Source organism: Thermobia domestica, chromosome 18 (genome assembly GCF_964235325.1).
Source record: "Thermobia domestica chromosome 18, izTheDome1.hap1.1, whole genome shotgun sequence".
Taxonomy (NCBI): domain Eukaryota; kingdom Metazoa; phylum Arthropoda; class Insecta; order Zygentoma; family Lepismatidae; genus Thermobia; species Thermobia domestica.
The window spans coordinates 166,237,826-166,309,914 of record NC_137471.1 but is presented as its reverse complement, the minus strand read 5'-3'; the positions used below and the strand labels follow the sequence as shown (position 1 = coordinate 166,309,914).

At 36.5% G+C, this 72,089-nt stretch overlaps 2 protein-coding genes across 3 annotated transcripts; one reads left to right on the top strand and one right to left on the bottom strand.

The window, feature by feature from the left end:
• Positions 1–13,815: 13,815 nt before the first annotated feature.
• Positions 13,816–23,890, bottom strand: LOC145675854 (uncharacterized). Of its 2 annotated transcripts, none has more exons than XM_081746619.1 (7): positions 23,742–23,890; positions 19,490–19,683; positions 18,939–19,059; positions 17,789–17,883; positions 16,841–16,977; positions 14,703–14,889; positions 13,816–13,936 (listed from the first exon to the last, which is right to left on the bottom strand). In XM_081746619.1, the coding sequence occupies exons 1-6, from the start codon at positions 23,860–23,862 to the stop codon at positions 14,841–14,843; spliced, it is 717 nt and encodes a 238-aa protein (XP_081602745.1). In that variant the 5' UTR covers positions 23,863–23,890; the 3' UTR covers positions 13,816–13,936; positions 14,703–14,840. The 2 variants fall into 2 exon arrangements, with proteins under 2 accessions (XP_081602745.1, XP_081602746.1); XM_081746620.1 differs by lacking the exon at positions 23,742–23,890 and adding an exon at positions 23,388–23,599.
• An 18,362-nt stretch (positions 23,891–42,252) lies between these two features.
• On the top strand, positions 42,253–55,958 carry LOC145676091 (uncharacterized). The gene is made up of 2 exons (XM_081746970.1): positions 42,253–43,034; positions 51,792–55,958. The coding sequence occupies exons 1-2, from the start codon at positions 42,670–42,672 to the stop codon at positions 53,815–53,817; spliced, it is 2,391 nt and encodes a 796-aa protein (XP_081603096.1). The 5' UTR covers positions 42,253–42,669; the 3' UTR covers positions 53,818–55,958.
• Positions 55,959–72,089: the final 16,131 nt, after the last annotated feature.

The window sequence follows — 72,089 nt, the reverse complement described above, 5'->3', positions numbered from 1 at the left end:
ATTTCTGTTCTTTTTCTTTTTTTCTTTTTTTTAAACCATTTTCATACTTGTAGCTTGGGTACCTTAGGTATATAAACGCACAAATTATATTGTATGTTAGCCTGATTTATACTTAGTAAGCCCTCTAAGTTTCATAAGAATAGCATTATTCTATCTAGAGAAATAAACATATTTATATAAAAAATATGCTATGTGTACTGTTCATTTTACAATATTCATTAGTGCAGATAAAATCACATATAACTTCCACGAAAATTACAATATAAGCACGGTTTATATCTTATTGGATTTGAAATAAAACATATTTTCAATGATGTATACACCGTGTCACCATTTTATATCTACTTAATAAATAATACAAAAGAAGTGAGTGGTATCTTCTTAATAAATGTGCACTTACTTACCTCAACTAATATGTTTTAGTTGTCGACTTTCTTCTGTGTTTGGTTTCTGGAACATCTCTTTTAAGTGTCCAACAATAATCAGCTAGCATTTTTGAACTACACTGTCACTGGTACCTCTTCTCCATGGAGGAAATGTCCTGATAAAAATGTTCCCCATACTCATCACTAACAGCACCAAGCTTTTCAGGAAAGAAATGCAGGTGGGAGTTTAGAAAGTGAACTTTAAGGGACATGTTGCAACCCATTTCATTAAATGATTGCCGGAAATCACTCACAATTTCACGGTAATTTGGGGCTTTCTTGTTTCCTAAAAACTTCTCTGTTAAACATTTAAATGGACACCAAGCTGCTTTCTCAACCAGAGTTAAGAGATCCTCAAATTTTTGGTCACGAATCAAACATCTTATTTGGGGGTCTACAAAAATCCCTAGCGTCACTAACCCGAGGAATTTTTTCCTTGAGGTAACAAGATCCTGCATTACTTTTGTCCATTGTCCTAACAAAGTTTTTGAAGAGCCCCAACTTTATGTGAAGAGGAGGTAGAATTATCTAATCAGGGCTCACCAGTGAGGAATAAACAGCATTCTTCTGTCCAGGAGTTAATACATGCGTTGGCCATTCCTTCTTGATGTAATGTTCCGCTTTGTTCCTGCTGTCCCATTCGCAGAGGAAACAACAATATTTCGTATAACCAAGCTGCAAACCCATTAACAAAGAAATGACTTGTAAATCACAGCAAACGGTCCACTTGTATTTCTCATACTGAATTTTTTCTAACACTATTTCGATGTTTTCATAGGTTTCCTTCATATTAGTTGCATAAGCCAAAGGCACTGAAGGAAATTTGTTGCTATTGTGTAAAAGGACAGCCTTAAAACTAGTTTTCAAAAAGTCAATAAGCAATCTCCACTCTGTACTTATATGTGCATGTCCAAGTCTATCCATCACAGCACAGACATTATTACAATACACTAAATCATTTTCTTGAGAATAGTAGTTTTGAAACTCTGTATGAAGGTTTCAAAAATTACACACTTTAGTGTCACGATGGAGCAGATTCCAGCCTTAAGTTTAGAATCAAGAAGTTCTGTCTGTGTATTGGAGAGTTTTAAATCCCGTATGAGGTCATTTAGTTCACCCGGAGTTATCAGATGGGAATCCAATGTAGATGTGCTTCCTACATAAGTAGGATCATCATCTTCATTTGGAACTTCAATAGTTGCCTCAAGTACGTAATCCTCATTTACCGTAAGATGAGAAGGAGGTACCGGTACAGGTAATTCTGCACTGTGTGGAACTGGCCTAATTACTGATGCAAATTAGGGTACTGTACTGTGTGGTTAGATTTACTGCTTATTTCTTTTATCTGTGTCATACAAAAGTAGCAGTCTGAAGAATGATCTTTTGGTTCCCTCCAGATCATCGGTACTGCGAAGTTCATGTTTCGTCCACCATTTGCCCACCCAGTCAGACGTTTCACGCAAGTACAACAAATGTAGTGAGGAACCCAGTTCTTATCCTGGTCTCCTACACAGCAACCAAAATATAACTGATAACACTTCCTCACAAGTGGAGTAAAACATCGACGTTGTGATTTAAATATCAGCTCCCCACATACATAACAGAAATTGTCCGGTTTATTTACACACTTCCTCGACATCTTGTATCCTGTAAGGTATCACACACATACATACATACATACATACACACACACACACACACACACACACACACACACACACACACACACACACACACACACACAGGAATCTACACTCCATCAAATTCCCACAAAATCATTCTAGACATTCCCTCATACAAAAATGGTGACATGGTGTACACATCATTGAAAACGTTTTATTGGAAGTCCATTGAGGTATAAACCGTGGTATATTGTAATTTTCGTGGAAATTATATGTGTTGAAGACCGACCCGACCCCACCCGTGACCCAAATGACTGACCCGACCCGACATCCCGACCCGAGCTGACCCGATTGGCCCGACCCAAAGTGACCCGAGTGAACCAACCCGAGGTGACTTAACCCGACAACCGACTCGAGTGACTTGACCTTACAATCTAACCAGTTTGAGAGAGCTAGAACTTTACAAAACTGCCACCAGAAAAAAAAATGCTGACCAATTCTTATGCATAAACCATTGTTTCGGCTTTTTTTTTACTTGTAGTATAATTATCCTCCTCCTCCTCCTCAGTGTTCTCCCATTAATAAACAGACCAGTTTCCGTGAACTAGGTAAGAAGCTTCCATTTTTGCGATTTCCCGCTAATATCTGCCTCGCAACCCAACATAAAGTACCACCCTCCTTATTACAATCTATCAATTCCAACCTTCTTACACACTCTCGCTCTCCTGATATCACCCCCTTTACTACATCCCTCAGTATGCAATCCCTTAGCAAGATCAAAACTTGTGATCCGTCCATTTTTCGCTTCCTTATATCGTCTAATATTGCTCTCGTCTCTTGCATTTTTTCAGCATTTCCTAATTCGTTTTCCTCTCTACCCTGCTAACCTTCTTTATTTTACTCCACATCCAAATTTCCAAGGTTAAAATTTAGGCAATCAAGTTCGAAAGTCAAAATAAAATTTGACTGAGTTCTGAAGACAATTTTGAAGGCTAAAAGAATAAAAGTTCTGAAGACAACATTATTTTCTAGTAAGGAATGTATATAGAACTTCTTTTAATATTTTTTGCTGTGTAACAAACAACAATTTCATCACGTTAACATTCCGATTTTTCTATTTAAAAACAGCGTTGCTGTCTAATAGAATCATAAGGAACTAATTGCACTGAAATATCATTCTGTAGGGAATTACCTTTTATTTTTTCTTGAATAAATTATCTAGAAGATATTTGCAACGTTATATAAAATTAGCAAGTATTTTATTGCGGAGAAAGTCAAATCACTACCCCAGCAATAATAATAATAATAATAATCTGAAGGTGACCAAGAAAGTTCTGTCTCTTTGTGGAGGTCTGTGTTCAATTGGCCCTCACACCGTGAGTTGAATGCGAATGGATATAAGGTGAAGGTCAGTTGTTGGACGAGACGAGACGAGACAGAATTTTCATGAAAGGGTACGAGATGAGACAGAGCTCTTTCAATAGAAACATATGCACTTTTCCAGACGAGACTACCTTCACGACACATTTTCGAAACGACAATGCCCCAAACCAGGTCTCGTGAGCAACACTAGTAAGTATATCCAACATACTACTTGCTTGTGGCTGTTCAGATACACCGTGAACGTGCGTAAGGACTGAGTGAACATGGGGCCTTCACAGAGCGTCATAAGGGCTTGTTTGCTGTACGAGTTCAAATTGCTGCACCGCGGGGCGGAAGATATGACAGGCCTTTGGTGAGGGTGTCGTGACTACGCGGAGAGTGCAGTGGTATGACGGTTTAAGGACGGTGACGAAACACTCGAAGACGCACCACGTGCCGGAAGACAAACAGATGTTCAAAATAAAGATCTTCAGGCAGCAATTTAGGCGAAGACAGACATGTGAGGAACTGGTACTACCTTTCAGTGTAAGTGGAGAAACCATTCGGCACCACCACCATCAACTTGGGAAGCACTGCAAGTTGGGTTGATAGGTCCTACATGATTTGACTTGGAGCCAGAAAGCAACGCGAGCAGACACCTGTGTTTCTTTGGTGTCTCGTCTGATGAAGGAGCAATTTCTGGACAGGGTGTTGACATGTGATGGGAAGTGGGTCCTGTACGAAGCTCCACGGCGCTGTCATTGTTGGTTAGCATCCCATGAACCGGTTCGAAAACGGTCCAAGCGAGCACTACGCCAGAATAAGGTTCTCCTGTGCATTTTGTGGACTGCTCGAGGCATCGTCCATCGGGAACTGCTACCAGCTGGTCAGATCATCAATGCAACTGTGTACTGTCACTGTGTACTGTCTGGATCCAGCAGTTCTGAATCGCAAAGGGGTCCTCTTGTTACAAGGCAACGCTAAGCCCCACGTGGCTAAAATGACCCAGTACATCATTCTACGCCTTGGATGGAAAACACTATTGGATCCGCCATACTCCACGGACATTGTACCGTCCGATTATCACCTGTTCCATTCCTTGGACAATCACCTTAGAGAACGCCAATTCAAACAGCTAGAAGAGGTTCAATATGCACTTGATACCTTCTTCACTTCACGTCCCACCAAGTTCGACTGCGATGGAATCCATGGCCTTGCAGAACGTTTTCAGAAGGTCGTCGAGGCTGATGGAGACGATTTTTGATATTCCAGGTACGTCTTAGGTTACATACCAATGTTCGAAGGTGTTGGTGAAAAGGCGGCGGAACTTTCTTGGGCACTCTTAAAGTTATAATAATAATAATAATAATAATAATAATAATAATAATAATAATAATAATAATAATAATAATAATATTAATAATGTGTCCTGCCCAAAGGCAGATGTTTGACCCGAAGGTCCATGGGTATTGATTCCAGCTCGTACCAAGTAAGTTTTCTGGTGGACAAACCCCATGTGCATGGGTTTTCTCGGTGTTCTCCCATTTCCTCCCACTTTCTTCATTCAACCACTTCAATTATTTCTCATCATCACTGTCTCTCTTAGCGTTGGTGCATAACGTGGGACGTTAACTAGATATTTCCTTTCAATTTCACTTAATGTGACATTTAACTTGACATAGAAACGCAGAAAGGAAAAAAGTCAGTAGTAATATTAATTGCAATTACAATACCAATTAGTTAATATAGGGTAAAATTAAAATTTTATTACTATTTCACCTTCAATTAGTCACATTTATCATTCATTCACCAACTTCGAATTGAATTCCACAACAAAGCTCTTTATAGTATTCCGTATAGAAAATAAGTGAAGAATGTGACGACCCGATCCGAGTGACCCAACACGAGCTAACCCGACTGACCCGACCCGACAACCCGACCCGTAACCCGACCCGTTTGAGAGCACTATCAGAGGGGTACTATTTACAGTACAATTTATTTTGTATGGTTTAGCATACTTTAAGGCTACCATACTTTTTGAAAACAGAAAAAACGGGACATCTTACAAATTAGTAGTAAATATTGCATTTTGTATTAATTTTATCTTTCGAATTTTACTACAGTATCGCACTAGTTATACAACTTAAAATAATGTATTAATATAGTCCATACTCAGTGGCGTATTTAGGGGGAGGGCTTCCGGGCTCAAGCCCCCCACCGAAACCTTACTTACTATAGTAAAGTATATGAAATATCTTGCAGAATTTTCATATTTTCAGGCAAAGCACCCCCGGAAGTTAGCAAAGCCCCTCCCGAAACAAAATCGTCAATACGCCACTGTCCATACTTAATCAACAGTGCTAAAAATTATTATAGAAGCTAGAAGCTGTTATACAATATAAACGCAATCAGTGAACATACAATATTTAGGCAAAAATTATATTTTCAATATTATTACGCATACCACCTTTACATGCTCTACATGTCTATAAAGAAAAATATCCAGATTTATGAAGTTGTTTCAAAATTTCAATAGGCTGATTTATTTTTGTTAACCTAAAATGCGAACTAAAAGAAAGCAATTTGCATAATTGTTTTTCTGAAGCAGAAAAAAATGTGTTTTCGGGACTGGTCTGCAACGTCACAAGAATTTGTTGCCACCTCGGGGTATACATTCTTACTTTTAGTGATAAGAGTTATACTTAGGAGGATTTAAACATTGCATGTTATATCCGGGAAAGCAGCGATTGCAATAATAATAAAGATTAGAATGAAATTGTTCCTATAGTATTGTCGGAATTGAAAGCAAAAGGAATAAGTCGATTTTATTATCTTTTCAGAAATTTTGATATGTAATTAATAATAATAATAAAGAAAAAACAGGACAAGAAGGAAAATTTCTGCACACCGGGACAAATTTTAAGAAACCGGGGCGTATGGTAGCCTTACATACTTATTTGCATGCGGAGTGTCAGTACGGAGCCACTACGTAGCAGAGTTGAAACAAAACCTCGTAAATAGGTTGCCAACTCAGGAAAACAAAATTACCGGCACACCCTCAAAATTCTCTGTACAAATGAGAAACTGAAGACTGTATTGATCGTTATTGTATTTACCAGCAAGTGTCACTTGTTTAAAATTATCGAAACAGATGAATAATACTGGATATTAATCTTTATGTAACAATAGTTGATTCATAAAATGAAATTTATTCTATAAACTTCACTTCAAACAAAGGAAATTGCTTTAAAAAGTCATTTTCTACTCTCAATAAATGAATAAAATTCTTTTACAATAAAATATGTGTTATCAAATTTGTTATGTTAAATAAATAAAAAAAACTGCCATACGTTAAAAAATATCGATAATGTATAATACAACGGAAATTTGTGTTTGTAAAGGCACTGTTGAAAAATTTCGATGTTCAATGTTATATTCTGGATTGCAGATTCCAAAATACCGGTCAGAAGGGGTCTAATAAGAAGTTTCTAATAAGAAGGGGTCTAATAAGTCACCGGCCTTAATCAAAATTACAGCAAATACCGGCCAGTTAGCAACTCTACTCGTAAATCAGAATGCTGAATGCACCAAAATACTTCGCCATGCATTCTATAGTTTCTGCAAAATGAGTTTAATGAAGATGATCAAATAAAACAAAATACTGTGTTATAATTTTCCCTTTAACAGTCTACTTTGTGAATTTGTTATATCTTCCACTTATCAATTTCCTGTACGAGATGAGAATAACGGTTTCTGCGCAAGATAGAAAGAAAAAAATACATTTTTCTCATAAGGATTCAGTTCACGTAAGAAATAATGAATAAGTTTAATAATAAGAGCCGAGGAGTGAAAAACTAACTCAGCAATAATGATTGTAAGTATAAATATAAATATAAAAAAACAAAAAAAACCATTTAATTCGATCATCGTTAGGATAAGATCAATATAGTGAATCACACGATAGTGTGAACAAACCAAACCACACAATAGTGTGAACAAAGTCCTGTTAGAAAAATACTCCATAAATGTGACACATTTTTTTAATGCTTCTACCATTTATACAATCCCTCAAATTGTTTTCGTTCTAGCGGCGCCCCTAATTGTGTACGAACATACATTTTGCCTGCACATTTCTGTACAAATGAAGTACAAACGATTGTGACAATTTTGTGATTCAATTGGACATGATGGGGGGGGTCTACCACTTAGACAGCCCCCCACTTTGTTTTCGTCCTGGCGGCGCCCCTAAGGTTGTTCAAACAAACATTTCGCCTGCACATTTCTCTACAAACGATGCACAAACGAATGCGACAACTTGTGATTGAATTGGACATGGTGGGGGGCTACCACTTAGACAGCCCCGATTTTTTTCTGTTCTGGCGGCGCCCTTAATTATGTACAAACGAAAATTTCGCGTGCACATTTCTGTAGAAACGAAGTACAAACGATTGCGACAAATTGTGATTGAATAGGACATGGTCGGGGGCTACCACTTAGACAGCCCCCATTTTTTTTCGTTCTGGCGGCGCCCCTAATTGCGTGCGAACATACATTTCGCCTGCACATTTCTGTACAAATGAAGTACAAACAATTGCGACAATTTGTGATTCAATTGGACATGGTGGGGGGGCTACCACTTAGACAGCCACAATTTTTTTCTGTTCTGGCGGCGCCCCTAATTGTGTACAAACAAAAATTTCGCCTGCACCTTTCTGTACAAACGAAGTACAAACGATTGCTATAATTTGTGATTGAATAGGACATGTTGGTGGGGGGCTACCAGCTAGACAGCCCCCAATTTGTTTTCGTTCTGGCGTCGCCCCTAATAGTGTACAAACGAAAATTTGGCCTGCACATTTCTGTACAAACGAAGTACAAACGATTGCTATAATTTGTGATTGAATAGGACATGTTGGTGGGGGGCTACCAGCTAGACAGCCCCCAATTTGTTTTCGTTCTGGCGTCGCCCCTAATAGTGTACAAACGAAAATTTGGCCTGCACATTTCTGTACAAACAATGTACAAACGATTGCGATACTTTGTGATTCAATTGGACATCGTGGGGGGAGCTACCACTCAGACAGCTCCCCACTTTGTTTTCGTTCTGGCGGCGCCCCTAAGTTTGTTCAAACAAACATTTCGCCTGCACATTTCTGTACAAACGATGCACAAACGAATGCGACAACTTGTGATTGAATTGGACATGGTGGTGGGGGGGGGGCTACAACTTAGACAGCCCCCATTTTTTTCTGTTCTGGCGGCGCCCTTAATTATGTTCAAACGAAAATTTCGGGTGCACATTTCTGTACAAAAGAAGTACAAACGATTGCGACAAATTGTGATTGAATAGGACATGGTCGGGGGCTACCACTTAGACAGCCCCCATTTTTTTTCGTTCTGGCGGCGCCCCTAATTGCGTGCGAACATACATTTCGCCTGCACATTTCTGTACAAACGAAGTACAAACAATTGCGGCAATTTGTGATTCAATTGGACATGGTGGGGGGCTACCACTTAGACAGCCCCCATTTTTTTCTGTTCTGGCGGCGCCCCTAATTGTGTACAAACGAAAATTTCGCCTGCACATTTCTGTACAAACGAAGTACAAACGATTGCGATAATTAGTGATTGAATAGAACATGTTGGTGGGGGGGGGGGCTACCAGTTAAACAGCCCCTTTTTTTCGTTCTGGCGGCGCCCCTAATAGTGTACAAACGAAAATTTGGCCTGTACATTTCCGTACAAACAATGTACAAACGATTGCGGCAATTTGTGATTTAATTGGACATGGTAGGGGCTACCATTTAGGGGAACTCCCTCGAGAGGAATTACTCTACTTATTTATTGCAAAAAGCAGAATTTAAAAATTCGCATTCGTCCAAAGTTATCGTGTGAAGTAACAGCCGTTTGTATGTACGTACTAATATTGATAAGTTCCACTACGCGATCCCAATTAATAGTTCATAAACCCGCGCCACACACACACACACTAGCATTTGTACACACGAAAGTATACCTAGTAGTATCCACACGCTTACGCCGGAAACTAGAAACAAACAACACACACACACACACACACACACACACACACACACACACACACACACACACACACACACACACACACACACTCACACACACACACACACACACACACACAGAGAGAGAGAGAGAGAAAGAGAATATCTTCTTGTACCTTTATACTGAAAGCACCATTACTCACAAAATCAGTTAAAAAAGAAAAAAGAAAAAAGTTGTAAATGAAACTTTCAAAGATTGGTAGCACTGCTGCGTGTCACACATGAGATTGTTCCATAATGATTGATTCGTAATGTGATGTATATGGGTTTCTTAATGGTAGTATAACAAAATGCCTTCAAATTGACCACTAAATAAAAAGTGAAATTTATTTCTCAAATTTTGTAAAATCGAAGTCGGTGGGCATTATGTGAACAGTCTACAATAACAATATATGCAAATAAATATTAATATACTTCACGTTTTCCAGTGGGTGCAAGAAAGCTTCGAATAGTATTTGTTGCCAGAAGCATTAGCTGATGTAATATATATATATATATATATATATATATATATATATATATATATATATATATATATATATATATATATATATATATATATACCGGCATAGACGTTTAAAAGAAAGACAATTTCTTAATCAAGAATTTATATACTTCAATAATATACTATATACAAGCTATACAATGTAGCATTGTGTGACCAAGTATATCAAATAACATTATTGTATAATATACAAATAGGAGTTACATACACTGTAAAATATTTTACCACTCATTCATTATTCATTACCGGAACATATTAGTCTTTATTTGTAAATAATGCTTGACTCCTAAGAATATCATTGTACAGACCCTTAAAAAAATTCAGAAATGCTTAATTTTGAAGAGATGTTGAAAGGTTGGTCGAGGTCCGCCATGTCGGTCTTGTATCTCCCAAAATATTTGCAGAGTAATGGTACTCACACTGGAATTTGTTTCAGCATTGTGAAGATGCTAAGGAATGCAATTTGTTGTCATAAAACACAATAAACGAAATATTTAGTGCGGTTTAAACGTGAAGATAGCTCTAAGCAAATGTTTTCTCTTAAGCGACTCCCGAAGATTTCTTACCAAGCTTTCGACTCTCCTCTAGGGTTTTGCTCACGAAGGTTAAAAACATTAGTAAGAAAAATAAAAAATAAAAAAAATCCAGGAAATAAAAGGAATTGAATTAATAGAGCGGAGAGCCCTGCTGTAGACACGTTGTCAAGATCGTACGCTGACATTTCTTAATTAAGGGTCTTCAACATCTGCTACGTTACTGCCAATTTTACAGTTTTTCTGTAAGATCTTCACAACAAATAAAATTAATCGACAGTCAAAAACACAGTGCACTACACAATATTATTTTGCACGTAGTACCGTTAGCACGACTCGTCTATCTGCTTTCACTTTGTAGCTGTTTATAGATTTTGCATTTATTTGCGGGTTTATAAATACCCGCAGAGCGAAAGCAGATAGATGAGTCGTGATAACGTTATCACGTACAAAATAATATTCTCTAGTGCTTTGTGTCTTTGCCTTTCAGTTACTTTTATTCCTGTTGAAAATATTCCAGAATAACTAAAATTGGCTGTAGTTAATTTTGCTAGTGTTGAAGACCCTTAATTGCATTCTTTCCATGTCTATGATCGTAACATATGACGAACGCTTATCATGTGAATGTAATATGCAAATAGTTATAAGAGATTTCATAATTACCAGATCTTAAATCATTTGAAACAAATACCTTTAGCAGCCTATGAAAGATTTTTCTAAGCTTTTATGGGTGTATAACGCAGGAGTTAGGTTATATGATTTAAAGCTCTTCATTACTTGCGGTGAGATATTAAGAAATAACGTCTTTTTTTCGGTAATTATCTGTGTTTTGTGGAATGTAGATAACAGGTGCAGATAAGAAATAAAATATAAATTATTACGTTAATGTTGAATCTCAGGATCAGATAAATAATTAACGATGTCGAATATACAACCTGAGTCAAAAAGGCTCTTAACACCCCAATATATTACCACTCTATGTCAAATGTGGAAATGGTGTCAATGGCAACGGGGCGGTTGATCACGTGCATAGTACCAGCCTGTTTCCGCCTTGATGTGATGATCAATTACATTCTCCATTTCCACGTCGGACACTACAATAGAGATATACTTTAGATGCTAAAATACTTTTTTGCGTCACTTTGTATAGTATATATAATTCAGAATGTGTTATAGAATTGTAGTTAACTGCATCTTAATATACTGTAACTTAGGAAACCAGACAGGATGAAGAGAAAACGTAATTGGTTTAATCTGTGAATATACGAAACGAGCACTCCAATAATTTACATTTAGTTAGCATGACGCTTCAATTCATATTCAATATGATCTGGTTAATATAATTTTATTTTCATCAACGTGTTTTTTCAACTATGGATGAAAAAAAATAAGTTACCTGCATTTATATTTTCAAATTCCAAAGCTTGCACTAGTTCCACTGCTTCTGGAGGGAGCTGTGTATGTGGTACTCTTAAAAATTCTTTCTAATTTTGGACTTTCTTCTGCCCATCTCGAATAGAATAGTATCTCTTTGTCAGGGTATGACAGAAATCAGCATCCAACTAAAAAAAAAGTACATTATTGACCTTCATCCTAGAACGGATAAATGCGTATAAAGAGTAAATGCTATTACCATTGATTATTACAGGATCATATTTGTCTTTAACTGAATCGAAGGATCTTGTATAATACGAATGATCAAAATCATGGGTTTCATTATCCGACAAATGGTATGGTGTTTTTATAGACACCACACACCTAATTTATAGACACCAGGCAGGTACTACATAATTTCTTTCCAGGTCTACTAAACGAGGCAAATGTCGACATGATGGTAATATATTGTTCATTCATATTTCGTTTTGCAGGTTTTTGTGACCACAGGCTTATTGGCCACAGTTGCCACAAATCTCCAAGACTGCTTGCAACAATAGCAAGAGAGTGAGTTGGTCCTTTTGTTACTTGGGAGAACAAAACCAGAATTTTGTTTACTATGATTCCATACTGAGTATAATCACTTGTTTTTAACGAAGCAGGAAAACAATAGTTTGCTCAGAAACAAAATCAACTTTTTCCTGGAATGGGCCGCGATGGATCAGTGGTAGAGCGTTCACTTCTACTGCGTTGGATTCCCAGTTCGATCCTAGCTGACACCAAGTGGGCTCTGTGTAGGACAAACATCATGCGCTGTACCCCTTGTTTCCTTTTATAGTTTTTATTACACTATTTCATTCATTTCCCCTCACCACAGTCTCCCTCAACCCACCGTCCACCTTAGCACATACTTGGTGACATTCAAAGGAGGGAGCAGGTCAATCTTATAATTCTTACTAAGAATGGCAAGTGCCCACCCTTTTGTAATGGTGGCAACATTTCATTCGTTAATAGTTCGCAAATGATTCTAACGTCCTCGCCCTTCTGACAGTTTGTAACTGTACTTCTACTATACATTGACCTAGCAATACTCATGAGATAACCACTTAATATCTGGTCGGCCCCCTCTGGACCTGCGGAGCGCCGCTATACAGTGTGGAACTTGGTCTGCAAGTCCCTGATGTACTTCCAGAGACAGTTGACACCATGTACAGATTTGCCTATTCGTGGGTCACGGATCCAATGCACAGAGCCTGAGTTCAACGGCATGACAGATATGCTTGATGAGGTTCATATCAGGGTTCCGGGTGGCCAGTTGAGTCATTGAACTTGCATGTTCTTCGAATCATTCGAGAACGATATTGGTAGCGATGTGGGAGCACATTGTCCTGCTGAAACATTGTAACGTCACCCGGTATGTGGCCCGTTGTAGCCAGTGACGCCTTCATCCATTAATTCTTGGTGCACTCTAGACACGGCTGCACGTGGGAAATCAAATTCCTGTACCACTTCCGAAATCCGATGCTTCATACGTCGGGCACTCAGCACTGGACTCCGTCCAAAATGTCATCAACTCACGACGACGTCGCATTTCAGATGAATCACTCTCACAGTCACTTCCAACGTCTCACACAAAACTGCAGCCATCGCGGAGCACTGCAGTGGGCGTGGAACACAGTAGTGTCCGCCCGCGAATCAGTTACCTGCTATCCTACGAATTTTATTTACTGAGTATACAATTCATTGCATTCCCTCACAAAACGAACATTATATATAAAAGACACGAAATATAAGTAATGTGAAATACAAATTACATAGGAATGGAAATGTAAATTACAACTTACAAGCATGTATCCAAGTGGTTGCTTTAGAATCGGATACTGATTGAAGTATTCAGCAATGGATGTATCACTGTTCACGAATTCTCTCTGGCGCTGCGGAGATGTTCTTTTCCAATATTCCAAAACTTTCTCCCAGGGTTCTAAGTTGTTTCGAAGCCACAATAAGTATTCATTGTTGTTTTCTTCAGTTAAACCTATAAAATGCATATTGCAAAAGTAGCACCAAATGTTGAAATGCACTCTTTGGAATACGATAATTAGTATTGGTAATAATGTGATATCACACACACACACACTAAACTATACATACACTATTAACACCATATTACATATATATATATATATATATATATATATATATATATATATAGACAGATAGATAGATATAGGGTGTTAATGAACTAGACTGACATACTGAAACAGGTAATTCCTCACATCAAAATAAGAAAAAAGTCCATATGGGTCTGTGGTCAAAAATCCATAATTTCGGAGTCATGGGCTGCCGAATAGAGGAAGAATGAAATATCAAGGTCCTTAGCTCCACTGTTATAGGAACTATTGTAGTCGGGTCAAGACATCACTTACAAAGTAGGATATGCGCTATGCAAATATCCACGTTTCACAATCGTCTAGTACATTTTAAACACGTTTTAGAGAGGCAATCGATGAGTACTCAGAAAATATGAAGCACACCCAAACTGCTTCTCAAGAATTGTCGGGCAAGCACCAGAAGATTGTGAGAGATGGATGTTATGAACAAAAAAGTACTATTCGATAAAAAGAATTAAAGTCGGTTAAGTGCAACATCCGGGACGGCTAAAATAAAGTTATATAAAAATTACAATTTAAAAAATGCTCCTTTATATATGATATAAACAAGAAATGTATTCGACAAGCAACAATTAAAATCCTGAGAAACAGTGAGAATAATAGAAACATTTAAAGTGAATACTAACTTACCTTGAACTATTGGAATATCGTCTGAACTTAATTGATTGCTACAATTTCCTTGACTGCTTCGCCTTTTTCGACTCAGAATACCGCTTTCACGGAGTGATCTTTTCCTGTTGTTATATTTATTACATAGTTTCCCCTTTGCTAAAATTTTCCTCCCTTGGGCCAAAGAGTAGGGAATGTAATATGTATGCTGTAAAACACAAATGAAAATAGGAACTTCATTTCAGTCATTTTTTTTTAAATACTGAATGATACATGTAGTTAACATATAAGCATTTACCAGAAACATGCAGAAATACATCTTTCTGTGATGACAGAAACCACATATACATATTATTATTAAATATATGATAACTATTCCTACCATCATTCAACGAAATAAAAGAAATTAGTTTTATCTGAAATTCGAACAGCTGATACTCTAAAGAAAAAGAATTCAGTTAAAAACACAAGCAAATAAAGTAAGAAAAGTGAAGGAAGGACATGTGAAATGAAACAAATTTGACACACGCTTTTCTCTTACTTTTCTGGCATTTTCTGTGAGCTATTTCCTGAGTGCGTCACAGCTGAGACAAATGACCGCGGAAAGAAGTCACATCATGGCCATATATGTTACGATAAAAATCTCTTACTTGCCTTCTATGACTATGACTTACTTCCCCCCTCCCCCCAAAAAAACTATTTAAAAGCATAACGCATTAAACATTCCCACTGAAAATGAAAGCCAGTACCGCCTGCAACGAAGGTTACATCATTAATTCTTATACTGCGCGGAGCCCGTCAAGGAATACACAAACATAAAAGATAATGCCTGGCATTGCCCTGCTTGATGAATATATGCCTCTTTCACATTTAATCTTTCAGTATTACTGTACCACTATTGTAATATGAGAAATTACAGTAGAAAGCGTGAATTTGTTTATCGATTTGTACTATATTGGAAGAAGAATTGTTTTATCTCTGAGATCAGGCAGTTTTCAATGCTGCAATATATACAGAAGAATTGGCGGAGAGAGAGGAAGGAGCTTACTGATTGAAAATACGCATTTGTAACAGTACAAACAACTGACTTATGCCTTGCATGTATGATTGCTTTTTTTTTTTTTTTTTTTTTTTTTTTTTTTTTTACAAACCTTATTTTCTGTTGGAAAAAGGTCAACAATAGCTTCACTTATTCTGGTGAAAGTTTCACTCGTAATCCCGTGAAGTAAGAAATTATAAATGAATATTAATAAAATTACACTTCATGCCCCCAAACAAAGAAGAATTGAAAAATACAAGAGCAGTAACCAAATATTCGATTAAATGAGACTCCTTTTATAACAATTATAACGAAATAACATTATCATCACACAGTGGCTGCACAGTGTAAACTTTTACTTGTGTTTTATGGTGTGCCCTTTGATAAGGGACAATAATGATACCGAATACAATATCAACAGTAAAATTTAAAATTTATAATAAGCAGAACTCTTCCCGGAACAAATATGTACTTGTCGTAATAAGAGAAAAAAATCTTTATATTGTGTTTATTTGATACGGAATGACGCCTTACTGTCACTCCTTTAAAAGAATCAAATTAGTCCCGGGGAAAGAAGGAGCCTAAAACCTATAACTTACATATCATCTTGGATTTCAAGTGCTTTCTCTACAAACACAGGATGGATAATCGTAAGTACAGTGTGAGTACAGCAACAGTAATTCTAACAAATGAACCTTTAAACAACTACTTTTATGTACACAAGTTTATGAACGTTTACATGTGTTACACCAGTAAATTGTATGCCTGTAAATGAAAAGAACTTCAGTTGATTAATTACAAAGGTAAATAATTGAAACATATTTCATTAAGAGTTTTGTATTCAAGAGAGTGCTTTCACAGTACAGGACCTGAAAATTCAGTTGAGTTGATTTTGAGTTTAACGTCTCTTTCAGCAACGAGGGTATATGAGACGGGACCTACTGATTAACGTAGAATCCGAACCACACGAGTTCCAGCCGGAAATTGAACCCGGGTGTGCCACGCCAAAGGCGCGTACGTTAACCGTTTAACCACGAAGGAGCTCAGGACCTGAAAATTGTCAGAGGTACACAACTGGAAGTTATATATATACCGAAAGAGGCAAGAGAAATGAATATACCTTGTATTCGGACCAACGTGGCGAATTATAACATCAGTGAGTAACTGTCGTGTTCTTTGATTTAAACATCCTTTTGTCTTGTATATATTCAATACTTCTCTTCCTTCTAGGTAAGAGTTCAATATGCAGGACAAGTTCTGTAAGAAATAAATGTAGTGTTTACCAAAACAGCATTACACCTGGTAAGGAATACAGTTCGCATATAACATTGTACAATCCGCGGCAAAAAACCTGCAACATGAGGATGTAAGTTTATTGTGAAACTACGCCTAACAGCACAGGGAATGAACATAATGTCTAAGTGGAACGAATCACGCCAGGATAAACCTCGACCTCCTCCCGTGGACACTTATTTTGGAGCAAAAGACTTCGGCATTTCACAATAAACTTATATGCTCATGTTGCAGGTTTTTTGCCGCGGATTGTACAATTCCCTGTAGGATAAAGAGATGGGCAGAGTGAAATCCCCCAAAAAATTACATCTATCTTATATAAGAAACATTAAAACACTCAAAGTGCTCATGTTATGGAATATGTACACGAAATCGAACAAAAACAATAATGTGTCGGACACACATGTTAGTTCTCCGAATGTTTTGAAGTCGAACATATCAAGTATGATGTTTTTCTGAAACAGGAGCATGCTCTATGACAGTCTGTCAATCTGAAAATATTATGCTAATCCTAAAGATGCAGAAAAATAAAACACAAGTGAAAAGTAATCATTTATAGCAATAATATATCAAACTTTACAACCTACACATCTAAAAACGTTTCGAAGACTGCGATCGGAATTTAGAAAAATTAAACACGGTGTCATTATTCGCTTACACATGTACATCTGGTACATGTGCGAGAAGTAGGCACACAGAAGTGACAAAACGTATCATACATTTTTCGTTAACCGTATTTTCAAATAAAGTAATACATTCGAAAAATCATACTTACGAAGTCCTCTACGAAGTTCGTTTTCACTTTCTTACTGCGTACTTCATCACATGTTTCTTGTGATATCCCTTGTACTACTACAACATCATAATCACCTGCAAAGAGTTCCTAGTGAAAGTATATGCATACAATACTTATTTCACTTATGTAATATACTTTAATAATTAACATTTTAGCAGCTGAGACTTGAATAATATAGACATATAAGAAGACAAACACTCATAACCTTAGAGTTGGCCCTACTCAAGAAAAAGGTCGTTGTGTGTTTCGAAACGAAATATTTTCTTCTAGGTTACAAATTCTTGATCACACTATAGTAGAACTGTAAAAACCCGTTGGAAATAGAAAAGAAAATCACCCAGTCGGAGATCTGGGATTCGAATCAAGTTCAAAATCATTAAAAAATAATAAAAGGGAAGACAACTGAAGAAATTAGTTTCACTAAATATTAAACTTCGCAGAAGCCTCTATTATCCATTATTATTTTCAAATTTTCATGTTCGAAGAGAAACTGTTTTTAAACTACAACTCTGTCTTAAAAGCACAGCCACAAGTTTTCTGTTTTGTTCAAGCACCATTTTCGATCTGAAAATAATGTAACATTGAGTACCAAATAGGGATTGAATATTTCAAACATCGAAGTGTAAGCAGTGTTTGGTTACTTTTTCCTCTGAAAGCTATGTTACCAACTTGTACTTTTTAACGGACTTACAAATATTCAAACTTTGGAGGCGTGAACATAAGCTACTTGTTTAATTCTTTTGAACGCCTTACAAACTACATCGGAAGATAAACGTTCAGTTTGAGTACTCAAGTAACCAACTTATTACATCCTAACGTGGGGGCGCGGTGGCTCAGTGGTAGAGTGTTCACCTCCGATGCTTGGGGTGCCCTGGTTCGATCCCAGCTTGCGCTGTATGGACTTTGTGGTGGACAAACACCGTGCTCATGAGTTTCCTCCATTTTCATTCCACCATTTCATTCATTTCTCATCATCATCGTCTCCTTCAGCCTAACCGGCATGTGTGGGCCATAAAACTAAATATTTCGTTTCATTTCATTTTACATCCTAATGAAATCATATTCAACATTAAAAAAAAAAACCTTCACTTCTACAATAATGCTGAAAAAAGTAGAAAATAATTCTTACATGATTCTGCCACAACGTTAGAAATGTTAGTGTTTTTACTGGTTGAGCTGCTACTACTACTGGCTGTTAAGTTGTCTATTAAAGTATCCGGCTCAAAGTTTATAATTTCACTCATTACAACCTAAAAGTAAAAAGTATAAGATCGTGAGAGAAGTTTACAGTCATGTTGTAAGCGTTCAATATGTGTTATTAATCTCTCTATTTAAAAAAAAAGAAGAAAAAAACTATTACACACAAAAGTAAAGAAGATATTGGTGGCGTATGCCATCGAGCCTTCGATGTGAAATTCCATGTATTTAAGGAACTATTGGACCACCTACCGTTGTATGACATTGCATGAATGAACGGGAAAAATAATGGCTTTATAGCTTAGATAAAGTCAATCTTGCGAAAGTTTTTTTTAAAACCGTTCACTTACTAGTTTTTTTTTAGTTCTTACGATTAAAATACATTTAAAATAAACAAAGCATGATTTCGATCACAATTGCGGACGCTATCACTCAAAAAGCAAAGTGAGAAGGGACTGGAGATCCTAAAAAACTGTATCTTACCTCAGGTGAATTAATGTTACAACTTGCTACAGACGATGTAGGTGATGAGAACGTTGGACAGAACTCTCTGTCCTGCTGTTCCTTATATTCTTGGTATTTTTTAAAAAATTTCACTCTAGGGCCAATTTTTGGTATAATCTCCTTGACAATGTCATCAGTTAAATATGCAAATGATTCATCATCTATTTCTTCCTCTGATAAGAAAGGAAAAGGGAACATTGTTCACATAAGCGAACTAAAATACCATCCATCAAAAAATCTGTATTGAACTTCACTTATATTGTGATATTCAGGGTGCTCCATTTCTCTTCTTAGGCCCTTGTAACTTTTAAACTAATAGACAAAAACCGCTGAACTTTTTCACCATTCAAACATTGGCAGGGGAATATCGTTTGGCATACTAGCTAGTACCACCAGAATAACAGTGTTGCAAACCACACATAATCTTAAGATTTTTCAAGTAACACAACGTCAGGTTGTTACAAATTTCAAACTAAGGATGCTACACTTTCACAAAATCCACATACGAACCAATTTTGGAGGTCTCTACAACAGCAACAACGCAAGTCAGGCGGATAGGGCAATGCACATAGAAAGTGCCTTAGTGTAGAATACTCCGGTCAGGATATAAAGTATTACTAATAAACACAAAGTAACAATGAATTCAAAATTTGGATTTTTTTCAAAGGGCTTTATTTCGAAAAAGTTTTGAGGTAGGTATCACATCTAATTAAGTAGATTTTTTTTTCCAAAAGATATAAAGATCATAATGCCGTTTGTAATAACCATTTAAATGTTAATAATGACTGTTACACTGGTGGTATTAGATATATGTCAAAGAATACCCCTCTGCCGATATTTCAAGAGTGCAAAATCAGCTGTTTCTGTCTATTAATTTCAAAGTTGCAAGGGCGTAAGAAGACAAATAGAGCTTCCTGTATATCGGCTAATCTAACAGATATTCGTTACAGAAAGTGACAAATTTTCTCCCATTCTCGTTCTTTGTAAACAGTATTAAATAATACAATCGTTCATCTTAACAGGCAGAACCCAGTCTAGTGCTAAAGTATGGTATTTATTCCTCACCAACATTCGCATGTGATTCACTTCATCCAGTGTCCATGGAGACCACTATGTAAAACCGACAATTTCTTTAACAATTAAATGAATGGATTATGTTTCTGAAACTCGGGTTATGCCGTTTTTTATTTTGATATATTTCATTCTAACAACCGCAGGACTTGGTCGCTTGGTCTAGTAGTTAGCACGCTTCCTGAATTCGATTTTGGGCACGTGATCCTCAATTCGATTCCCGATGATATGCAGTTGAACGGAAAAAGTTGTTTGCATTCTACTATTATCAGTAGGACCACGTCTGCTGTGGCCGCCAAGGTATAATCGTGTGACGTTAAACCGCAACAAACCAATCCAACAACCGCATAAAACACTCCTTTTTAAAATACAAAATATACATTTTATTATTAAGGTATCACTATTGCGTTTTAGGAAATGTATGGGAAGGAATGTATGTGCATAACAATTGGATTGGTGCACACTTGGATGGAAGCGGTTCTTGCAGCAGTGTCGTCACATGAAATTATTGGACAACCTAATGCTAACTTGTCCTTACCTAACAAAAAAAAAGCTTTGTAATGTATTGTTTCGTAACGAAAACGATATATTAATGTATTAGAAGTTACGTTAATATCAGTAATGCTATCCCTGTTCTACACTTTTAGCTCACTAGCGTGAGCTACATTTCGAGCTACTGCTTTTGAAGTAGATAGGAGAAAACTCAAAGAAAATCAACAAACTTTATTACACGTTCTACGCATCAGAAATAATGTTTCCTTTAAACAAGTAGCACAATATTGAATGCTGTTCTAACGGTATACTAGACCGACGTTATTGTTTGCCACATTTTTTTTAAACGAAATATTTAGTTAATGTTCCACGATTATGCACCGAGGCTAAAGAAAGTAGCGATTATGATGAATTAAATGGTGGAATGAAGAAAGTGGGAGGAAACGGGATAACCTAGAGAAAACCCGCACATAAGGGTTTATCCTATACACGGCCCACTTGACACGGGCTGTGATTGAAATAAGGACCCCACGCACCAGAGGTGAACGCTCTACCACTGAGCCACCGCGGCCCCTTTGTCCCTGTTATTCTTCCACTGTCCCAGCTTATGTGTATACCTCCTGTCGCTGACACGCCTGCTTACTCGGATGAACCACCTCGCTACCTCTCGACCCCCCTGCCCTGACTCGCTTAGATACAATTCATGCTTTTGTGTTTTACGCACTGTAGTTTTTATGCCATACTTCCTCACTGTATTTATACTGAGCACTGCTGAAGTGAACCTGCAAATAGTAATGGAGCTCCTCATTTAGTGCATGCTCTGCTAAAGTAAATAGAATGCCCTAATCTGACATGAAAATGTAAGAAATAGATCAAAATTTGGTAGGACCGTCTGCTCGAGTGCAATTAATTGTTAGGCTTTTAGCCAAAACCTAGGCGGACGACTGCCTAATTAATTCACTTAGTATTGCCGAGCGAGCGTTAGCGAGGGAATGCGGGTTAGATCGTCCCAGTGGACGACCAACTTCGGAATAAATGCCGGCTCTCCTTACATATTATCAAGCACACAAACAAGCAAATTAATCATTGCTTCCCGGTAAATTTTCAGGGTTAACTTTTCAACGCCCGCTCCAGCAGGCATACTCAGAAACGAGAAATTACTCTATTAATTTTATGAAAATAAATCAAAACTTACCTAACCTTAAGCTAACCCGTTCCTACCCTACTTATCTTCATCTTACTCTAATCTTCCCTACCCTACTCTAATATACCCTTATAAAGCGGCCGTACTTATCGATGCGTATCTGGAGCGTGTATTGTAACATTTACCCAATTTTCAAAATTTTGCTAGAAAAAGACTACCAAATTCGGAACGTACTGTTATAATCTTCTACAGGAAGAAATAGTAGCATTACTCAGGCAGACGGTTCTATGAAATTATGATACATTTCTTACATTTTCAGCTTACGTTATAGCTTTATATTTCTTTTAAGAGAACAGGCAGTAAATGAGGAGCTCCATTACTTGAGAAGGGCTCAAAATAAACAGTGTGGACGTATGGCATAGTCTATGAAGCTCGAACCAATTTGTACTAGGTGGCCACTAAGAAGTAGGAATGCTATCTAACCGAGTCAGCGAAGGAGCGCAGCAGGGCGGGCGAGTCGATCGCGAGGGGGTGTGTTCGTATGGAGCAGGCGCGGAGGGTATACTTATAAACGAGGATAGCGGCAGAGCACACTTACATATACTATACTTTCACTACCATTCAAAATGTATTTCAATATACTATGCACTGACAGCAATTACGTATATTCACACTTTTATTCATTCACAAAAAAGTTTCACGTCGTATAACTACCTATAAATGTTCTATTTGGTAGAACCGTCTGCCCGAGTGAGCCCGAAATAGTATTACCGAATTTATTACTTCAATCGACAAGATCCTAGAACACTGGCCCCTTCTCCATTGAGTTGTAATAAATTTAGTTAACACCATGTCTGCGGGGCTCCCTAGCGGTAATACGGTAATAGTATACATGAGAACCCCCTGATCTGCGTTTCTTCTGTGTTCTACTACCACTTCTACATGAAATACCATAAATTTTCTACGTAGTGCAATAGTAAGAAGTATCCATGTGCACAAGATATGCGATATGCGTAAAATTCCCCCTCCCCCCACACACATAGTCATAGATAAAGTACAAGAGCAGTACACAATCAGATATAAAGTACAGGTACGTTCTTTTTTATTTTCGTATGAGTCGATAAGTAAATAAAAGTCGCTTTGTTACACCCTTTGTAAGTTCGTACATACTCAATGAATAATCCCTAAAAGTAAGAGCGTCCTGCTCCTTCGGGAACTGATGCAGCTTCATGTATACTATATCCCATTCAACTTCAATCGAATATTCCTGACAGCAATGCACGTATCAGTTTCTATTTGTTATGATACTCTTACTTGTTACGTAAATGTTGCAAAGAGATCCGAAAACATTTGCAGTAGCATGCAAACACTTTCTGTAATCAACTAATAGAGAACCACTTAATAGGCCTATTGCTGAGCAGTTTTAGCAAGCTCAATCACAATTACAGAGAAATCCTATCGCATTATCCTAGAAATAATACTATATTCTTTACATAAATAAACATAGGGTACATTCATACACACCTTCAAATCTAGTAATTAAAGTATCGAATCCCATTCTTGTAAGAACACTTTTCCACGACATGACCACGGATTGTTTTGAAATTTCACGCAAGCGCCCAATCGTTTCTACGACTATGCGCATATCGTACGCATGACTATAAATATATGATTCATTTCACAGTACTAAGTATTGTAAGCACTTTAATGTTACAAGAGCAATACTTATTGTTTGTGTAGCCATAAAATAATTAACTATATTTTATGTTTTTCACAACTATCTCGTTGTGATTATGGTTACAATGCAAAATTCACTATAGTAGTTACAACAACAACAACAAAAAAAAACAATGATTTGCACAACTTTATTCTTGTTCTTATTACAATCCAATTTTCAACTATATTTTTATTGTACGTGCAACCCCACTTGTTTTTTCAGTGTATAGAAACAAACTAAAGCAACAATCACTATATAAATTTAACACAAATACGTTATTTTAAGCAGTACAACAATCACTATCCATGTGTTTGGTATCTCTGAAACGGTTTGAAATAACAATTGTTGTAAATGACATTATGATTACTTAAGTCTTTTGGAAGCATCTACATGATGAGACGTGATATGTCAGCACGTTTTCGAAGTCAAGTCTTTAGAAAAAGTAAATTTTTTTCATTCGTTGTAACTTTGATCCTTCATTCATTCGAAATACATTATATCATGATCATAGTATTTGACGCTAAGATACAAATGATGCACATTGCACCGTCTATGCCATTTGAGTTATTAGAGATCTCCAAAATTTTGATGTTGGTGATACTGTATTGCCCTTTGTTACAATGAATAATGTATGTGGTTTTGTGGTTTTATTTAATATCTAAATTAGCAGTAGGTAATGCCTTACATAGTGCAATTTGAGAAAATACAACTTTATTTTGCGTTACGAACACTGCTTGTTTATCTAGTGGTATTGCAGAGTATCTAGAATAATTTTCCCTTCAATATTTCACACAACATGGTACAAATTTTCAGTATTATATATATATATATATATATATATATATATATATATATATATATATATATATATATATATATATATATATATATATATATATATATGATTATATACAACAGCAGTGGATTTTGTTTCGGGAGAAGCATGAGGAACGGGTAAGAAACATTTGTGTTGTACGTGCAATGCGAAAAAGTGATCACAAATCCATTTCGGGAGGGGCTTCAGCCCGACACCTACCCCCTAAAAACGCCACTGTACATTAGACAACCGTTCACATATTATCTCACAAAGCAGCAAAACAAATTTTGAGTAAAGGCAAAATAGCTGTCATAATTCGAGACGAGACCGAGACTTTCGAGACTGACAAAGGTCTCGTCTCGGTCTTGTCTCGATTCATAGAGGTCCGTCTCGATCTTGGTCTCGTCTCGGTATACAAAAGTCCGTCTCGGTCTCGGTTTCGTCTCGAATTATCGAGACGAGACCAAGAGTAGGAACCATCCCTAATTTAGACCTACATGCTCTTCATATATAGTAATAAAAGAGTCATGCTGGGAATAAGAAAAAGAACATTCCTTGGACAAAACGGAAACTATTGGCATCAGAAATATTTATCTAGGAGGCATGCACAGTAGTATATTTCAGAATAGTTACTGTTTAGTTCAGTAAACGAATAAAGGGGTATAAAAATTCAAATATGTCGCTTCAACGAAATCGACCAACGAAATCGAAATTAACAGAGGCGGAAGCAGATGTGTAGTAATACAACAACTTGGTTAAATTGATAATTGGTTCTTTATTCTGTAGTAGATCGTATCACAACTTTACGGGAGAGCAGAGAAAGACTTACTAACGCTGTGATATAGAAAGCTTTAGTCAGTAGCGTAGCCAGGATGTGTGTTTGGGGGGGGGTCCAAGTGCTGTTATAAGTACATATAGAAACATTACAAACAAAGAAATATATAAACATAAAAATATAGTAAACTAGGGAGGTTTGAGACAAGGGAGGAATGAGACAATGGTTATAATTCTGTTCATTTGGCAACACTGAAGTTGTTCTTCCTGCAGGAGATAAGGGCCCTCGATAGTCATTTGCTGAGTTGGAATCAAAAGCGGTGGACGCTACAGTTTAGAGCGAAGAGTGAAAAAACTGTTTTCAGGTAGGTCGAGTAAATGTAGGCTACTACTTATTGAATGTATTTAACAAGTATTGAACTGGATTCTGTTTTATTACTATATGTACATTAAAAGGCACGAATTTCAATGATCTTTCGGAACACTCGGAATGTAATTTAGAACGAAGTAATTTACACAAAAAAGGAAAAACTTTGAAATGGCGGGAAAGGGAGATTTGAGACACCTTTAGGAGGGAGGATTGAGACGTCTCAAGCCTCCCTACCAATGACTGTCTCAATCCTCCCATCGTTAGTTGATTGATATGTCTGTTATTTATTTTATTTTGCTAGTAAGATAATATTGAATTTGATGCAATCCTAGTAAACAGGAAGAGAAAATAAGAATGTGAGCGTTGGTTAGTAAGGATTTATTTGAAAAGTTCCCGTTAGATAGGGAGCTATAGTTAATTTTCTGTGAATTGAAAATGATTCCTCGTTTTATCATTTTCATAGGTCATCCGAGAGACAGACAACGAACCACCAAACACCGGCAGGTCAAAAATTTCAGTTAGGTTATGTTGGGTTAAAGTAGCGAAGGGAAGGGAAGGTAAGGTAAGTTCAAGATAGATTCGTTTAGATATATAACGGTCGCCTTGTCAGTGTTTTCCGTGTCGGGGTTTCGCTGACTGCCTTTTGAGTGTTTTTGGTTATAGATGTTTTAATCAGCATCCGAGATATTTCCTTTTATTTACCGAAGGTGGAGTTTCAGTCAAACTTTTGCGCTAATGTAAGTAGACTAACAGGCCATAACTAGCATACATGTGAAAGCAATTAACACTTTGTGATTTGATGCAGTAAAACTGGGTGATTGGAATTGAAAATCAAGGATCTTTGCCTTATACTGAGCCCAGCACTTACTCATTCATATTATTGCAATATTAAAACTAAAGTCGTAAGTCTCTAGTCTTGTTCCAATCTAAAAGTTACAGGAGGGATCCTCAGGAAATTAAAATGATTTTTTTATTTTCACAAGTTTACAGAGGAACTGAGAAGATATTTTATTCCTCTTACTCATAAATCGTTCTCCAGATAGGTTAAAACAATAGATTTAAAAGTTGTTCTCCATACAGGCTAAACAGTTGTTTAAATTAGTCCTCTAGCCTTATTCAACGATTTTGACGCAATTTTGTATTTTTTCATTACAGGTAACGGTGTTAGAAACCTACTACAATGCCTTTTCGATGGAAGAAACGAACTGATCGCGTCACAGTCTCAGGACATATCATGGAAGCTGCTTTGCGTGAAGTAATTAATGGCAGAGGTCTACGATCAACTGTAAGAAGATTTGCAGTAGATAAGCAAACTTTTTCTCGTTATGTGAAGAAAGCAAAATAAAGTGCTCCCTATGAAACTATATCTTATGTTCTGAACAGGAAGCGTTCCCAGATTTTTTTCTGATAGAGAAGAAGCACTTCTTGCTGCAGCAAAGACCCATTACGGCTGTGCGTGAGCTGGCTTACGAATATGCTTTAGCTAATCAGAAGAAAATGCCGCCTCAATGGGAAGAGAGACGAAGAGCAGGTTATGATTAGTATTTAGGGTTTGTGCATAGATATCCCAATCTATCGCTTAGAACTCCTCAAGCCACAAGCTTATCTCGAGCTACTAGCTTCAATAAAGCTAATGTTTCATCCTTCTTTACGAATCTACAGCAAGTGTTGATGAAAGAAAAGATTGAGCCTCATCAAATATGGAATGTTGATGAAACTGCAGTCACAACATGGCACACACCTCCAAAAATAATTGCAAACAAATGAGCTAAAGAAGTTAGTAAATCAACATCTGCTGAAAGAGGTTCACTAGTTACAATGTGTTGCGCAGTGAACGCAACAAGAAACACCATTCCTCCGTTTTTTGTTTTCACTTTAAACAGCATATGTTGTCTGGTTCTCCAGCTGGAAATTCAAGCGCCGCTCACGTATCTGGTTGGATGACAAAGGAAATTTTTACATATTTTTTGATCATTTCGCTAAACATTCAGGCTGTTCTCAGGAAAGAAAAGTTCTGCTACTATTAGATAACCACAAGAATCATATATCTATAGATTTCATCCAGAAATCAAGGATAATTATGTAATATTGCTAACGATTCCTCCACACACAAGTCACAGACTTCAGCCATTGGATGTGTCAGTGAGGAAATTGAAGTGATTCAAGTGATGAAATAGAATCTGAGGATAGTGGTGAACAGAACTACGGAATGGATGTGAACTGTATGGATGATATTGAAGTTGGTGACTACCTTGTCGTAAATTTTACAACTAAGAACACGTGCGTTCATTATGTTGGACATGGTTTTCCATGGTTATCAAGAATGTGAAATAAGTTTCTTACGCCATAAGGGGAGGAGCAAATTCAATGTGCCAGATTTGGCAAATTTGTCCTTGTATGACATTTTGTATAAGCTGCCATCTCCCTTGTGTTCTGGAGGAACTAAGAGAATGAAGAAATATGCCATTTTCTCAATTTCTTTCGCTAGGCCCTTGTACAGCAAGTAAGGTTCGGTTTCTTTTGTAGAATTGAGAATATTTGCATTCGTTTTTGTGAATCACGTGAACGCACACAAATGGTCTTATTTGTGGAATTCATATTGATCCTATAGCTTTTGCCAGTTTTCGATGATTTCTTAAACAAAGCAAGGACCTGACCGGAAATCGGAACCTCATTTACGTTTCACATATGGGCTACAGGATTTCTTTTTTATCATTGTTTTTCTGGAATTTTTAATCATACATATTATAGAGTATATTATCATACAAACATTTTAATTTTGCTCTTTCTCTATCTCACATCTACATTCTCTAACGGAAAATGGTCACATAGTTAATTTTGCATGTATAAAGGTCTAGACTATATTTGGTCTCGAAAGTATGTTCTAGTCCTAGTACAAAAGAATTATCTTAATTATATTCTAAATCTAAAATAAGTCTGCTTGGCAATAAATCCACATAATTTTGTCAATACATGCAAATTTGCTTACTGTCTCAATTCTCCCTTGCGCATGTCTCAGACCTCCCTAACTTAGGGAGTTTTGAGACATTTCGGACAGTGTCAGAAAAATGTGAATAATTTTCTTCGTAACGCAAAACGGAACTCAATAAAATGTACTTATATAGCTGAAACTTCAAACTAATACAAGGCAAAAATTCATGTAAGTATCGTTCATGGTTACAAAGGAAAAAAATCTTATGCGAATTTTGTCTCATACCTCCCTAGTCTCCCCCTATATAAAAAATTACAAACGTCAAAGTACCAAAGTACATTGTCGGACCTCTTTGGGGGGGGGGGCGGCCCCTCTGGGCCCCCCTTCCCTACGCCACTGGCTTTAGTAACACCATCATATAGACATAAATGGATGTAACTGTGAGTACTACAACTTGGATTTAACGAAAGCCGTTTAGATATTCAGTGGTTTGCAGGGTTGTATAAGACACAAAAGGATAAGACACAATACAATTCTTCATACCTCAGCTTCCAGTAGCTAGATATGTGCAATTTCTGGATAGATACTGAAACTGCGGTCGGATTTTAATACATGACGTATTGCAGGATACAAAATGCTTTGCATTACTTGTTTGTTTGTAGACAGCTACTAGCTTAGTATTCTGAAAGGTTGTGTATAAACTAGGGATAGCCAATTCCGGAATTATTACTTTCCGGACTCCCGAAGGTCAAACCGGACAAATTCCGGAATTGGGAAAATTCCGATTTTGGAATAATTCCGGAATTCGGAAAAATCCGGCATTTACAAATTTCTGATTTCGTTAACATTCCGGAATTCGGAAAAATCCGGAGTTTTCTCAATTCTGGAATTTCCTAATTTCCGGATTGTTTCCGAGTTCCGGAATTCTTATGAATTCCGGAGTTTAACTGAATTTCATAATTTTCCGAAATCCGAAAAGTGAAAGTCCTGCTTCCGAAAAGTGAATTTATTTTGGTTAGTATGAATCGTGGCGGAAATAAGTCTTTGACCAGGTAATGGCGAGTGCTTTGAAAGAAATGGGGTGTATTAGAATTCAATCTGTCATTTTTGTAGTTTCGTGTGGAGAAAAATCAAACTTGTGAACCAGCGGTTTAGAACAACTCAAGTTATTAATGTAAACTTTTCCGACTTCATAAAACATATACGAAAGACATTTTGAATCGAAGAAATATAACATATAAGTTTGCAAGCGGAGACAAAGAAACCTATGCTCTGTGTAACCAGACTAAAAACGAATCTTTTACCGCGTTGCGATCGCGGTTCAGTGGTCATGGTGCTTGTACGAATGCACATTGTATTTTTTTTACTTTAGGATTTTTGATGGCGATTGATCGGCGATAACATATGTTTTATTATATTCAGATATTTGAATACTCGGATGTTTCAATAATTGAACTATCAAATCTTCAGCAATAATAATAGTAATAATAATAAACTAATAATAATTATTACTATCTCGTAGAAGATTAAAAGCTAGGAGCTAATTATCGCTCAGGTCATACCATTACAAGCAGAAACGTGACATTTGGAAAGAATATTTTGGTTTGGTTTAATGTTGCTCACGAGAAGAGGAGTTTCTCATCTCGTTTCTAAAACAAATAAAATAACATGAGAATTAACATTTAAGACGGGTCAAGGCTAACTCAAAATTTCCGTCTCTCTTTGGAGATGAGAATCGAGACGAGACGAAAAGTATGGTAAACATTTCCCGTCTTGTCTCGATTCTCGAAATAGTGTATGTCCATTCTTGAAGTAACAGTTGCTCTGTAGACTGAATCTCATAGGCTATTTCGTTACATTATATTTCAGACCTCATTGAATTATGCTCTGTGTAGGTATTTTGTAGCAAAGCTTTCATATTTACCTCTGCATATCCTAAAAATTAGTTTATTATATGCCGTACTGTTGCGTGATATTCAGTTATATTTATTACAATTGTTTCTTTAAAACATACAGTAGAATACTTTCTACATGAAACTTCAATGGAACGTTGCAGTTTAAAATGTTGGTAGTTGCAGAGGTGTGTCTTGAAAGTACGGAACCTTTTCCCCGAAATCTCTACTTTTAAGTAAGATTTGCCAAATTTCAACGGCAAGTTTAAAACTTTTATTATTATTATTATTATTATTATTATTATTATTATTATTATTATTATTATTATTATTATTATTATTATTATTATTATTATTATTATTATTATTATTATATCAACACCGTGTATAATCTTTAAAAGATATACGGTTTGTATCTGAATAATAAACACTAATTGACTGTCGATCTCGGTCGTCGAGAAGTCTTCAGGAGGGAAGGACAGCGGTCACGCTCTGGGTTTGAGTTCCGAAGGGGCAAGTATTCGGGCTCGAGCCAAAAATTGTTAAAAGTTATAGGCTTCTGCCAAACATGTTCAAAATAGCTGGGACCGGGTTTAGGCTTCTCAACGGCTCGAGCGGCTCGGCTTACAGCTCATTAACATCGAACATAACCGAGAAGTAAGCCGAGCCAACAGGTCACCCAACCGAGCCGATTTGAGCCATCGGCTTAGTTGAGCTGAATCGAAACGTGTCGATGGACTAGTTTCAACTTAGCTGGCTTGAACCGGTTCACATGAGCCGAGTAGAGGATCCAACCCAACAGAGAAAGCTCGATCCATTGGCTCAATTGAGCTGAGTCGATGGCTCGTTCCAACTGAGCCGGCTCGGGTCATCGGCTGATCCCAACAGAGCCGACTCGAGCTGTTCGCTCAGTTGATACGAGCCGAGCCGGTTGATATCACTATCTGAATTGGTCTTCTGCTTGGGCTCAAGAATTCGACAGTGAAGGTCTCAACCTTGATTTTAAGAACTACCGTATATACTTATATTGGTGACTACGACATTTGAGGCTGTCTCGTAATAATAATAATAATAAATAACTCTTGTCTTCTCGTTATCTAGACGAGACGAGATACACTAAAATTGCCCCACGAGATGCACTAAAATTACGAGACGAGACGCACCCCTGTCGTGAGCAACACTAAAAGTATTACACATTACTGCTTACATTTCTCATGGCTTTCGCTTTCCAGTCTAATCAGACCATTATTTCAAAACGAGTTAAAACGAGCTGAACGAGCGAGCGAGCCATTATCAAACTCGACTCAACTCGAAACTCGCCCTCGAAAACAGCTTGACCTTGATCGCTACGCGGTAAACGATTCGTCTTTAGTCTGGTTATGTTAGTTTTCTTTGTCTCCGCTTCTAACTTGTATGTTGTATTTCTTTGATTCAAAATGTCTTTCGTATTTCTTTTATGATGTCGGAAAAATTTACATTAATAACTTGAGTTTTTCTCAAACAGTTGGATTACAAGTTTGTTTTTCTCCACACGAAACTACAAATATGACAGATTGAATTGAATGGAATACACCCCATTTCTTTCAAAACAGTCGCCATTACCTAGTCAAAGACTTATTTCCGCCACAATTCATATTAACAAAAATAAAATCATTTTTCGGAAGCGGAACTTTCACTTTCCGGATTTCGGAAAATTATGGTATTCAGTTAAACTCCCTAATTGAGAAGAATTCCGGAATTCGGGAAGAATCCGGAATTTAGAAAATTCCGGAATTGAGAAAAACTCAGGATTTCGAAAAAATCCGGATTGTTCCGAATTCCGGAATGTTAACGAAATCAAAAATTTCTAAATTCCGGATTTTTCCGAATTCCGGAATTATTCCAAAATCGGAATTTTCCCAATTCCGAAATTTGCCAGCTTTTACCTTTGGGAGTCCGGAAAGTAATAATTCCGGAATTGGCTATCTCTAGTTTATACACAACCTTTCAGAACACTAAGCTAGTAGCTGTCTACAAACAAACAAGTAATGCAAAGCATTTTGTATCCTGCAATACGTCGTGTATTAAAATCCGACAGCAGTTTCAGTATCTAACCAGAAATTACATTTATCTAGTTACTGGAAGCTGAGGTATGAAGAATTGTATTGTGTCTTATCTTTTTGTGTCTTATACAACACTGCAAACCACCGAATACCTAAACGGCTTTCGTTAAATCCAAGTTGTAGTACTTACAGTTACATCCATTTGTGTCTGTATGATCGTGTTACTAAAGCTTACTATATGGCAGCGTTAGTAAGTCTTTCTCTGCTCTCCTGTAAAGTTGTGATACGATCTACTACAGAAAAAAAACCAATTATCAATTTAACCAAGTTGTTGTATTACTACACATTTCCTTCCGCCTCTGTCAACTTTGGTCAATCTCGTTGACGCGACATATTTGCTTTTTTATATGCCTTTCTTCGTTTACTGAACTAAACAGTAACTATTCTGAGATATATTACCGCGCATGCCTCGTAGATAAATATTTCTGATGCCAATAGTTTCCGTTTTGTCCAAGGAATTTTCTTTTTCTTATTCCCAGCATGACCCTTTTATTACATTATATGAAGAGCATGTAGGCCTAAATAACTCATGTATTACATAGAATGTAGGTTTAACTCTTCCAGCAAAGAAGAAACATGTGATCATAGTATACAACCCACAGAAGTGATAGCTGGCAATACAGTGGTCGTAATCCCTAACGACACAGGAAGTAAGCGGTGTCCTCCCCGCTGGTCTAGTGGCTAGCACGTGCGGCGAATGTATGGTGTCCCGGGTTCGATTCCCGGCGGGAGAGCATCTCTGATTTTTTAACTGTCCTCGATGTTTCTGTGTTCGTGTCCCTGTCGTTGTAAGTTATTAGAAAAAGCAAGTTAAACGAGTGAAGCAAGTAAAATTAGCAATAAGTAAGTTACTGAAACATTCTCGGTGAGTCAGTTAAAAAAAACTGGACAAAGCACTGGCTTTTTGCGCCGTCCATGCGAGTTCGAATTTATCTCGGCTTGAATTTTTATCCATTTGGGAGAAAGTATTGTTTGTTTTCCCTACAGGTAGCCACTCTTTTCGTATTTTTCTCCGTCGTTCACAGTTAAAGTAACTGACTATTCTTATTTTTTCTACGAATGATGGATCTTCTCTTTGGCTTCATGTCAAGCATGCACACGTAATGAAAAGACGCTGTTGGTAATAATAATAATATAAAATATTACTAGCTAACTCGTGTGTGTATTTCGACAATATAATTTTATATTATTATGTAGAAGTAAGGTTGGCTGGCGCCACCCCCTCATTTTTTCGATGCGCCTTATGGGTCCACGGTGTGCAACGTTGGTCCCATCTCACTATCACCTCCTGTCCTCTCGATATAAATTATTGACATTTTGCCTAAAGAGAGCTCTGCCGTGGCCCCATGACTACCCATGACAATGACTCTTCGTTCATTTTGCATTGAAATCGCTTATTTTTCTAAGTAATATGAGTGCATACTGTCCAACGTTGCTCTCATCACTCTACAATTTCCCGTTCTCTCGATATAAATTGCTAATATTTTGTTTGTAAGGGAGATATGGCGTTACAATCATCTCGTTTGAAGAAGAGTTGAAAAAGATATTCCCTTGCCACAAACAACACCTATTATTATTATTATTATTATTATTATTATTATTATTATTATTATTATTATTATTATTATTATTATTATTATTGTTGTTGTTGTTGTTGTTGTTTTACTTACCACTAATGTTGCCTACCTTTATCTGCAATGCAATGTGTTACTAAAAAGCAAATCAAATAACACTCCTCGCCATTCAGGCTCCCGAACTCGAAATACATGATTTACAGTTCTCTGTGTTAGAGGAAAGCACATTTATTATATTATTCTTTCAAATAACACGTTTCACAAGTTACTTCACTCTCAATGTGTAATTCCATATCATCACTAATAATCATCTTGTTCCGAAAGGAAAATAACCCTCCTCCTGCCAAAAAAAAAAAACGAAAAAACAAAAGCCTACCTTAGCGAAAGGGCGTGAAAAACTTTCTGAATACCTATTTATTGGCGAAATTTGGTTCCCTTGGAAGTTTTTAAAAGTTTGAAGGGGCACCATTTTGAACATTTTCATCTGATTATTCTCGTTAACGAACTCATCAAGATATTTCAACAATTAATGTTTCTGCCAAGTTTCGTCTCAATCCGCTGAAAATTAGGGTGGTTAATGCATTCACAAATAGAGTTATATATAGAGAGATAGATAGATAAATAGACACACAGAGGAAGAGAGAAAAAGTGTTTTGCTCCCTTGTCGCACCTGTGGTGCGTCAGAGCTAAACCGGGCCCCTTTGCAAAACTTATTGAGCAGCCTAACCTAAACAGAAACCTCTTACTTGCTAACGTAGAAACGTGGTCGGGAGGTGTAAGGCATGGAGAAATTGTATTTTTAATAACCATGAGTATGGATTCGAACACTCCACTTCCATGTTTTTCTTTTTACTTTTTGCAGCTACATCGGAACGTTCAAATTTTATTCTTTACTAATTGCAAATGGCGTTTACATTCAAAATATGAGGAATTTTGGTGGCATTTTTTCGGATTTTCTTCTCTTTCAAATTTTTTTTTCACAAGGCTTTCATTCCCATCCGGGGATGGGCGGGCCGCAGACGTTTATGCCGTCTCTATGGCCAGTGATTGATTCTCTTTCAAAATTAAGACAAGAATAAAAGCAATACGCAAAGACAAAAAGTATTATGAGTACTAAACATTACCAATAATAATTGCTACGAAAAACTAAATACGACCTCTTTTAACATCTCTCACGAGCTGCATGTATTATTAAGAAAAAATTTTAAAAACGTCCCCACCGAAGATTCGAACTGGCGACCTATGCATTTGTAAGCCAGCACCTTAACCACTACACCAAGATCACGGCGTGGTGAACGCTTAGTTGTCGGCGTATTTGTTTTATTTATGTTTTATGTTCCCACTTCGACAATTTTTACTATTTTTTCTAAGTTTAACATCTGTTTCTGGCTTTCTCTTTTAGTGTCGTCCTTTATTTACATTATGCACTATTCGTATTCACAGCTTGTGCCCCTCTGCAGTGTCTTATTCAGATTGAACTTTTCTTTTTGCCCTTCAGTAAACATTTGATTGATTTAATTCTCATACTCTCCACGGATGGAGCGCAGGAATGCCAGACTCGAAAAATAGGTGTACATTTACTTTCCTGACAGATAATACATAAAAGTACCTACAAACAAGTTTCTCACTTTCTCAGCTTTCTGAAGACTTGATTCCTTTATGCTTTGAAAGCCTCATGATATTCGTAAGAGATCACCAAAAACCAATAAATTTATTTGTTCACGAATTATTGTCATAATGATTTGTTTTGGTTAGCGCATGTCCATAACAAAGGTTAAATGATGGTACCAGAAAGTTCGCTGATTATCTTCTGATATATTGTGCTCTCTTGTTTTTTTTGAGTATTGTGCATCTATTGTGTGCAAATGTATAATATGCATGCTTATACACTTAGCTATATAGCATGAAGACGTCAAGAGCGAAAATCACGCACACGACTGCAGGATGCCCAGAAGTGTTTTATTATTATTATTATTATTATTATTATTATTATTATTATTATTATTATTATTATTATTATTATATCTAGTTCAATTTAAAGCAAAGGGAATTTGAGGAACTGAGCTCGCGTGTAATCCTAGGAGTAGGCGAGATGACAATGATAGGTTTATGTGGAAAATAACAAGAGTTTGAGAAACACACCCATACCCTATGGAAGGCGGTCTCAACAAGTAGCTTTGAGTCACAATCGCGTAGGAAGGGATCGCACTGCATAAAACCGTTTTTACGATATCAGATGACACATGCTTTTTGGAGGTGCTGTTACAGGCTTACAACCTGAAACGTGTCAAGCTGGAAAGGAACAGCAATATTAAGAGAAATTATATAGGTCACTTGTAACCATAGAAACGGTTCACTGCTTCTAATTGTAATCAAAACTAGCTTGTAGTGGCCACCTTTAACAAATTAGTATTTTTCGACATCTTGCACGCGTATACCCACCACAGCTAACGTGCCTCTTCTCTATGGACACACACGAGTTGGTGAATAGCACCCTAGTAATATATATATATATACAGGGTGTCCGAGAAGTCCTTCCCTGATTACAGAAATTGATAACTCAGGCTAGAAATAAGATAGAAATATGAAACTGGTGTTGAATTGTTTACAAGCTATAAAAGTTTTTGTCTGTGTTAGGTTTGTTCTGTTTTACCAAGTCTCAGTTTTTTTGTTTTAGGTTTGTAGTACGTAATTAAGAAGCCCAAGAAGCCATGCCAACCAACCAGGAGAAGGCACAGTGTGTCGTGTGGTACCATGAGACACGATCACCAACCACGGTGCAGAGACAGTTCCAGACAACATTTGGAAGGACTCCACCTGATGTCAAGAGCTTTAAAGCCTGGTATGAGAAGTTCAAGAACACAGGGTCGGTTGCTGACCTTCCGAGGTCTGGTCGTCCAAGAATCTCAGCAGACACGGTGGACGCTGTGCGGCAGTCTTTTCTGAGAAGTCCTAAGAAATCGGTGTGCATGGCCTCACGTGAATTACAGATGCCAAAAAGCTCTATCCATGACATTTTACACAAACGTGTATTGTTTCGTGTTTACAAAGTGCAACTCGTTCAGGCCTTGTTGCCCGACGACGGTACACGTCGATATGACTTTGCGGTCGAAATGCTATCACGTATTGAGGACGATAATGGTTATCTCAAACTAATTGCCTTTTCCGACGAAGCGACATTCTTTGTCAGTGGAGTAGTGAATCGCCATAATGTACGCATTTGGGGTTCAGAACCCCCCAGGGAGGTCAGGGAGTTTACCAGAGGCAGTCCAAAGGTGAATGTTTGGTGCGCGTTATTGCAGGATCGAATTATCAGGCCATTCTTCTTCGCTGAGGATACCATCACATCTGCAGTGTACCTGGATATGTTGCAGCTGTATGCTGTTCCTCAGCTGCTTCAGTATCGCCCCGATGTCGTTTTTCAGCAAGACGGTGCACCACCTCATTGGGGTTTGGCCGTCCGTGCCTATCTCGATAAGACATTTCCTGGGCGATGGATTGGTCGTGATGGACCAACAGCTTGGCCTCCACGCTCTCCTGACATAACCCCATTAGACTTCTTTTTATGGGGTTATGTTAAGGATGAGGTCTACCGAACACGTGTACCAGATCTGGAAACCCTGCAGCAACGAATAACCACAGTCGTTGCATCGATCCCTCCAGTGATGTTGGCTAACGTGTGGATGGAAATTGAATATTGCCTAGATGTGCTACGTGCTACCAAGGGTGCTCATGTGGAAGTGTACTGATGTGACCAAAACTTTTATATTTTGTAAACAATTCTACACCAGTTTCATATTTCTATCTTATTTCTAGCCTGAGTTATCAATTTCTGTAACCAGGGAAGGACTTCTCGGACACCCTATATATATATATATATATATATATATATATATATATATATATATATATATATATATATATATATATATATATACATATATATATAACAGTTCAAAGATAATTGCATCAAATTTTGCTGTTTTTAATAGACGTCAGTCTGTCTTTTCTCTCTGACTCGAATTTCTGAAGAGGTACTCGAACTTACATGTGAATTCACGCATGGAATTTCGAGAAATAGGCAGGAAGAAAAGTCGTGTGTGGCAATGTTACATGCAAAATTAAAAAAAAGGAAAGACATGCAAATATTGTGAACATACATATTTAAGCGCAAATGTTGACAAAATGTTGGGGTATCTGTGTTCTGGCAGTTACCCAACCTGATTTGTTTATAACATTTAGAAATTTAATCCGCCTTATGCAAAGTAATTTGACAAATGATTAGCGTCATGCTTAACGCCCGACATCTGAAGGAAGCATATATAAGTCGAATGCTTTAGTATGGTACTAATCACAAACCAGAAGGTCTCTGCATGTGGCTAGTGATGGGCAGTGGGAATATTCCCTTGGGAAGGAATTTAAAAATGGGAATATTCCCGGGTTTTTTCCCTGGCCTATAAATTCCCGTGAAGGAATTTATTTCCATTTCTTTACTTTATCTTCCAAATTATAAGAATTATATGACTAATTACTTTATTTTAATATATATTATGATTTACTTCTAGGTTTTAAACAATTTGGAGGTTAAAAAATTTAAAATTATTTGACGGTAATTTATATAACTAATAATATGATTTTTTAAGTTCCATTTCCATTTGCACTAAAAAAGTAAGGTAATTGTTTAGTATTGGAGGGCCAAAACAAGCAAAAAGTAGGATAATCTACGGAAGAAATGAGTTGATAGTGATGTTAAAGTAGTCAAGAAAGTATCGAACACATTTTCTTAGAGCAGTAGGGGATTTATACAAAACGGAAAGGTAAGTGGAAGTGATTTATGTGAGAAAACAACGTGAATTGTTGGTAACGAATATAGAAAACGACATGCCATGCGGGACTCTAACCCGCCCTCATTCGCTAACGCTCGCTCTGCAATGCTGTATGAATTTAATGTTGGTAACACAATTTAACGAATGAAACAATAAAACAACCGCATCGGAATAGAATATCGCAAAAAAGTAGGTGCAAAAGCTGGCCCCCAATGCTAAAGAACAGCCAAAATTAGCAAAGTAATAATTGTCAAATGATGAAAAGGAACCATTTTGTAAAGTAATTTAGAATTATGTAGAAATAGAGATCAAGTTCTATTAATAAACCTGAACCACCATTAGTAATAGACGTCGGTCTGTCTCCTCTCTCTGACTCGAATTTCTGAAGAGGTACTCGGACTTCTTTTACATGTGAATTAAAGTGTGGAATTTCGAGAAATAGGTAGAATGAAAGATCGTGTATGGCAATGTTAGTGCTAAAACATAAAAATAAGTAAGTATCTTGCAAATTTTGTGAACATAAATATGTATGCGCAAATGTTGATAAATTGATGTGACATGTATCTTCTATCATTTACCCAATCTAATTGGTTTATAACATTTATAAATTTAATGTGTTCATGATATCAGTAATAGAGTCAAGTTGAGCAAATCCAGTTACATATAAATTTAAACTGTTACTATATAATTTACTATATTATTTTTTCACACATATTTAATTGATAGAACATATTTTAAATAAATATACATTTATGCGTACTCTCTAAATATAATAAAGTGTTAGTATAGTAACATAGTACCGTTCAGAATATACATTTTAAAGTATCCTCTGTGGACAACAGTAATAATATGCTGTGATATAAAAATTAATTCAACTTCGAAATCATAATATAATAATAGAATGCAATTTTCTTTCTGATTGAACATAAATTCCCATTCTGGGAATTTTCCCGGGAATATTCCCGAAAAATATCTTCCCGGGAATTTACCCATCACTACATATGGCCCAGTTTTCTTTATCATCTCTGACGAGTATGATCATTTCTAATTCATTTTCGTAGTCATTGGTAATTAAATTGCATCAAAGTGTCGCAAATCACTCATCTTCTGCTCCAACTGATATTTGATTCTTAAATCTGCGCCTTAGTTGTCTTTTAACAATTCACTTACATGAAGGAGGTTAATACCAGCAGCCCGCTCCATTTTTTCCACACTGACCTAACACTAATTCGAGCTTACTACGACACACTGGCCCGTCACTCAGCACCTATAACGAGGAATTTAACTGCTAGTTTTTCGAAGGATTGTTGGCGTTGTCGGCGGAAAACGAGTTTTACACGGGAATGACTTATCATACAGTGTTCAGTACTTAGTCCTGTATATGTATACCAAGTTTTATACCGATCATCGCGTTTTAACCGAAACATGTCCCTTGTTAGAAAAAAATCATATTACTAGTTATATAAAATACAGTCAACGAATTTTAATTTTTGTAATCTCCAAATTGTTTAAAACCTAGAAGTATATCATAATAAATGAAAATAAAGTAATTTGTCATACTTTTCTTATAATTTGGAAAATAAAATAAAGAACTGGAAATAAATTCCTTCCCGGAAATTGATATGCAAGAGAACAACCCGGGAATATTCCCGTTTTTATTTTCCTTTCCACCGTAAATATTCTCACTGCCTATCACTATTCTTGAATGAGTTGACATTGGTAAAAGTTAACATTTTACAAATAGAATAAACGAAAAAAATAACTAGTGCAATTTAATTTACGGTGGAAAACAATAATGATGTCAAAACAAAAGTACAAAGAAAACACTCCAACCACTTTTCGTTCATTGTTATGCATATTATTATTATTATTATTATTATTATTATTATTATTATTATTATTATTATTATTATTATTATTATTAATAATAATAATAATAATAATAATAATAATAATAATAATAATAATATATAAATCAGTGGTAGCTCATGCCTTCAACATGTATACAACAGTGGCTTTAAACACATTATAAATTTCCAATGGTCTTTGTCAGGTCGGGCTTTATATTTGTGAAGAAGAAGAATAACTAATTTTTTCAATAAGCAATTATTCTGTATCATATTAAAACCTGATCGTATATTTGATTGCAAGTACCGTCTATAATTGCCGGGAGAGTATCCATGAAATATCGAGTAGAGTGGCCGTTATGGCGAGTGCATCGTGCTTTGTGTGTCCTGTGATGACGAGAGTTGTGTGGGGTTTTCTATACATATTTACTGAACTTACACACTTTTTCTTTCCTTTACACGTTCATACATTCCCTTTTCTTTTCTACACTTTTTCCCAGTCATTTTACACTCCTCAATTTTCTCTACCTCTTGTTCTGTTGAACTTGGCCTTCAGCCCCCTTTATCTGTTCGAAATTCTCTCCTTATTCTGACCTATTCCTATTGTACCATACTTCTCTCCAAAAAATCACAGAAGAAACAATTAAAGAGAAAGCACAGGAAAAGTGGTATGAAGAAGGTGTCAAGAAGAGCAGTTTGAAAGGAATATACACATATAAAAGGCGTTATGAGAAAATAAATTATATGAACAATGATTTGCGAAGCATTTTTATTTTCAAAGCCAGGTCAGGGAGTCTTGAAACAGGGGTAAGATTGAAAAAAATTAAAGAAGTGAACGAAAAATGTCAATTTTGTTTTAAAGAAGATGAAACATTAGAACACTTATTGTTAAATTGTGAAGAAACCCTAAAAATCAGGGAAAAATGGAAATGGATCGATGAAATGAAAAAGGAAGGAAATTTGGTTAAATTAGCTTGGAGGCTAGGCTTTAATGTAAATGGAAGGGAACTAAGTGAGAAAGAAATAGAAAAAAAAAACAAAGAACTTCTTGAATTTTGGTGGAAAAAGAAAATGGAGAACTTTAAATGAAAAAAGGGCAGTAGTTACTTTCTCCTTTTTTCTTTTTTTCAGGAATCAAACTTCCGAAGAGAAGGAAGGTAAATACCTTGAACCTGAACCTGAAATTTGAGTTTTTCCCGATTGCGACACTTCTTTTTTCACGTATTTTCGCTTTATCATACTTACTACTTTGTATCTGTTTTATGACTTTGTACACATCTTGTTACTTTTTTATCATTTTTCAACTATTCTAATCTTTACATTTTACACGTTTAATTACCTTTCTAAATTGTCGATATTCTTGTTCAATACAGTGATAATGATACTATGCAAAAATTTTTTAATGCTTACTACAAACAAACAATCAATTGCCGAGAGAGGAGTAGTGGTTGATGAAGAAGAATAAGAGGAAGAAGAAGAAGATTGGAAATACAAAGTTGCTCTTGTGAACGTACTTGTAAATCATTTCATTAACCCTGGCAGCGTAAAATACAAGGGGAGTATAAGAACAGTGTTAAATTCTTATTATATTTCAATTCACAATGGCTGGTAAGGCGTCTGTTAAGTCGGAATTGATGTGCAAAGAAGAAATTGCTTATGACTTACCTAGTGATGATCCGCTCGAAGGGATAGGGTGGACATACGAACTAATGAATGACAACAAAGAGTTAATATTATCTACAACGGAAGGAGATGTATCAGTGGACAAGGATAAAGCTATGTGCTCTTTGGATGTGAAACTAAACGTTGATAGGGTGAAACCAGAATTAGCACTAGAAGAAGATCCTGAATTTGAAAGTAATATAGAAACGCTAAGAAAAATTGTGGTTCAGGAGACTTGCGCGTCGTATTCTAATGACTCCCAACAATTAACAACAAAAAGTTTAGATTCAGTTCGGCCAGAAAGGTAATGCTCAATTTTTCATTAACTAATTGGCTCAGATTGATAATACGGTTACATGGTTTCGGAAATTTTGTTGGCTAAAAGCAATACTTCACGAGAAATATTTAGGTATGGGAGATATCATGAACGTAAGTTAGTAGCCTACAATTTGGAAATGACATGGCACACATAGACAAGCTATATACCAAATAAAAATAACAAGATTGATACGATCCATACAATTCTTATGTAGTTCATATCTTGATAAAATAATTATTTCTTTATTATTGGTTACACATTTCTCACTAATTGTTTCACATATTTAAAATATGGGTGCTCGGCGATATTTTATTTATATAGAGACTTATGTAAAATACCAAATAATGAGAATGGTAATTACCCTAAAATTTTACAAATGTAAACCTGTAATGTATTATATTCGAACATAAACTATGGACGTTTGTGATTTTATTTTGATTTAGCTCCAATGGGTCTAGCTTGATTTTTCCGGCTGGCTTCGAAAGACATAAGTAAAATACAAGATAAATAATATTTTAACCAACAATGGATGTTTATTATTTGTAGAGGTCCATACAACAGTCCATTTCATAACTGCACTCATTTTTTCAAGGAAGTCGACTTTTTACATTCCCAGGAATCTTTTTTAGGGTATGGACCTGCATTTTTCAATATGGGATCACTTTAGGGGCCTAGTGCACGTACATAATATATGAATTATTGTAAAAATAACGCAAATTAGCATGTGCTAGATGGCCGGTAAAAATAAGATTGCTATGCAGATTAGGGCATTACGCAGAATGTGGGTAAGCAAGGATAGCGCAAGATTCTGTATTTAGGATGACTTACATGTCTTACGTGTTGAATGTGTTCTTGTACGTAAGTATTTTATAGGTAACATGCTGAAATGCTTTCTTTGCTTGTATATTTGTGTTCCAAAGTAACACAATACATTAGGGACGTAACTTCTTAATTATATGGATCCCTTCATTCACAAACATGTTCATAGTTCCGTGTTATGATTTGCCACACTAAATTTTGATACTTCATTTCGCTTACAGTGGTTACTAGCTACCTTGACAACGGGTTACTTTGCACATCGGGCATTACTTCGCCAAAATATGAAGAGAGTTTCACAGTCCTCCGTCGGTAAAACCATGAACTGTATACACGAAGTTTCAACTACCCCCTACGATAGAACATGTAACTTTATTTTGGTGTTAATGTTGGGGTCAGCATCAGTTCTAATTACGGGGAGGCTTTGTTGTTGTAGTGGCGTGAAAAACAGTCACTGTAAGGACCGCCAAATTTTAAAAGAATTTCCGTCAATGTTAAGTCAGTTTCGTTATATTATACATTGTAACTTGCATTATACAACGTAGCTTAATACCGTTTGAACATTTTAATACAAATAAATTAGTTAAACGGCGGTAAGCCCTACGGAGCGCCATTCTGTGCGTAATTATTTGACAACACAAGTTGTAAGTCATTCATTAAAAATACAGATTAATGAATTGGATCCTAAAACCAACGGTGCTGACAATCTCTTACAGTTGAAGCTTGCAGGGTCCCTGACGTTTCGAATGAATCGCTTCTATCCTAAGACCTTACATACCACCCTAGTTGCATGTCTTCGGCATTCAAGTTATGACAAATCAGGGTTAATTTCCCAACCTCAATTGGGCTGTCAACATTCAGGCCTTGAGGAGACATTTTAAGAAAATAAATATAATGAAGAGGACGACAAGAAATACACCATGGGAGGAGATTTAATGCTACAGCCTCACATTTTAATTCATCAATTTTTTAATCATTAGTATTACTTCAGGCCCGCTCGTACCTACAAAATTGGTAGGTTTACAAATGTAACCTTTTAAAGAGCGCTAGCTAATACTTATGTGTGGCTTACTAGCAATTGCACTTATCTTTATCGAGAATAAAGTCACATCCGAGAGCATTTGTCACAATAGTGAAACACAAGATAACAGTAATATTAACTTGTTCATTAAACATTATTGTTGTTCAGGGCCTAGTCGTACGTAGCAATCTTAATATGTTCTCATAACATAAACCTTAATTTTACCATATACTGCCTAACTGACGTAGGCATTCCGTACTATCGATACATCGGTACTATCCGGTGTTTATCGTAGTAAAGGGTAACGTGGAATCGTAAACGGGCTTCCCTTTTTCTTTTTCTCGAGATCGGTTTACGATTCCTGGCACAAGAATACAAGAGTTATTTTCAAATATCAAAAAGAATAACATTTAATTTACTTTCTCTAAATGCAAATCAAAACTCTAATTATTTTCTATAAATCCAAATCAAAACTAATTATTATATCAAAAAGTAAAATCCGAACATCAATTTTATTACTATTATACTTTTCTCTAATTATGCCAAACATTAAAAATTAGAACAAAATTTTGAAATTTTAGTCAATTGCCGAATGTGCACATTAGCTGGGACCCAACCAGGCGTCGGACTTGTTTCATCACTTTAATTTTATAACGAAAGTAGGGATGTCCCTAGGGGATGAACTATATTTTAACCTTCAACTCTTCTTAACTTGTAATATCGCTTTCTCTGAAGTCAATTAACTTCAGTTATCATTAGTCACATTGAATGCACATTGACTTTTCATAGTAGACTGCATGTATATATCGAACGACGAACAAATCAACGAGCAACTTTATCAAATTCAAGGTTATTATGAATTACTTTCAATATTATACTAAATTTTGTTTAACTTACAGTAATTTGACGGCGTCTTGATCTTACATTACAAATTTCGCATATTTTCTCATTATACAATCACAACATCAGATGAAAAACTTCACTATCTGAAGAGCACATTTTTTTAATTACATAAAATTTTAACTTTATGACTAATTGTAGTTATTACTAGTACTTCTCTAATTATGTTCCTAATTATATCTAATTGCCTAACATGTCTCTAAATGCTTGATTGTATGGGGACAGTAAATGTTAATATAAACACAAAGGAGAATGATTAAAAACTCAAGCAAAATTTGATAATAAAATTTTATTATGAAGTATGGTTCCCAAAACTGGAAAGACCTGAAAAAAAATACAAAACTTAAGCATCCTAGAAGAATTCGATACTGAAAGTCCGCATCCAAAACGGGATAGCCATACTTTTCAAAAGTGGTGCGGTATTATTACAATTTCAAAGTCGGAAATCGCGTTCTAAATCAATTACCTGTTTAAAATTTCCAATGCTGTCTTTCCTCTCCTTTCCACATTCATCTTTCATCTCCAAATGCTGTAAGGAGACCATAAAATATGACATCTAAGTAAACGTACCTGATTGTAAGGCAATATTGATGGTTTCTTGGACTTGTGCGTCAGTGGCGGTGGGCACACACTTTGATTCTGAAAAGTAACCTTCGAAATTCGGGGAAATAATCAAATAAATAAACAGTAATTCTTTTTTCATAATCTAAAAGTTTAAAAGTTCAAATTCGGTATTTCTGATTTCTCATCTCTTCCGGGGTTTAACCCGAGTTGGGGTGAAGTTCACGCTTTTTTTGTGCTAAGATTTTAATTTTCCATCTGTGCCGGTTACGCTTGTAAGCTGTAATTTAGCACGGTTACGTGTAGTTTTGCAGGTAGTTTGTATAATTTCGGAACTTTTCTCCTTTTTACAGCGTATTTACTAAACTTCCACGTAATGACACCCCTTCCTTTGCGACGTTTGGATTTACGCTGCATTGCGATACCTGCCATAAATTTCTTTTTTTGGTTTGCGCTTACTATTACTATATTTTGCCATGTAGTTTACTATACAGTGTTCGTACGTGTTTTCGCTTAAGCTTTTTAGTGCTCTTCGGAGTCGATATATACTTCTTCCGCATGTTTGACTCGAAATAACCTCGCCTACAGCTCGACTTTAATTTGTATGTAGTTCGTCTTTGACCGAGTTTAGTGCGTTCTGAATTACGCTTACCAAGGCACTTCCCTTTTATTCTCAACTTATTTCCTTCTGTACGCCTAATGTGTGGTTTTGCGTGGTGAGAATACGCTGTACGTGGAGGTCGACGCACATTGTTTTCATCATGAGCAATCAACATGTCTACATTTTCTGTAGCACTACACTAAACTTTCGCTTTTTACAATTTCGCAATAGTGAAGTACTAGTTTGAAAATTCAAACATTTCGGCAACTGAAAATTAATAAATGTTGCATCTGATGTAATGATATGACCACGTCTGCTCATTTTAATTCTACTGATTATGCTCCTCGAAATCGAGTTTACGTTATTAATGTATTACGAAAACTCAACTGGGTATCACTGGCCATCTTATTTTTCTTCTTAACTTTGGTGTTACATTTCGGTTCTGTAACGGAAATATACTTTAAACTGCGTGTGCTTTATTGGAAGTATTACGCTTGTTTACGGTAAACATTTCCGACCGATATATTATGTACGAGACCTTCACTACGAAAACAGAATTCGCTTGGCGGGTCTATTGTGAATTTGAAGTAGTTTCCTTCTACAATACTCAAAGCTGATAAAGTCGGAATGGATTTGCAGCACTAAAATGCAACTTACGTTAGGCATACACTGTTACAAAGACAAATTTGAATTTGTTAATTCGCGCAAATCCATTTGCCTGCGACACAAAACCGACAACACTGTAACTTCGTTATCACACAAAATCATCAATTGAACTCTCAAGCCTTCCCTGGCTTTTTCGAGAGGGCGGATACGCGCAACCTGAACGCTACCGCTTATCATGTGTGAAACATCGGTATCCCTTGCCGGCAAAACAATTACATTAGAAACAATTTTTTACAGGTACGCGTAACGATTCTTCTTTTTTGCTATCTCTACACTGCATATTTCCTTTTCCTGACTGTAATCGACTTTCTGGTTTATTTGGCACATATCTTTCACAACTTGGGCTGGCTCGAATTCAAGACGGTTTCTTTTCCGCCTTGCACTCTTTTATTTTGTTGGTTTGCCTACACCCAATCTGTGCCGTTCGCATGTATTCATAGAACACAGTTAGACCTTTCTTTCATTCCGCTACACTTTTTTTAAACTCAGCAGTTACTGAATCAACATGATTGGCCGCGTTAACTAATTCAGAGAGTACTTCAGTTAAGGAGTTATTGGCTACTTTGATATTAATACGTAAGCTGTCTGTTTTGGCATTCAATTCGCTCTTTCCTACGCTCCCAAATCGTTTCTGTTACAGGCTTTTGAAGTTCACCTACTGATTCGTGTATTTTTTGTCCTAGACATCCAATATTCATTACCATTTTTGAGCAATGGTTTCTAATTGTTTCTCTAATTCCTCTGTCAACATTGATTGAAATTGTTCTAAAACACTAGCCTCCATATTGATATGAGATACGAGCAACTAATTCAAAGTACAAAAATATAAATGTCTGAGTTTAATTCGAAAATAAGAAACATGCACTTAAAACATGAAACAGTAAGAATTTTGATATTACGACCATTAATAACCAATCCTTGTTTTTTCCAACTCAGGTTTCATTTTGCGAAGTGCTTCAATATAAAATTAACACAGATATAAACTAGTACCATATATAAAATATTTTCTATAACTATTCTATCAGGCTTTGATTCCATTTTGTACTAATACACAATAACACATTCAGCAAGGCCATGTGATAATATTTGATCACGTGACAGTTTCTACACAATAACTGTGTCTTCATCAGACTTCCACTCCTTCTGGTTGCTGGGAGTTGGTCATCACTTATATATACTGTCCGGAGATCAATTTTAATTAGGTTCCGCCCCTTCTTTAAAAAATAACACTTGTCTGGTTTTCCCTTCACTTTTTAGCTGCACACGTGTCCAATTAAAGGTTTACTTTTTTCCGCTGGATCCGCCCTGTCCTCTAATTATTTTTATTATCCTTGTTATTTTGTTTCACTTTCTTTCTTCTTCCTTTTTATTCCTTCTTCTTTAAGCAGAATCTTCTCTCACTCCTTATTTATCGAGAATCTTGCATTCCAGTTCATCACCTTGCGTCCTGCTTTCATAATCTCTCTGGCTTCCTTCCATTTTCTCACCAAAGTCCTGTTCTCTACTTCTATGACCTCTGCTCCTTCCCACCCTGTTCTGTGGTTTGTTTCTTTCTGATGCTTGTATATCGCATTGTTGTCCATTTTCAGTCTTACAACATCCTGATGCTGCTTAATCCATTTTTTGCATTGTTTTTGTTTCTCCTATGAAAATTTTGTTACACTCCTCGCATCCTACTCTATATATTACTACCCCTTGATCTTTGTTCGCTATTGCTTTTCTCTTTTTTCTTCTGACTAGTTCAATTATTCTGCTTCCTCTTTTCCTGTACGTCCTAATTCCTGCTTTCCGAAACATTCTCTATATGTTCTCTGTTTGTTTGCAGAGTTATTGTGTTGAAACTGTCACTTGATACTGTTTTCTTTTTACATATTATCACATAGCCTTGCTCAGTGTGTTATTGTGTATTAGTATTAAAACATTTACTCTTATTCATAAATGCACATGAAGGTGCATAGTGTAAAACATGTATGTATGTGTGTATACTCAATCAGCTGTTTGCTATCCACTCACATCTACATATAATTAAAAATCAACAAGAACAATTTTTATGAGCTACATTAATCTCTCTGTTGCTCTCAAGGTCAAAACATATTTACTTAACTTACATGAAAAATCTACATTACTCAGTTCTTGTTTTTATCTATCACTCTGCTTTATTTTTAATTAAATGTGTTTGCCGAGAATCTGATAGAAATTGACTGTCAACACTAGGCTAATCAGATCCAAACTCAACACGTTATCTGTATAACTAATGATATTGTAAAAGCAGTTGTAGGAAGATTGCTATAATTTAATCCGGAAAACGGTCGCCATGTGGTTGAAATCGTGTTTTTTGATAGTTGTTAGATTCTTGTAAATATAATCGTAAACTTCACATTGATTTTCGTCTTTTTCCCAAGATTTTTCACTTGTTTATTGCATTTATCCCAGCTTTGCTACGGCAGTGTGACGTAATATTGAGGTCTCAAATATTCAGTAACAATAATAATAATAATAGTACAGGTAACAAATTCCGTATGAGGACACATTGTATTCAAGCCTGTAAAATAACCCATAGCGTGAGCCAAAAGTTAGAAAATAGTCGGGATTGGAGAGAAGTGTCAGGACCAACAGCACATACCCTCTCGATACGTTCCTACAACTAGGTACATGTTATAACGGAAAGTTTCCCTACAACTAGCTAAATGTTATAAAGGAAAGTTAAATGTTATAACGGAAAGTTTCGAGGTAATTTTGGTGTAGAAAGTAGGGATTCTGAACTCACAAGAGCCGTAATTACAGTGTTTTTTAAGTAATGGTTGTGCTGTCTAAGCTACAGAAGATGTCGAAGGGGTTTCGGGAAAGGGGTTCCGTACCATCATGAGACACCTCTACAGCTATTCAAATTTAAACGAAAGATTTCCGCTAATATTTCGTGTAGAAGATATTCTACTGTACGTTTTCAGGAACAAAACTGTAAAAAAAAAGAACTGAATATAAATGAAAACTAAAGCTTGTAATAAACTAACTTGTGAAGTTTGCAGATGTAATTAAAAAAGCTTTGCTACAAAAATATATACACAGACCATAATTGAGTGAGCTCAGAAATCTTATCAAAATGATGTATAAGATTCAGTCTACAGAGCAATTGTTGCTTAAAGAGTGGCATACACTATTTCTAGAATCGAGATAAGATGAGAAATGTTTACGATAGTTTTGGTCTCGTCTCGATTCTCATCTCCAAAGCATGACTATAGTGTGAGTTAACCTTGTCCTGTCTCGAATTAAAATGTTTCATCCCGATTTTGTTTGGTTTGTTTTAGAATCGAGATGAGAAATTCGTCTTTTCATGGGCAACATTACACAAAACCGAAATATTTTTTTTTTTGCCTAATATCACGATTCTGCTTGTAATGGTACGACCTGAGCAATAATAAGTTTTTAATTTTTAAATATTCTTCGAGATAATTGTTATTATTATTAGTATTACTCCTGAAAATTTGATAGTTCAAGTGCTGAAACAAACGAGTATTGAAATATTTGAATGTAATGAAATGTGTGTTATCGCCGATCTATTTCCATCAAAATTCCTAAAGTAAAAAAAAAAAAAAAAAAAAAAAAAAACATGCTTGACGTGTATTTGATTGAAGAACCTCGAGATTACTGGTCAAGCCCCTAGACCACTGAACCACGAACACAACGCTGTAAATGATTCGTCTTTAGTCTTGTTACTCTAAGTTTCTCTGCCTCAGCTTGGAAAGTTGTATGTAATTTTTTAATTCGCTTTAAAACGCCTTTCGTGTTCCTCTTATGATGATATAAGTGGATTATCTTCGGTACAGTTTCTATTAATACGTTGAGTAGTTCTTAAACCTTTGGATCGCAAGTTGGTTGTTTCTCCAGACGAAACTAGAGATAAGACAGATTTAATTTTCAGACTGTGCATTTGTGTCAAGACAGCCGACAATACCTGCTCATAGACTTATATCCGCCATGATATAAATGATAGTTTAATTTGATATAGTGAAACAAACTACAGCAACTTATTTTGAGACAATATTGATATGGTACTCCATTTCATATTTCTACAATATTTAATGTAATAAAACATGTAATATAGCGAATGATTACATGTTTTCTTGCTACTTAATCATTATCTCCATTTACATTTCATTGTTTCTTGAATTTGTTACAGGCGCGATAACATCTTTGCTTTCCACGGAGAAGAGAATACGCTTACTACTTTAAATAAAGCCATTTCTTATTCTTATGAGGAATCTGATACTTCGCCGCAGTTTGGCAAAGGATTTCATCGATCACGTTTGACAAAAAATTTGGTGACACAGGAAAGTGAAAAGCGTCATACGTCCCAAACTAGTGATAAACGCTCTAGTCAAAGTTCAACTATGTCAAGTTGTAAGTTAGTTTATTTAGGCGAAAAACCTCACATATGTGGAGTATGTGGAAGGGAATTTAGAGTGTGTTCAAGTTTGGCTACACACATGTTAATCCACACTGGAGAAAAACCTCACACGTGCCAAGAGTGTGGTTGGGCATTTACTGATCGTTCGAGTTTGGCTAGACACATGTTAATCCACACAGGAGAAAAATCTCACACGTGCCAAGATTGTGGTAAGGCATTTACTAGACGTTCACATTTGGCTAGACACATGTTAATCCACACAGGAGAAAAACCTTTTACGTGCAAAGAATGTGGTAAGGCATTTACACAAAGTTCAACTTTGGCTACACACATGTTAATCCACACAGGAGAAAAACCTCACAAGTGCCAAGAGTGTGGTAAGGAATTTACTCAACGTTCAAATTTGGCTACACACATGTTAATCCACACAGGAGAAAAATCTCACACGTTCCAAGAGTGTGGTAAGGCATTTACTGAACGTTCAACTTTGGCTAAACACATGTTAATCCACACAGGAGAAAAACCTCAAATGTGCCAAGAGTGTGGTGAGGCATTTACTCATCGTTCGACTTTGGCTACACACATGTTAATGCACACACAAGAAAAACCTCAAACGTGCCAAAAGTGTGGTAAGGCATTTACTCGTCGTTCACATTTGGCTACACACATGTTAATCCACACAAGAGAAAAACCTCACACGTGCATAGAGTGTGGTAAGGCATTTACTCAACGTGCATATTTGGCTACACACATGTTAATCCACACAGTAGAAAAACCTCACTTCTGCCAAGATTGTGGTAGTGCATTTACTCACCGTTCGACTTTGGCTACACACATGTTAATGCACACACGAGAAAAATCTCACACGTGCCAAGAGTGTGGGGATGCATTTAGTCGACGTTCGGCTTTGGCTACGCACATGTTAATGCACACACGAGAAAAAGTTTACAGATGCAAAGAGTGTGAAAAGGCATTTTATCGACGTTCAAGTTTGGCCAAACACGTGTTAATACACAGTGGGGAAAAAGCTCACACGTGCTTGGAGTGTGGTAAGGCATTTACTCACCGTTCACTTCTGGTTAGACACATGTTAATCCACAGAGGAGAAAAACCTCACACGTGCCAAGAGTGTGGTAAGGCATTTACTCATCGTTCTTATTTGGCTAGACACACTTTAATCCACACAGGAAAAAAGCCTCACACGTGCCAAGAGTGTGGTAAGGCATTTATTCAACGTGCAACTTTGGCTAGACACATGTTAATCCACAGAGGGGAAAAACCTTATTTGTGCCATGAGTGTGGTTGGGCCTTTACTAGACGTTCACAGTTTGCTAGACACATGTTAATCCACACAGGAGAAAAACCTTATTTGTGCCATGAGTGTGGTAAGGCATTTAGTCTACGTTCACATTTGGCTAGACACATGTTAATCGACAAAGGAGAAAAGCCTCACACGTGCCAAGAATGTGGTAAGGCATTTACACAAAGTTCAAGTTTGGCTACACACATGTTAATCCACACAGGAGAAATACCTCACAAGTGCCTAGAGTGTGGTAAGGCATTTATTCAACGTGCAACTTTGGCTACACACATGTTAATCCACACAGTAGAAAAAACTCACATGTGCCAAGAGTGTGGTAACGCATTTACTCATCGTTCGACTTTGGCTACACACATGTTAATGCACAGACGAGAAAAACCTCACACGTGCCAAGAGTGCGGTAAGTCATTCTATCGACGTTCAAAATTTGCTACACACATGTTAATCCACACAGGAGAAAAACCTCACACGTGCTAAGAGTGTGGTAAGGCATTTAATCGACGTTCGACTTTGGCTACACACATGTTAGTCCGCACAGGAGGAATACCTCACACGTGCCAAGAGTGTGGTACGGCATTTACCTGTCGTTCATATTTAGTTGTCGAGGTGCCAGTTAGGCTGTACACATGTTAATCCTCAGAGGAACAAAATATCACACGTTACGAGTGTGACGGCGAATTTAAATATCGTTTAAGTTTGGTTACACACATGTTAATCCATACAGGAAAAAGAAGTCACGTATGCTAAGAGTGTGGTTAGAAAGTACACACATGGCTACACATGTTAATATGCATTAATATGCCCTGAGTGTGGTATGTCATTTGACAAACGTTGAAGTTTGGCTAGAGAAATGTTAACCCACAGAGGAGTAAAACATCATACATGTCAAGAGTGTGGTAAGGCATTTAATCTACGCGCGAAATTGGCTACACACATGTGAATCCAAACAGTAGCAAAATCTCACCTTGCAAAAATTCTGGAATAGAATTTATTCAACGTTCATACGTGCTGAGCCACACAGGATCAAAACCTTACACGCGAGAGGTGTGGAAGACGATATAGTCTACGCTCAAACCTTGAAATGCAGTTGAACACAAGTCAGTCACCAAAGAGATTCAAAGATCTTAGCAAGGCGTTTACTCAAGATTCACATATTGCAAAGTAAATGATAATCCACAAGGGAGAAAAATCTCTCACGTGCGGAGAGTTTATATGAGATGTATTCTGTTGGAGGAATAGAGATGATATAATCTACGCTGTTATTTTTACGCGTGCTATGAAAATTGTACTATCCCAAATTGATGCTCGAGTAGAATAGTCGACAAAGTAATGTCATTTGTGTCTGACGTTATCCCATGTTTATTGTAGATCCATATCTAAGCTCAAGTTATAGTCACCAAAATGAGCAACTTTGTCACCTTCTGACAACATCTGGAAATGTTCGTGGCATCTTTCAAGTAAACTTTGAGCACTGTTCCTATATGGTCGGCAGAAACAACTGACGAAGACTGTTTTTGTACAGACTTACCTCTGCTCAAATAGTTTCACGCTCACGTACGAGATCATTCTGTACTCTGCTGCCCCATTTATTTTAATACTAAAAACAATCCGCCTGTATGGTCTTGCGGTGTTATTTCTATGTAGAGAATTGGTTGAGAAACGACATTCCACTGTTCCTTATTGATATTTTCAGACATGTTTCGCTCACCACTAAACAGCCATATTTACGGCACAGTCTGTAAAATTGTTTGTAACACTTTGTACATTTTTGTAGTATAGTTTAAAGGTGGTTTTCTGTTCACTGCACTTTTGAGCAGCATTCTACTGTACATCACCACATTAAACGCAGAATATAAAACATCTGATTTGGCACACTTCTCTAGCGTGGGATCACGTTGTCGAAGTCAGTCTCACTCTTTTCTTTCCATCTGAGTTGTACATTGTAAATTATTTTAAATGAGTGTTGTCTACCAATAAATGATAACGATATTTCACTGCATCTCCAACTGTCAAACACAGACTCTAGCCGTTGCCTTACTACTGGGTTCACAATGGAAATGATAAAGCATAGAGATAGCACATATATTTTTCCCGAAGCAGTAGCTCGAACTTTAACTTTTCTGCGGTTTGATGCCGTCTTTTTTATTTTATGCATAGACGATCCTAAGTACATACAAAGATTTGTTACTGCCAAACTTAACATACAGATTTACAAAGTGGATAGCTTCATTATTCAAAATCTATAAAAAAAACTGTTTACTTTCTAACCAAAAGTTTTCCACATACCTTTCATTGTCCGGTTACGTAGTCCCACTCTGAAGCTATACCAATGCATAACTTGTCCATATTACAGTAATATATCGAAAAAGTAAATATCAAATATATCAACAAATGCTTCCAAACTCAGCACCCTTTATTCATGCAATATATACTACTTCACTTTAAACCCCACACCAAATCGCTATCACCATACTCCTTGTTCCTAATGTACACAAGTAGTATAATTTTTAATCATCATTATGATCATTTTCACTCTTATCCTGTTCTCATCACATAGTTTTGAATACTGTTTCAGTTCGGTTATTTTACCGCATATTATAATTGACGATGGAAAGTCTTTCATACATCCTTTGAAGATAAAATTGCCGGGGTGGCTCAGTTGTAAAGCGTTCACCTCTGATGCATGGGGTATCGGGTCCAAACCCTGCTCCCGCCAAGTTAACTTTGTGGTGGACAAACACCGTGTGCTTGGGTTTCCTCGGGGTTCTCCAGTTTCCTCGCACTTTCTTCATTCCACAATTTCATTCATGCTCAGCATACACTGAACCAAGTTCCCAGAGTTCTCGTTCTCCGATCAGTGGCAACCACCAAGCATCATCAACGAGTTCACCACCATTTAAGAAGCATACAAGTGCACATAGCATCTCGAGTTCCGACTCTGACTCCAACCAGCTTATCCTCCTCTGCATCCTGTCTACAACTTGCTACAGCAAAACTACAATCCAAAGTACTTTAGTTCGAAGGGTTTACTTTTCTAACTTTTCCAGTATCGGCCACGCAAAGATATTTCGCAAATGGTAGAAACAAAAAAATGGATTCATCATTAAATCACAGTCGGCCAACTTCGCAAAATAATTCGTGACAATCCAGTTTCGAAATGTTCAGGAAAACTGACTTTAACTACTCTCAACAACATCCGACACTAGCAACCTCAGCCACATACCATGTCAATAGTAGTACGAGGGGTTCCTCTATCTATAACACTTGATATATAGGCTAAACTTCCTGAAGTGGGATACACCTTTAAAAATGCATCCGTATTCGGAACGATCAGGGACCAACGTACATAGTTCGAATTCTGAGAACATCACAGGATACTATCAACGACCTTTTGCAAAAACAAATCTTCATTTTCATGAAGAGATGCCGATTTGAACAATCTTGCTCATTACGACCAATTCCTCTCCCAGCTAAACGCTGTCAAGAAAACAAAGTAGATCCTACTAACAGGTGAAACCTATGAACCTGTTATCCTACAAAGAGGTGCACACTTTTCCTTTTCCTATGAAAACTGTCCGAATCTGCAACACTTGGTATCAATTCCCGCCTTCGAGATACAGCTACAAGTGCAAGTCTCGGCTTGCTCCAGAAGAATTCAAGCCGAAACTTGTAGTACCACTATTGACTCATTATGTTCAAAATCGAAAAGGTGAGACTTCGAAAGACTAATCAGTTTCTTTATATGCATAAACTATTAGCATTTGTCACCCACACTCTTCAAAACGTTCGTCTTTTGCACAACCATTAATATTAAAACACGTTCAACACGCAGCTCGCAACATTCTTCACCTCGATTTTCATGACACTTACAGTGGTTCGTACGTGCACTTTCATGTATCTCCACCCGAAACAACTATATAACTTCATAGTTATCATGTATCTAGTTATTTGACTATGACTTTTATTTCTATTTCCCAACATTCTCTTGTGTTTACCTCATAAACTCATATTTTAAAAACTATTACACGAGGAACAATTTGACACATTACTTATCAGTAAAACTCATCTCACTCCCAAACTTAATTGCAAATTTACCGGCTATCAACTCATTCCACACGATATGAAGCTTCCGGCTCGATGCGCCACTAGCGGCGTTATAATACTATTTCATCCTTACACATGTAATACTTTCCATAAGTAGAAGCTTTGCTTTATATATACTTAAACACACACAAAATATTTGCTGAACAAAACAATATATTCACATAAAAATATTACATACGTGTTACAGTTTCGCCAACTAACATTTTGGCTTCATCAGACACTATGAGAAACGTGCAGTCTTATATACACACAAGAGCTGAGATATCTTGCTTCTGATTGGCTCCTGGCAGCAGCCAATCCACTTCAAGTATTCTAATTCGTATTTCCCTATACCGAGGCTTCCTATCTGTTGTAAATTACACACACACACCAAAAGGACGATCTTGGCACAACTAATCTAAACTGACAAATAATTGGCATAAATAATTAAATAATATTATAAATATATATAAATACACATAAATAAATAAATATATAAATAAACAGATAAACATACAATTACTCATACGCTTAAAAAGACGACATACACATATAGTATATACTAGTGGTAGGCGCAGAAACCGGTTTTCCGGTTTCCAAGAAAACCTAAAACCGGTTTCGGTTTTCTTAAAAAAACGGTTTCGGTTGGCCGAAACCGGTTTAGGTTTTCTTTATTTTCGGTTCGGTTTTCATCGAAACCGGTTTCCGTTTTCTCCAAAAGCGGTTCTTGTATTCTTCAAAAACCGGTACGGTTTTTGTACTGAAACCGATTTCGGTTTTCTTCAAAGGCGGTTCAGTTTTTCATCAAAACCTGTATCAGTTTTTCCAAAACTGGTTCTATTTCTGACTAGAAATTTTTTCGTTGTTCTCCGGAACGCATTTCCTTTCCACAGATAGTTTTATGTGTTTTCCAGAACAGTTTTGAGCTTAAGTTTTTACTAAAACCATTGCGATGTTTACCGAATCCGGTATTGGTTCCTTGAGAATCTGCATATGTCTTGGATCTTCAAATCGGCTTAGTTTTCAATCAAAATTGGCTTCCGTTTTCATCAAGAACTACCTTTGAGCTTCTACTTAAATCCATTTTGAACTTTCATCAAAACCCAGTTGTGATTTTTGTTATAACGGTACTTTATTATTATGATTATTATTATTATTATTATTATTATTATTATTATTATTATTATTATTATTATTAGTTACGCTTAAAAACATGTTTTTCCTTCGATTCAATATTCACTCTTCTGTAAATCTGTAGTTGTTTCGAATACAATTACCTTCCTTATTATCATTAGATTTTCAGAACCTGGATTTATTTTAATTAGACTAGTTTAACCTGCACTCTCTACACAGCGCATCATTCACATATGAGCATGAATCTCCTTGTCATTCCTCACAACATCTGTACATGTCCCCTTATAGACACAAATGAAAGACGTCTTGATAAAAATCGGCAAGGGGTACCACAAAGGAGAGATTTTTTCGATTATTTTTTCAATATCTCGCACCGTTTGCAAGATTGAGCCTACTTTTGGTTGGAATTTCTAATTCATGTATGATCAGTGCTTTCTTTCTTCTTGCATGCAGTATAATGGGAGTTTGGGAGGTCGAAACACATTTTACTGTTAATTGTAGTGTGTTTCTGTTTGGAGCGACAGCTATAAGGGTGCTGGGTTCCGTGATACACTAATATTGGGATTCGAACCTTGGATCTTTTTATGAATCTTCCTTAAAACATCATTCATTTGTAAAAGACTAATAGATCCGATAAGGAACTGGCAAGTAAACAAATAGTCTCACTCCCACGGTCTTGGGATTCGGGTGTTATACATGTCAGGCATAAGCCATATACCCACCGTCGCTGGTACGTCAGCTCCAAGATACACTGGTCAATACCTGTAAAAGAATACAAGGTGGGACAACCATGTGAGATTTACGCCAGATGAGTAGTGGGAGGCGAAAGCAAACATTTGGATTTCACCACTTCACAAATACCTTACCTGTTTAATTCTACTCTAGGCCATGTACACTTTTAGGAGATAATATCCTCCGTTCGCTGAGAAAGAGACAATAGAAATCGCACACTTTGAAGTTATTAAATATTATTTTTCATTGCATATTAAAAAAAGATATTTTGCAAAACACTTATATTTAACTTTTAACTTCAATGAATATAAAACATTTACAAACGTGTGAGAACACAAGAACACAAGGTTTCACTTAGAAAAAAAGGGATGGCCCAATCACTGTGGTATACGAACCGATACGATACCGAAATAATACGCGAAGTTTACGACCGAACGAATATGATGAATCGGTTAGTGACTATGGAGTTCAGTACAGACACTTCACTTCCATTAGGCTGCAAGGGATTGCAATTGATTATTTTCCATTGTTTCATCTCGTGGTTTTCATGGCCTGTCCGGCTAAGTTTTAGTGTTACGTTGCTAAAATCATCTTATGATGCTTTGATAATTTAAACACTATAATTTTGGGGACTCTTCTAATCTTGGTGGAAACATATACTTAATACACTCAATTCATGCGGCGGCTCTCTGGACTCTCTCTTTTGAGAGTTCGTAGAACATTTTTGCTTGTTCTCAAGGTATAAACGCTCTCACTATCACATCTTGAAAGAATGAATGTCCTCTCCCCGGTCCTCTTCCTGCGTCGCATAGTTGCCAGTTAACAGCGCAAGAATACACTAACAAATTAAAATATAGTTCGTAGAAAACATTAAGTTTTTACTTTATTATATTGTCAATAATATATAATGAATGGTTCATAGGTTAATAGAAATCACATTTAAAACACTGATTGTTCCAATAAGTTGCACGATTGACGATTATTGATAGATTTCACATTGTCACGTAAAAATCTGTCATCGTCATGAGGGCTTGGTGCGTGGGCGTTGATCTCGAGAGTAGCAAAATTCCTCTTTCTTATATAGGCTGACGGGAGGAAGCAGGGCTGTCTGGAAAAGTGAGGCACCTTTTGGGTGACAAATTCCTGAGCATTATTCTCCTCCAAATGTTAGCTGGTTGCATTTCATTTCTAAGAATTGACGTTGGAATAATACGAGGGTTGATTTAAAAATTCATGCCAGTCCATACCGTTATAGCAGTATGTAATAAGCAAATACATTACATACACAATTTATTACAATGCCACTGATATATGGTGTTCATTAGCAAAACATTCTAAATATTAAAGATTCTCCATCACTCGAGAAATAGTTTTCTTCGATTTTCATTATCAATTGGTCATGAAACAAACGCCTGAGAAATATACAACCACTGTATACAAACATGTTGTTGGAGTGTATAACTTATAGAATGTGTTATTTTTTAAAATGTCAACACTTCCAGTGTACCCTAAAAAATGTATTAAAGAAATAATGGCCACGTTTTTTTTAAATATTCAATTGGAACTGGGCCAATCTACACAAAATTTGGAATCGACCAGCAAAAATGGCACGATTCTAGCATTTGTGCTTTTCGAGATCTCATTGTCAAAAGGATTGGAGACAAACATATAAACTTTTCTTTGCACACAAACACATAAACCTAACATTTTAATATATAGATATTTATAGTCACAAGTGATCAATTTAATTGGGAGAATACTGAAATGAAACACTATGCCCTGTATGATAGAGTTGCGTAATATTATGTAGTAGATAGAAGAAATGGTAATACTAGTACAAAAATTGCTTGATTTATTGTCTTCACGAATAAAGACAGACGGAGGGATTCCTACGGAGGCTCATCTACCGCCTTTTCAAAAATTACTGTGTATTGTTTCTTTGAAATAGCTCTTTTTTAGTACCGTCGTTGAATTAATCTACTATAGCGAACTTTTTGGCTTGTTTGAGAACTGGATACCGAAAGTCCGGATAACTATTTACCAGTAAGAAATTGAAATGTATGTAGGCCTATTGGTGTTCATTTCCTGGACTCAGATTACAAAATTATTGTGTAAATCAATTTTTTCAAGCGCTCTGAGCCCTCATTCGCTAGCGGTTTTCGTAATATTTGCGTTTAGTTTGCGGTAATGAAAATAAGCATTAATAAATAGCATTTTTCAGTTTTGTATAGTGCTGATATACGCACATTTTGCTTTGCATGAACACAAATCGCTACCACGCATTGGTCTCATGCAGTGACACACATCACAAATGGAGTGTTATGTCGAAGCTTCAGATTCTTAAGGATGGTCCTATTTCATTCCTGTACAGTTAATGGAGAAATTTTGTGTCTTCTTTACAGGTCAAGTTGCTATGATCAAAAATACAAGAATTTTAAACCATCTAAAATGTTCTAATTTGGGGGTCATAAAAAGGGGTAAAAGTGGATCTGAAAAGGTAGGAGGACGGTAGGTAGCAGCATGACGTCACGCTTGTTCCCCTTTCCTATATTTCTCCATTGTATTTTTTAGGAACTGGGCGACGCCTACATGTTTTTTCGAAGTCGGCACGGAGTCCCCCCGCGTTTAAAATCTACACCCTAAGTTGCCGTTTATATATATATATATATATATATATATATATATATATATATATATATATATATATATATATATATATCAACGCACGAAATATTGATTTAGCCTCTCATGCATTTGATTTTAAAAATAAGAAAATTAAAAATAATAAATAAGTAAAATAAAAATATTAGGTTCATTGTAGTTCTAAACTGGCTATGATATGCTATACCACCAATTACAGTATCAGATTTAATTTCTTGGGGACACAATCGAAGGGTGGTTACATTTTACTTGAGGGGGGTTATACTGAAAAGGTTAATTTCACATTATTTGCGCAATATTAATATATATTACCAGTCTGGGGTGCAGGTATAGCCTACGGGTAGCGCCCGCCTCCTTGGCCCCCTTTGGCAATGTTACTTGTACCGGATTTGAATAACAACTCCAGGTAAGGACAGTTCTCTTAATATTTTATTTTGTTTAAGAGATGTTAGCTTAAAACTGTTAGCTTAAAACTAAAATATTGTTGTATTAAAAGATGTTTCGATGTGCACAATAGCTAACATTGTTAAAATATACTGGTAATCAAATGTACGAAAATGTCATTTTCTGTAATATATAAAACAAAATCCTAAACAACGTTTTTGATAACGTATAACGTCCTTAAATGTACTTTATTCTAATTTGAACGTTTTGGAACCTAAAAGTCTTAAGCATATAATGTGTTGAGCTCTTGATAGTAAACATTTGCAGGTGCATATGGTGCAACGATTGTCATGGTCAACTTCGCAAACGCACTGAGCAAGCATTTAATAATCATTTCAGTGACCTGCAAGATAAGGGTGAAAGTAGCAATTAAGTGTTAAGCAATTAAGGTGAAGCAAAGCACAATATGTCACGGAGTGAAGTGTGGAAATACTTTGAACGTGCCGAGACTAGAGAAGAAGCTAAATGCTTCTTGTGTAAAAAAGTACTTAGATGCAAAGAGGATCGACAGGTGCTTTATTATCGCACTTCAGAACTAAACACATGTCTTGTATTAATAAAGTGATTGCACGGAACACTCAATCAGAAGATGATGACGATCCTGGAATCTCTGGTTCTACAAAACACATCACGTTAAGGTAAAAAGATTTAAACACTTTTCTCTCTTATGTAATTTGATTCAAGGGATATATACCGTCGTTTGTTTTATCATGTAATATTTCATTTAATATTTAACTTTCGTTATTTTGGACACCCGTTTGGTCTAGTGGCTAACAAACTTGCCTACGGCACGCGTGGATTCGGTTCCCGGTGGGATACAGTTGAACGGAAAAAGTGGTTCAGATTCCATTATAATCAGTAAGTCCAAGTCTCTTTAGTCGTCATGGCATAACCGTGGGGCGGTAAACTGAAACAAACCAAAACTTTCATTTTATTTTACCTTAAAAGTGGCTTTAAGGGATAATGGGATGTACAGTAAGGGCAGTGTTTAAATTCGTGCTAAAAAAGTACCGGGACCCTTCCTGGCTACCATATATATATATATAATGTGTGTGTGTGTGCGGTTTAGTCAAATCTTGTAAAATTCCAGGCACTTCCATATTAAATAGAGTTGGGAAAACTTGTGCAAACACAAATCAAACAAATCTCATGACAACATAGTATTTTAACATAATGTTTATGTGAATAATAATATCAAAATAGCTGAATTTACCTCTTATAAGACAATGAATGCAATTAAGTCACAGTAGTTTCCATAAAGCTTCCTTCGATTTGTTTTCTTCTGCCTCGATTTCTTTCCTAGCAACTTGAGAGGGCGTTGTTTCTTCCTTGTGATATCCAGCGCTTAACGTACAGGAGGGGTTGCGGACAATGGCGGACCATTAATATTTAAAGTCGCGATAAGTTTGAATAGTTTCTCGAAAACACAAAGAAAACAATTCACACAATTCTTTCAAGTCTTGTTCGCTATAATCAACATTAATATTTTCCGGCCAGTACTCAGGGTAAATAATTTTTATCATTTCGGTGTACACAGTGTCCTTCTCAGTCAAGCACCTTCTGTTCATAGAACTGTCCTTTGCTAATTTCCGAAGCGTTGTTTTTACTGCCACTCACTTTCAAGGGAACTTCTTTAAAATATTTCTCTTTTATGGCTCTCTGTACTTCTCTCCAGTATATGCCTCCTCTCTCTTTATGGGCCTTAAACACCTCGATTGTTCTGTATATGAGCTTATTTGCCTTCGGTAGGGCTATAGTCTTTTCTTGCAAGGACTCTGAAAAGCTAGAAATCTCACACAAGACATTAGAAGAAAGAACTTCTTAGTTTCTGTCACTATCCGCTCCCTCCTCCCCCAAGGATTTTATAGCTCAGCTATAGCCCCTGTTGAGAAACAAATAGAAAAAAGAAAATTACCAGCAGCGACCGGAGAGAAAAGAACCTTGTTTCTGCTATTTTCTCACTCCCCGGTTGCCACAATAATGCACTTGAATTTTACATTAATGTGAGCCACCGAGCTACCGAAACAGTGACAAAGGAAAGTTAAAGTACGGATTTTATCAACATTATTTCAGATGTGGAGAAAATTTTTAAAAAAGGAACGAGGTAAGATCCAGGGCTGAGCACCGGCAACCAAAACAGTACCGGGGCTGAGCCCCGGGAGGGACACTTCTGGATGGTACACTTTTGTCGTAAATTTGCATATGGGTGTACCATTCAGAAGTGTTCCTTACTGTACATAAAAGTTTGAGGCTTCTTATATTGTTATAGCCCTGTGCATACTAACTAGGGTTGCCAACAGCCCGTTATTATATTTTGCGGTTATTTTTATTAAGGTCAGTGACCAGTACACACTATAAACTTCTTACCAGCCTCTTTATGACCACTATTTTGAAATTTATAATCTAGAATAAAACATTAAACATCCTAATTCTTGAACAGTGTCTTATTTGCAAATACAAATTTTCATTGTATTATACATTCAGTGATTTTTTTAAACCTAGGGCAGTTCTTTTCATGATTTTCATTTTGAGTTTAACATCCCTTTAAGCAGCGATGCTTATGAGTGTTCTTTTCATTTATTTAACAAGAAATTTGATAATTAAATTTTATTGTGAAACAGTTTTCGACAATAGATACAGACAGGGACGGATCCAGAACCGACTTCTGGGGGGCGGTGGGTTATCATACTGCTACTTTTAAAGGCTCCAAACTTTGGGATGGGTTTTATTTATATATATAAAATAAGAAAGTTTTCTCTTCTGGAGGGCGATCGCCCCCTTCCCTGGATCCGCCCCTGGATACAGAAGTGTTTAATTTGTCATAATTGTGCGGCATAAATATAGCGTGAGGATTTGTCCAAAATTGACACGTACAGATTAAGATACTATTTTTTCATCTCTCGATAATTTTAAAGAAGTAGCAGTTACTGGTAAATAGAAGAAAATGATCAATACGACTTCAGAACACAATGTATATATTACGCTTATAAGTGCATGTATTAAGGATATGCTGAATACGGGTCCTAATGCATTTTGGTGGCCCCGCGTAGCGAAGTCGCTAACGCTTTCGCCTTCGGTGTGAGCGGTCCCGGGTTCGATTCCTGGTGGGGGGACTCGGTCGAAAAAGTGTAAAACGCTTTTTCATGCCAGCCATCCTGAATGAGGTTTTCCTGAGTTTTCCTCATTCACACCAGGCAAATGCCAGGGTGGTACCTAACTTTAAGTCCTAGGCTACTTCCTTCCTTTCCCAATCCTTTCTTCCTTCCCGTTTCCCGGATTGTGTGCTCGCCGAAGGACGTCATCCCTCAAAACGTGAAGGGCTAAATGGCCTTAAATGCCGATAGCCCAGAAATCTAAATCCTAATGCATTTTGTCCAGGATAGTACATTTCCTTCCCATGGATGGGTTCGAAGAGAGAGGCTTTTCACTTAGGCCTATATCACAGGAAATTTTGAGCGGGTGCCGGTAATTTTTTTTTTCAGAGTTGGTAACCATATTACTCACCCATTTTAATTTTACGAAAGAAGAAGCATATATGGGGATGATGGGTAACATTATATGTTTGAAAACAGTTGCGCGTATACCTTACCAAAGAATTATATCCTTACTTTCATGCCCACCTGCAACGGGAGTCAAGGAGGACATTGCCCCCTAGATTATCAAAATTGGTTCGATTCCTCAAAATACATATCAAAACAAATTTGCTTATTCACACACATTACTGTAGTAAACTTGCGCCATGAGCGTAAGTAATTGTTTTACATGCAGTAGAACTTATATTCTGTGTTTTAAGGGGCTTGTATTTGCAATTTTGCTTGTATGTCAGCCTCCCTCCCTGGAAAAACTCCCCGGGCGTTACTGCTTAAACTACTGGTGTTTAATATTGTGTGAGCAGTGATTTCATGGTGTGGCCTGAGGATACTGCACCAGAACGACGAAATTTCCGTGGGCATTTCTCTGATTGGGCTCAACCTATGGGAAACCAGTATTTTAGTAGTACTGTACTACTTACACTCGTTGCTTATTTAGTTTCTCCGGGGAGACTCTTCTTAAATCGTCAATGTGTATGTGTGTGTGTGTTTGGGCATATATCATCAGTTGTGAGAGGAACAAAGACGAGGGTCATTCAAAGAGTTACAAGGCTCATTTTATTATAGAACGCTATTCTCACAAAATTTTATTACACTATGCATGAAACACTCTCATGTGAATGCATTTGTCCCATCTACTTTTGGAAAATAGCATGGAATCAGTTTTCCGAAAGCTTGTTTCAGGTACCCATCGAAGACTTGTTCAGGCTTTGAGGTAGTGTTGGGTAAATTACTTGTAAAAATGTAACGCGCTATAAGTTACTTTACTTTCCCTTACTGCATATCGTTAACAGTAAGGGAACGTTACTTCCCCTAGAAAAGTAACTGTTACCCTACTTCGAAAGCAAGACAAGTAACGCGTTACTTTTATGTCCGGAACTTTGAATATAATCGTATACAAAAAACATTCTTTTCATTAAATTTTTTCTACTACTATCACTATCACTATCACTATTATTATTATTATTATTATTATTATTATTATTATTATTATTATTATTATTATTATTATTATTATTATTATTACACATTCTGATCTTTCCCGATCGTAATAAATGTTTAGAACTGTAGGTTGATAATAGTAGCGCTGCTATATCCCTTCATGCGGACAGTTTAGGCTTGTTCATCAGCGTTAATTATGGCACCGATCAAACATATCTACACGAATAGCAACAATAACCAATGCGCTATTATTGAAATGCTATACTGCACTGTAAAAAGAATTGTATGCGTAAACTGCAACTTTTGATCACTTCTTTTACATTTATATATTTGTGCAACAGAAGGAGTGAGAAGCGTGTACAAACCGTGTGAGAAATGTTAACGACTTGCACCCTTGGAAGTTTCTGCACATTTTCTCAGAATTGCACTCCTGTTGCACGCATATATATATATGAAAAGAAGTAATTAAAAGTCGTTGCAGTTTACGCGTACATGACGTTTAGGGATTATCCCAAAAAATGATCAAAAGATTACGACTTTGGGCAAGAACTTTAGGAATGATTAAAAAAACGCATCAAAGGATTGCGATCTTGGCTAATAATTAGTTTTCGGATCAGGGATCACTAAATTTTTGAACGGCCCCTAAATCGAGTTTTCGTATTATTTTTTTTTACGGAGGGAAAAAAAAATGAAATCTTTGAGTTTTACGTCCCAAGGTTATGCCGGTTAGTCTAAAGGAGACTGTGATGATGAGTAATGGATGAAATCGTGGAATGAAGAAAGTGGGAGGAAACGGGAGAACCCCGAGAGAACCCACGCACATGGTGTTTGTCCACCACAAAGTTCACTTGACGGGCTCCTGGGATCGAACCCGGGACCCCAAACACCAGAGGTGAACGCTCTACTACTGAGCCACCGCGGCCCCCCTTTTACGGAATGAGCACATTATACTGAGTTAAGAGATAGTTTGGGTATGTCTATACTCATGTAGTTCTCCATATATAAGGCATACAAGAAAATTTTTTATTGAAATATATTGGATATTTAGATCCAAAAATTGTGGGATTTTTTTTACAGTGTCTGTGTTGCACTATTAGTAGTTGCTATAGCATATTGTAAACATGTTTATTTACAAATAAAAATATTTTGAAAAGTAAGATATATATACAGTGGTGTATTTAGGGGGGCTTCCAGGCTTAAGCCCCCCGAAATCTTACTTACTATAGTAAAGTATATGTAATATCTTGCAGAATTTTCACATTTTCAGGCAAAGCACCCCGAAACAAAATCGTAAATACGCCACTGTATATATCAACCGCGATTCTTAATTATTGATTTATAAGGATAATCATATCCTATAAAACATTTTAGACTATTTTTTACGTCAAAGTTTTTACGTTTCGATGATTAACATAAAACCTACTTATTCAAGTTGAAAGAGTATATAGTAGAAAATCACTACATTATTGTCACGATAACCAATCGACATATTACTTCACCTACTTCGACACTTCCTACTTCACCTACACTCAATATACATTTCGTTTTTTTAATCTCTTGAGAAAATGAAATCTTTTTTCTTACTTAATTGCAATTGAAACATTTTTTTCAAACAAATTGCAACTTCCATAAATATAAACAAATCTCAATAAGTATAATCAGAATAGCACTAAACAAGAATGAATTATTGAAGAAAGTATTAATATAGTATTAGTAAGAGCACGTGTAAAAAAATTAACATTTGGACAATAGCTTTATCCGCAATGCTTGTGTGGGTACTGTTTCGGTATACTCTAGAAATAATAATAATAATAATAAAAACTTAAGATGTTTCTTCAAATATGTAGACGAACTCCTGCCTATTGATAAATATTTTCCGCCGGTACACTTCAGACATTTTACTTTTAAATTATTTCCTCATCCTCAGCTTTTAAGAAAAAGTATTTTTTCAAATATTTTCGTTAAGGAAAGCTAGACTATCATTGCACTTGCAGTTCACTCACTGAATGTATTGATTTAGAGCTGTAAAAATCTACTTCAAAATCTTCCAGTGCTTGGCTTGCAATCAGTACACGTGATTTCCCTGAGGTTATACTCCCCTTCTGAATCCAGCAAGTGGCCCTAAGATCTTATCTGTTTCTTTGTGTGTCGGTGACTGTTGGTCACTGACAGTTCATGCTCCATTGCTCCATTCTAAGAGATTTACAACAGGAAAGAAAACAAAGATTTGTTTCCGGAAAACCATACATATTATAGTTACTCGTCCGAAATGTAACGCAAAAGAAACTAAAGCAAACTAGGTATATTCCTTAGAAATTTGTAACGCGTTACCGTTACAGTTACTTTGGGAAAAAGGGCTTAGCGGAATAAGGATGTGAAAGCTCCCCCAAGCATATCTGCACCAAATTTACAGTATCGATTAACATTTATGAGAAACTCGGTTTCCAAAAGTTTCAGCCCCCCAAGCGCTTTTGGAGGGGTGTTAGGAGGGGGAAGGAAAATTGAAATTATTTTTTTTCTCCTAAACGGCTCAACTGATATGCATGAAAAAAGATGTTAGGTGTTCTCAGCAAGAGAAAAGTCGAAAGATATTTTTTTTAAAATATTTTGAGGTTGAAAATTGGTATTTTTTTCGAAATTTTCAACAAAAAAATAGTAGATACTAACTGGGACACCCACCATTTTTTGCCAGCTTTTTCTTGAGAGGGTCCCTAACATATATAGTTTTAATTTTGTTCGCAAGTGTACCTCATAGTGAATAAAGGCAAATGTACATAGGTCAGCATCTATGTGGTATACGTATGATACACACCGTACACCACTAGGATAACCAATACCTTTGAATGGAGGAGGAGATGAAGTTGTTATAACATTGTAATCTTATGATAACACGTATTTTTTGTCTTAACGGTAATTGGTCTCTGAGGATGAAGGGGATTCTCGACCATGTTCACACCTCCTTTGGCTGCACCACTGCTGTACATCAACTGAAATTATACATTTCCGCATTTTGTGTTAATTGTGCACATAATCAATGTTCTGTGATACATATAGATCTTTCTTTAGTAATTGTTCTTGTTTTTTTTTTTTGTAACAGTTGGTTAATAATATGGCTGTTGTTAATAGCTATTCATGTGTTTAGTTTGTTTCGATGGTATTACTGTATATGTGTGTTTAATATGATCAAATAAAGAATGAAAAGAAAGAAATTAATCCTCATCACTGTTTCCGTCCAATATTGGAACAATTTCGGTTTTCGTGAACAGAACTGTTGGCTGCTGTTCTCATGTTGCTGCTATTTTGTATTATTTATCATATGCGAGGTACTTATCGAAAATCATTCGACCCGAACGAAAGAAGTTCCACATTCTAACTGTTTGTACTTCTAGCAAGTTATATTGGTTTATCACACACAATATTTTGTACACCGATACTTCGGTCAGAATCATAGTGCTTTCTCCAAAGTAGGGTCACGATGGCTTAGTGATAGAGCGCTTACTTCTGGTGCGAGATGGACCTCGTTCGATCCCAGGTTATAAAAGTTCGTGGTGGATACCATCGTACCAGTGAGTCTTCTCGGGATTATCTGTTTTCACTTACATTCTCATTTCACGAATTATTTTCCAATAATTAGCTTCCATCTATTACCTGTCTGTATTATTGGATCGGATTTGAGTTTAGCATTCCTTCGGTAGCAAAGTTATATGAGCCATGGAGCTACGAATTAACGTGAGATTCAAACCGCTTGCGTTCCTGCCGGGAATCGGAGCCAGGTCTCCTATGCCAAAGTCCCGTATGCTACCCACATAGCCGTAAGTGATTTCTCTGTCTTCATTAGCCTGGAAGGCATAATATTTAAACATTTTGGATTTCATATAATTTCAGTTCTTCCTCGATAGCCAATTCTGTACTGAGACAAAGTAGATCAATCAAATATACTTATCTTTTCTTTTTCGAATTCTAACGAGGTTCTTGTAACTTGGACCACGTTCTAAGACTTTTGTTAGTTGAAACATCGTCTTTAGTTTTAGTTAGTTTAATCGTATGTCATTATACTCAACGTTTAATAAAATATCCCAGGATTTCTTCAATTTCTTTGGGGTGACCCTTGTCCCCGCCCTGTACCACATCGAGTTGTGTATTAATGGAAACTACTGCTAAAAATAATAAACATTCCCTTTCCCCCAACTTCGATCCGACATTTTGTTCTCGAGTTATGGCTTTTCTTTTCATCTTCCGACAGATTTTTGGCTGGTCATAGTACCGAAAAGAAGTATTTGTACACCTAGGTTGGTCTATACCTTTTGTCTTATCTTGGTGTCAGGAATCTGCTCCCAAACGTTGTCAGTGTTGTTTTGAAACACTGTATATTTCTATATATTTCTATCCTGTATATTTCTATCCTGTTTCTGATTAGCTCCTGTCTGCTAAGCACTTTCCAGTTTTCTCAAAACCAACCAAAAGTGAACTACATCCACTTCATCGTCCCCCCCCCTATGATTTCTTGTTGTATAGTACTTATTAAATTATTATATTGTAGTTGACAGAAATTGAAAATATTGATTAAAATATCTGGTTAAAATGCTAGTAGAAGAATTCTCTCTTTAGTGCAGAAATTCCCTCCTTGTATCTTACCGCCATTTTAGGCGAGAAAGGATTAGGCAAGATGTGAATTCCCATCTCACCTAAAATAGCTGATATTCTTCACTTGGAGATATCAGTGACTGATAAATCGTTAGGCGAGGTGGAATGGAATCTCTTTTTCTATGGAAGATATTTTTCCTTCTCTGATAACTTACTATAAGGATGCTGGTGACCAGAACGCTATCCAATTTCCCACCATTCTGATTTCAAGACAGCGGAAGTACGAACAAATCTCCTGAGGCAAATTTTTCAGAACAACTGTTGCATGCATACCCACTTAGTGGCTTGATGAGTCAAATAGTAATACACTCAGTGGCGTATTTAGGGGAACTTCCGGGCTTAAGCCCCCCGAAATCTTAGTTACTATAGTAAAGTATACGAAATACCTTGCAGAATTTTCACATTTTCGGGCAAAGCCCTTCCCGAAAGTTAGCAAAGCCCCTCCCGAAACAAAATCGTAAATACGTCACTGAATACACTGAAACAAGTTCCAATGCTTATATTCATAATTTCTTTGCT

What these genes read in the sequence shown, in the direction of transcription:
- LOC145675854 (XM_081746619.1), bottom strand. Translation starts at nt 23,862, where the DNA reads ATGCGCATAGTCGTAGAAACGATTGGGCGCTTGCGTGAAATTTCAAAA. An exon ending in TAACGTTGTGGCAGAATCAT is followed by an intron (nt 17,884 to 18,938) that starts GTAAGAATTATT and finishes AACTCTTTGCAG; the next exon opens with GTGATTATGATGTTGTAGTA. An exon ending in CACGTTGGTCCGAATACAAG is followed by an intron (nt 14,890 to 16,840) that starts GTATATTCATTT and finishes TGTGTTTTACAG; the next exon opens with CATACATATTACATTCCCTA.
- LOC145676091 (XM_081746970.1), top strand. Translation starts at nt 42,670, where the DNA reads ATGGCTGGTAAGGCGTCTGTTAAGTCGGAATTGATGTGCAAAGAAGAA. An exon ending in GATTCAGTTCGGCCAGAAAG is followed by an intron (nt 43,035 to 51,791) that starts GTAATGCTCAAT and finishes AATTTGTTACAG; the next exon opens with GCGCGATAACATCTTTGCTT.